Source organism: Nicotiana sylvestris, chromosome 9 (genome assembly GCF_000393655.2).
Source record: "Nicotiana sylvestris chromosome 9, ASM39365v2, whole genome shotgun sequence".
Classification (NCBI taxonomy): domain Eukaryota; kingdom Viridiplantae; phylum Streptophyta; class Magnoliopsida; order Solanales; family Solanaceae; genus Nicotiana; species Nicotiana sylvestris.
The window spans coordinates 46,087,740-46,159,828 of record NC_091065.1 but is presented as its reverse complement, the minus strand read 5'-3'; the positions used below and the strand labels follow the sequence as shown (position 1 = coordinate 46,159,828).

Below are 72,089 nucleotides of genomic sequence, written 5' to 3'. Positions count from 1 at the left end.
GAGCTCAATGCAACAAGCTCACCTTGGCCATTCGTCGCCTAGGGAATGGATGTTATTGGTCTGATTAAGCCCACTGCCTCAAACGGACACCGGTTTATTCTGGTAGCCATTGATTACTTCACAAAATGGGTAGAAGCTGCATCTTACAAAGCTGCAACCAAGAAAGTCATCGCAGATTTTGTCAAGGATCATATTGTCTGCCGATTCAGAGTTCCTAAGTCCATTATTACTGACAATTCCGCCAACCTCAACAGTGATCTGATGAAAGCTATATGTGAAACTTTCAAAATCAAACATAAAAATTCCACCGCCTACAGACCTCAAATGAATGGAGTTGTAGAATCCGCCAACAAAAATATTAAGAAGAAACTAAGGAAAATGGTAGAGAATCACAAGCGGTGGCATGAGAAGTTACCCTTTGCTCTGTTAGGGTACCGCACCACAGTTCGCACGTCCACCGGGGCAACCGCCTACATGCTGGTTTATGGTACTGAGGTTGTCATCCCAACCGAGGTAGAAATTCCTTCTTTAAGAATCATACAGGAAGCTGAACTCAGCGATGCAGAGTTGATAAGGAATCGCTATGAACAACTGGACCTAATCGATGGAAAGGGGATGAACGTAGTATGTCATGGCAAACTTTACTAGAACATAATGTCTAGAGCTTTCAACAAAAGAGTCAAACCAAGACAGTTCACACCAGGGCAGCTGGTATTGAAGAAAATCTTCCCACATTAAGATGAAGCCAAAGGGAAATTCTCTTCCAACTGGCAAGGTCCGTACATGGTTCATAGGGTCCTGATAGGAGGAGAACTCATACATGCAGAAATGGATGGAGAAATCTGGCCAAAACCAATCAATTCAGACGCAGTCAAGAGATATTATGCCTAGATTATTTCACATTTCTTTTCTAATATAATTGAATTACGTTTTACCTGATTCCCGCTTAAGATGGGATACATAGGCAGCCTTATAGGTTCGGTCATATCATAATATAATTTTCATTTCCCCTAAAATTAGAAACTGGGGCAGAATTTTGAGGAGGGTCCTCAAAATTCCAGAGCAAGTCCAGCCAGCGCCATCACATGCCAAGAAGTCAGTAATCAGTCAAGAACTGGGGCAGAATTTTGAGAAGGATTGTCAAAATTCCGAAGAAGATTCAGTAGGGTCTGCCATCCGTAAACAATTAAAAATCATCTACCAAACTGGGGCAAAATTTTGAGGAGGACCCTCAAAATTTTAACATAAGAGAGCTGCGATGCCTTTGAAATGTGTCACGGTCACTAGTTCATCAAAAATTACTTGATATATCAGTACGTTTCCAAAACAACTATATTTTTCATTAATAATTGCATATTTTAGAAAATTCTATTTCCATAACAGTCAGGCGCTACCTAGGGGAACTCGAAGGGGGTTTCCAGAGAGGAGCGGAGAAAGGCCGGCAGACGAAGCAAGAACCAACCTCCCCTCATAAAACTTACGATTTTTCTTTGAATGCAGGCACATTTGACGTAACGGTAGCATTCGCGAAACATGTATACACAAAGCAAATTCACCATCCATCTGGCCATCAGATACTGAATATATCTCCATCTAAGACATACACTACCTTTATCTGCTATTCGCTCTTTACATGGGACTAATCCTTGTCCCCCACATTTGCATGGGACTAATCCCTGTTCTCTATATTTGCATAAGTCTAATCCTGGACTTCACATTTGCATGGGACTAATCCCTGTCCCCCACATTGCATGAGGCTGATCTTTGCCTCCATATTTACATGAGTCTAATCCCTGACTCCATATTTGCATAAGGCTAACCCTGACCTCCCATTTGCATGAGTCTAATCTCTGACTCCACGTTTGCATGAGTCTAATCCTCGACTCCACGTTTGCATGAGTCTAATCCTTGACTCCATATTTGCATAAGGCTAACCCTTGCCTCCATACTTGCATGAGTCTAATCCCTGACTCCATATTTGCATGAGTCTAATTCTTGCCTCCATATCTACATGAGTCTAATCCCTAACTCCATATTTGCATGAGGCTAATCCTTGCCTCCATATTTGCATGAGTCTAGTCCTTGACTCCATATTTGCATGAGTCTAGTCCTTGACTCTATACTTGCACGAGGCTAATCCTTTTCTCCCCATTAGCATAAGGTTAATCCTCGCCTCCCCACTTGCACAAGACTAAGCACAGTCCCTCTTTGCACAGATGTTGTTCTATTTCTACTACTATCTATTTGCTTTTCAATCGGGTTAAGCTCAGCCCTCCATTTCACAAGACTAAGCCTTGTCTTGTTACATCATATTATTGCATATCATGGGTTGAAACATCGCCAATCTATCCGAAGGCATCATAGTCTAAAGGCATCATTCTCATAGCCAGAAGACACCATGTCATGGCTTGAGGATCTCTCGAACTTGCATATCATTATTCAAAGGCATCATGGTTTGGAGGAACCATTTTCATGGACCGAGAACACCATTTCATGGCCTGCAAATCCCTCACTAAACAATTCATGGCCCAGGACGTCATGGTCCAAGGACGTCATCTTTAACCATCCGAAGACAACCTTCATGGTCCGAAAGGAATCTGCATCATGTTTAAATTTTTGCAAATACGTTTGTAGCATCTTTTATCTGCAGGTAACCAATAAGCAACCTCTATCCTAGAAGGAGCAATATTGCTCCAAGTCCCCCCAACTATCCCGAGCCTTAACCTCTCACCGTAGTCGCTTCCGCATCTCATGTCCGTTCTTGTAATAACTTCATCGGCCTACTCCGCGAGTGAATCCAGAACTACACATGGCCTGATTCCTGTAAAACTAGGGATACGTAGGCAACTCAAAAACTGAAGTTCGGCCTCTGTCTTTCAAAAATCCACATTCGGTCGAAATTGACCATCATTTCTTTACCCGAAAATTCTTTCATCCTTCCCGGGTAAAGAGGGGCAGTTGTTGATACCCAATTTTTTCCTATATATTTTTATATGCATAAATACCTTTGAAATACCATATATATGCATATATAAACATGCACAAGGTTTTTATAAATTTTTTCCATAATTTTATGTATTTAAATTGATTTATTTCCTCCCCTTTTATTCATAAAATCCCAATAATTATTCCCCAAATTATTGTTATGATAGTTTATTCATTTAATTTCTATACTTATACCAAAATATGGTTAATATATTTTTTATGCATTTTTTGCATTTGGTATTTTTTAAGCTAAATTGCATATAATTGCAATGTTAGCCCATTTATTGTATAGTTACATTTTATATGCCTAAAATTGGTACCTATATTTTTAAAATGATAATTACATATTTTAAATCATTTTGGTATAGAAAATTATTTTTCAGAAATTGTTTATTACTTATTATAAATTAAATAGGGAAAAGTGGCTAGTTAAATTATAGTCGGATTTGGCATTTCAATTGCAGCCCAAATTGGACCCAACCCCAACCCAATTTCTTATTAAAATACCCGACCCAGACCCTATATACACTTCCCCAAACCCGGAACCCATCTACCTGATCAAATCCTGGCCGTTGATCTCCCAGATCAACGGTCCATACCCATTATTTCCTTTTTTAATCCTAATACCCCCTAACCCTAGTCATTTTTTATAGCCCGCCGCCTCTGAATCCTCTTGTCTCCTCTGTTCTCTCAACCTAACCCTAAATCCTTTTCAACTGCCTCCCTTCTTCGGTCTTATCTGGCGACCACTCTTCAATACCAAGCCTCCAATGGCTCTTCCATTGCCTTGCTCATCTTCTCTGAGGCCTTAAAGGGCCCTAGGCCCTGCCTACTTGTATCTAGGGCTGCTGTTTTGGCTATTCATGGCTTCTCCAGTACGATTCTGGGCAAAGTCACACTATATTTGTTATGATCTTTAAAGTTATAAGTAGGTTCTTCCATCTCTATTTAGATTTCTTTTGAAACTCTAATTTTCATTTGTATCTCTTAGATTTGGGCCATTTGTTTAACGATTCGAGTTTGTTCATTCTATGTTTTACACTTTTCTCGAACCTCTTTTGAAAAATCATCGACTTCAGACTGTTTTTGCTTTCTTCAAAGTTAGGGTTTCTCGGAGTTTCTTCTACACTTGTTTAAACCGATTTTTTTATGTTTAAACCTCTATCCTTTGTATATCTTGACTGATTTTGTGTTTTTGCTCCTTTTTCAACTCGTCTATATTGAAAACCCTAGTTCTTGGTCTTAACCCTGGGTTCTGAGTCTGTATTTGATGATATGTTCATTTAATCTATATGTTTGCTTGTTTCTCATGAATCCCTGAGTTTTTTTATTTTACCCTACTATGCTCATTGGGGTTTCTAATTTTTTTGCTTCTTCCACCTATACTTTGTCTATTTTGTTAAACTCCTCTAATCAGCACTATGTTCCATGCGAATCCTTGATCTTGTGTGATTTTTACCCTACTGTGCTATTAAGGTTTCTAATTTTTGCCTCTTCTTGCCTAATGTATGTTTATTCCGTTTTTTTATAGAATTTTATGGTTATCCCCCCCCCCCCTTAAATCAGTACTATTGTCCATCGGAATCCTTGATTCCCTGTGATTAATATCCTTCTAATCTTTTGTAATATTCTCTACTGATTTTTAGCCTCTAAGTTATTTTCCATGCCTTATTTTATGGTCAACTATGCTGTCAACCGACTCTTATGTTATTTCCTTAATTGGGATATTATGTACTTAGCCTTAATTACATGTTCTATACTTGCACAATGCTGAAACTATTTCCTTGTCTGTTATATTCTAGTCTTATGTGATCTCTTTCCTTATTTGTCATTACCGTTTGAAATTAACTCCCTTAATTAAGGGAGTACTTCTACTAATTTTATACTAATTGATACCTAGTTCCATAATTACTGCTTAATTCTGATTCTTACCTTATTATTCTATCTAGTTTCAAACTATATATATGCTCTCTCATTACCACACACAGACACGAACTCTTGGTTCAAAACTATCTCCCATACTTAAAAATTTCTGCTCTCTCTTTTGTGCTACTTGCTACGGCTTTAAGTTAGTCGGCTGCAAGCCAAGGCTAACCATTTGTGTTTTCTTGTTCTTTCATTCTGCTCACTATCCTCTTTACTGGTATGTCCTAGTTTCAAATCAAAGTTCCAACAACAATATGATTCTCTTGTTGCTTCAATTCATCTTGTTTGTAGTTTGCTTCTATTTGTGGTTTTGTTGTGAAACTTGTAGTTGAAGGTTACATTATTAGCATGTCATCATGTCTTCCCCTCCATTGAGATCAGTATATTTCCCCTTCTGTTTGTTTATGAGCATGTTTACACTAATCATCTCTTACTTGTTATATGTTTACCACCATGAATTCCCTAAATCCCTATCCCCCAGCATGTGAGTCTGTTCTTTATGTCTGATTTTGTGACTATGTCTAGTTAGCTCCTTCTGAGCATGACTATACTAATTTCCAGGTCTTTGCTTAATTATGTGTCCTATCTATTCCCAAACCCCCTTTACCCCTGTTTGTGACTACCAAACCTGTCTTGATGTTGTGACTCCTAGCTGTGTATGAACTTATCCTAAGGTGTTTGGACTTTGTTAACTACTCCAATCTCTTTTTCAAACGGTCTCTGTTGCTTTACTAAATTACTTTCAAAAATACTTTTGTTTTAATATAGTTTTTTACAAAAACCTTCCAACTTGTGTAAATCACTTTCACTATAATCTTAGTCAATAAGTTCTGCCCCCTCCAGTATGTGTATTGCCTTGGGATCCTCTTAAGAACCCTCTGAACTCTGGCATACTGAGGTTGGCCCTTCCATACTGCACTTGTTCAATTTTTGTTACCAATTCTAGGTGTAAGCACTACCCAGTTTCCTTGAGATCCTTAGGGAACTTTGATGCACCTAGACTATGTCATTGTCTACGGAATTGAGGCATATGAGGTCATTGGAGGCTTTGGGGAATCTGGGCCTAATTGAAGGCTCCCTATAAAATAGCTTCTTGATTTTTATTTACTTGTGTAATTCATTCATTGGTTTGTAATAACTTGTAAATAGATAATGGGGTATTTAGTGAAAAGGGTGGGTAGATACATGTTTTATGGGGTAATACGGGTAGAAATTATGCTTCTAGGATCTTACTTTTAAATTTGTTTTCTCTACTAAGTAGAAATCATGTTTACAAGGCTTTACATCTTGTCATGTCTAGAAACCATACTTTTAGGATTCGGATAAATTCGTATAAGAATTATGTTTTCATTGTCTTAAAATCAGATTAAATAATAGATGTCATGCCTATAGGACCTAATCCAGATTCAGTTATAACAAGTGTTATGTATGTTTCCATGCCTGCAAATCGTTAAAATCAGTATTACACTTAGATAGCATGCCTATAGGGAACCATATTCGAAATTCTGCCTTTCAATATAATTTACTCTAAATAAGACAACTTGATCACGCCTAGTTCATTTCTGAATTGGTTTTATTAAGTATTAAGTATTTCCTGAAACTAGTTCTTTCAAACTGCCTCAATCTCATTAGATATCATGCCTATAGGTATTAAAGAAGTCCGTTTCAAAACCTGCTTTGTTTCTGTATTAATATAGAGATTAGTACTCCGCGTATAGGCAAGCCCTTAGGGCGATTTCAAAACTGCATCTCTGAAACTGTCTCTATTGCTTAATATTTATTTATCCTAACAGGCTTTAAAAATCCATAGGCAACTGCTAGGGTTATAACTTCTGAGTCTAAAAGAGTTTGTTTGTATTCTGCATATTCACCTAGATATCCTGCCTTAGGACATTGTCTAATAAAAGACCTTAATTGTGCTTGAGTCATGTTGCTTATGTGTTTGTTTGAGGAGGAAACTCTGAGCCTCTAAATGCTCCCTTTATGTGTTGAAAGTCCTAAGTGTTTTTTATTGTCGCCTTAGAATTTTTGCCTTTTAAAACCTTAGGGGTCCGTCTAGAACCACCTATAGGTAGAGGTCCTAACTCCCTCCAGGACCATTAAGAAGGGACGCGTAGCACCACGCAATAGAAATCATTGACCAAACACTCGCTTTGCATGACCAATAAAGGGATGGGAAGGGTGGATATGGGATATGATGACTATGCACTAATGTCACGTATAACCCCTCATTGAGGATTGTTTACCGGACATTGTGTGGGGTTATCCTATAGGATAACCAACCTAGGACCCCTCTTTACCAAATTCCTTTTATTTAAACCTTTGTTTTACAATTTGTCCAAATATTTATTACTTGAGTTATCCCAACATGCTTTGCTTGCGACCTATTTGATTCAATTGTTTACTTGTAATGGACTAATTTGTGAATATAAGTTCGGCCGGGACCCACAGTTATGAACCAAGAGGGGTGCCTAACACCTTCCCCTCGAGGTTACTTCGAGCCCTTACCCTAATCTCTGGTAACACAAACTAACCCAGGAGTTAATCGCTCTAGGTGCCCTAACGCACCCTAATCCGTTAGGTGGCGACTCTTCAAATACCCAGTTCCCAAAAGAAAACGAGTCATTACACCCTGTGAATGTCGAAACCCGGACTTCCCCATCAAAAGGGAAAAAAGGGGGTGCGACAACGCCTTCGACAACACCAGGGTGGCACCCGACCTCGAAGATCTCCATTAAAGGAAATCAGGTTCTAAAGAAATAAGCATTTTTGAACTTCACCCGTATGGGCCTGGCTCCGGGTGCCGTCCAAGATCGGACAAACCCTCTTTCAAAATCTATCTACAGCACCATAAGGCTATTCACACTAAAGTCCAGAGCGCGCTTCCGGGTGGTCCGAGGGTGAGAAAGCCTTCGCTCGGGGACTACCCTCATGAGATCAAAGGCAACCCCCGCCCACGGGTCCCCAAGCAAATTTCTTCTCAAAGGTTACTACGGAACTTAACTAGTAAGTCATGACTCGGAGGCCCGGAACATTATTCTCATTTTGCTCGAAGTCAAGGTCCCGGCGACCCGAGTCTATCGGTCCTATTCAGGTTCAATCCAAGGGATCGCCAAAAAAACCCCGCGCGTAGTCGTTTTCATCAACCGAAGGCCGGAAGGAGCACTCGCATCCAGTTTCGTTGTTATCAACGACAAACAAGATCGTGCATTCGGAATCTTCGCAAACATAAAGGAATACAGCAGGTATCAAAGGTAGAAGTCAAGAAAATATCTTTATATTCATAAATGTTTGCTTACAATAGCCCTCGAGGGGTCCTTACATATGATTACAAAAGCCCGCAAGGGGATCCTTACACAGGAACAAAGAAGCAGAAGGGTGTACATACAACAAACGTCCAAGAATCTAGCCTATTCTCAAAAGTGCGTCTTCAATGGAGACATTTTGGGTATCATCTCCTCAAGCACGCGTCCTCAAAGACAATATCTTCCAAGCCCAATCCCCTCGGGAGTCTCATATCGACCCCTAGGAATGGCATCTTCAAAAGGGAAGATGTAGAAGGGGAAAGCGATGGAGAAGAGCAAAGTGACGAAGGAGAAGCCGAAAGGAGACAAGAAGTGGCTAGGTGAAAAATCTGGCTAGTATGAACTCCGCCAGTATTACTATTATAAAGCAACTTCTTGAGACGTTGACCCGACATGGGAGGCGAAGGTTAGTAGATAGTGCCGCCATACCCCAAGTAATCCAAAGGGGGTGTAATACGCCAAGCCGAGGAAGGAGGGTGATCAGCGGTGTATAATCCGAGCCCCCTCTTGAGCAGCGGTATATAATCCAAATATTTCCCTGGGTCAGAGAAGATTGGTCCTCTACTTCATCACCCCCAGCCAGCAGAGGCGACAACAACAACAATAATAACAACAATAATAACGATAACAATAACATAAATATAGCACAATCTCGCTCGACCAGAGAAGGTCCGGGAGATAGGCCGTAGCACGCCTGATACCGCCATAAAATCATGAGGTCATGGGCCTCAAACATGGTAAACAACAAAGAGTAAAGATAGCAAGAAAGGAGGAATGGATAGATATCGGAGGATGCTTGGATGAAAAACTTATCATGGAAGGCCCCATTTATAGAAAAGAGGGGCAAAGTAACCGACGGTGCCATTACCGCCCTCAAAAAACGTAACAACAGGCGCATTCAATGTGTTTATGGGAGCTGAATCAATGGCAACATTATGGCCCCAAAGAATGAGGAATCATGGCGCGCAGGACGGCCCTGAAGAAACAAAACGATGAAACGTTTCGGTATTCATGGAGGTTTGCGTCACTAGCACAACGTCATTATGGGAGCCCATAGAGTGGGCTATCAAAATCGTTTCTCATCGCTTCTCTCTAAGAAACGTGGGGACTATCTGTATTCGGCAAAATCGGAGGGACCAATTTCTCGTTGATAGGGTACTTCAGGAGATCGCCTCAGAGGCTCGAGACCATGGACTGGGTACCTCCCTCGAGGTCTATCGACACCCAACCTGGGGATAATGTTGGCCGAGACCTCGACGGGCATAGGAGGCTTCCAAAGAATGCAGCCGAGGTCGGTTAAGTCTATCAGGCTAGTTTAACGTTGGTTTGCGTCTGCATCATGAAGCTAGTTAGTTGTCCCATCTCGCTTCCTTTATCATTTAATATATCTTGTACTATGTTTGGATTCCCCCTCTTATATAAGGGGAATCCTTGGCACTTTGTAAGACGGTGGCTCCAACTATTCTACACAAGATCAATAACAACTCTCTTTTTTCTCTCTAACATATTCTCTCGATGCTATCGTTATTGCTTATTACTTTCATACTAGTTCTTCATTTATTGCTTGATATTGGACATAAAGAGCATCCTTTAATTATATTCTAACTGTTAGTCCCTTCCCGGTTACCCCAGATAGCTCGAGCCCAAGCCCAGGCATCGACCTCGAGGCCCTCCATCGGTTAGCCCGAGGCCTGGGCAGCTAGCTCCTCGATTTGATTATAACTCTACTTTAGTTCGTAATTCTGCTGTTAAGGTTCACATATCTAGCATCAACTGCTTAAACAACTAGTACAAAAATAGATCACGTATTTTTAGAGTCCCATCAACAAATTTAATTGTTATTACCATTTTCACGGTAAACAGGGAGGTAAAAAAAAAGAAAATCAAAAGATACACAAACAAAGGCGAGGAAACTGTTTTATTTAAATATACGTGCACAACAACCGCACCTTATAAAAGGCCGAAACGGGCCCTCAAAAAAAGAGAAGATGAAAATAAAAAACAAAAAGCAAAAAAACTAAGTACAAAGGTTGTAGCAAAGTTTTACTCGGCGTCATCTCCACCGTCGTTCTCCTCAGTATCACCATCATCAGAAAGGAGCCCATCCTCGACATCAACACCCTCACCAGCCTCTAGCTTCACAAGGTCATAACCACAGGCAGTACGAGCCTCGCGTGCCTTCGTCCGAGCATCTTCGAAGGCGGCCTCTGAAATATTCCCCGCCTCCCACAAACCCTTGTATATATCTCGTTGGGCCTCGGTGTGGACCCATAACTCATACAAAAGATGGGGGATAGTGTCATAGGCAGAGGCAAATCCAACCCGGGTCAACAGTTGAGCCTTCGCGACCTCGAGTGTCAAGACCCGGTCTCCTAGGCTCAAAGCCTCCTGGTCAATTTCACCAATACGCTCCTCAAGTTGCGCCTCCCTCAGCGTGGCCATTGCTCTCTCAGATTCCTGCTCAGATTTGAGGATGCGGATAGTGTCCTCTAGCATGGCCGCTCTCGCCAAAGCCGACGTCTGAGCATCCTCAGCACTTTGCATCTCAGCCACTTTCTTCTCCAGCTCATCCAACTTCCCCATCCATTCTTCACTCAAAGCTTCGACTCTGGTAGCATTTAGCTCAAGTTCGGCTTGCAAAGACAACACCTTCACCTGAAGGTCCTCGCGCCCGCAGCAACTCCTTTGCCCACCTCGATCTCCTCGTCCTTGGCATAAAGCATCTACTCAAGCTTACTGCATCTGCGGATAGACCGCATCAGGTCCTCATCTCTTATCTCCAACTCCTCCCTGGTAGACTAGGTACTAGAGCCCACTCTGAGCTGCTCGTGCATCTCACAACACTTGTTACGGTACCATCGATACTTCCGGCCATCTTCAGAAAAATCACGGCCTGCATCACGGCCCTATGAGCACTCTCGACCATAAGAATATAGGTCTAAAAGAAAGAAGAGAGGGAGGAAAGGATTTAGTAAAAAAAATGAAGGTCACTAAGGACACACCCTTAGGCCCAAAGCAGCCACACCGCATGACAACTCGAAGTCGCTAACATCCTGAAGAGCTTCGCTTTCAGAGGCGGAGCATAGAAGATCAAACTGTGGCACAAAGTCCACTATATCTTGCAGCAAGTTGAGCTTAGACGGAATTTCAAGTATTTGGAACGGCCTCCCGCATCTACTATAGTTCGAGTAAATCCCTTCTCGAACATCCTCATGTCCTCAGGATCAATGTCAGACTCAGATTCATAATTGTCAACCATGACGCCCTTCCCCCTCTCACTGGCCGAAGAGGGGGCACGGTTCGACCATGATGTTAAATAGCCGCTCGAAATAGCAACAGTGGCCTCGCAACTCTATCTCTCCGCCACATCAACCCCTTGAACGCTTGCAATAGGCGTCATCTCCATGGCCGGATTGGCACCACCTCTGACTCCGGTCACCGCCGGGGCGAGAACGCCCCTCGAAGAAGTTTTGGCTGGGGAAACCTCTTCCAACACTACCTTCTGTGTCTTCGATGGGGCCTCCCCATTACTACCGCGGGAAGATTCACCCGTGGAATGGACTACGGGAGTCAAAATCTCGAGCTAAGTAACCTTCGAGCGCACAACTTTGGCCGTAAGTGTAGGCCGGACAGTAGTTCTTGGTGTTGGCTGGGCAGTAGCCCTCAGCGCACGACGGGTAGAGGGTGCCGGTTAACGGAATGCAAGCGGAGGAGCCCTCACCCTCCTCACTCCTCCACAACCTGTCAATAAGGAATGATTAGATCATACAACGACAAAGTTTAAAAAAAACTATGAAGCAGGGAACAAATTAAAACTACAAGCCAACTCACCAGTAAGAGGCTTGTTCCCAAACCTCTCATGGAAGGGCGCCCACTCGCGAATTCCCATTGTGTGGAGGAGAATTGCGCTCACCCACTTGCGGATGTTGGCAACCAGCGAGGGAGGTAATCTCTCAGCTGCAAAGGCTCTCAGCGATGTCTCCATAAAAAAATATGATCGATGACCGTCTTAAGAAAAATTACAAAGTAAACAAAGGAAATCTTACAAGCAAAGTTCCACGTCTCTGGAAATCTTGCTGAGTCCCCCACAAGGTGCTCTGTCCGCACAAAGAAGTAGCTTTCCTAAAAGTGGCGATTGGCCTTATCGTCCATCTTTACCACCAAACTCTTAGTTCCTTGATGGCGCATATGGATCATCGTACCCCGAAGAAAATAAGGGGCAAAGATATGAAGCATGTGCCCTAGGGAAATTCCTCAGCCGGCTAGCTCCGCGTACTTGATGATTATAAGAAAGAGCTTGTACGCATACGGGGAGAGTTGAGTCTGGCACATGTCGCGCTCCCTTTTTCCTTCCATAGAATCGGGTTCATGACATTTGGTTGGGACAACTCTTTCCTTTTGGGAAAGGGGTTTTGTAATTTTGAAGAGTCACCACCTAACGATCTTAAGGTGCGATAGGACACCTATAGGGTTCATTCATAACTACGTTTGGTAACCAGAGATAGGGTAAGGGCTTGAAATTATCATAAGGGGAAGGTGCTAGGCACCCCTCAGGATCCATTAGTGTGGTTCCCAGCCAGACAGTTTTTGTGAATTTGTGCAATTAGCAAATAAACAAGTGTGGCTCAAATAGTAGAGGGTTTAAGTTTAAATACACAAGTGTTTGAAAATAATTAGTGAAAGGTGAAATTTTGAAAAGAATTACAATCTAAAGCATGCTTATGAATGTAAAGGGGTGTCCTAGGTTTGTTTGTAATATGGATCACATCAATGCAATACCCGGTATGACACTTCTCAAAGAGGGGCTACACGTGGTATTAACGCATCGGTTATTATATCCATATCTACCCTTTCCCGCCCCGCGAAGGTAATTAAAGCGAAGGTTGGTCCCGACCCCTATTGCATGTTGTTACCAGTCCCTTCCTATCAGTTCCATAGGAATTTAGGACTTCTATCCTATGAGGGAGGTTCTAGGAAGACCCTCAGGTTTAAAGGCAAAATGCTAGGCGACAAACAAGAACACATAGGACTGCATTTAAAGGGAGCATGGAATACAAACGAAAGGATCAAATATACCTCCACATATAATACATATGAACAGCAAGACTCATACACAGATAAGGTCTGAATTCAGAATTCTAAAGCATGGTATCTAAGTGATAATAGCAGAACCAAATTTATTACATGACTCAGAAAAGAAGTCCGAATCAGGTTTGCCTACTAATTTTAGCATGCTGGCAATTAAACAAGGACAGTTCTGTTTTTATTTAAGCAATTACCTAAGGCTTGCCTAGGCGTAAAGCAATATGCAGCAGTTATCCAAAATTATTAAAATAGTTTGGAGATTGTTTTTACCTAAGAGCATGTTGTTCTAATTGATACGAATGTAGAGATTATTACCAATTTTATTCAAAAAAAATCACGATCTAAGATTATTTTTATTACCTTTTCATGAATCGGTATAGTTTTTCCTCTTATCTAGGTGTGTCAGAGTTCCCTAAGGACCTCGAGGGATCCCGAGTAGTTCTCACACCCAGATTGCATAACCAAGACAGAGTAAGTGCAGTGTGCAAAGGCAAGATTTTATGTGTCCAAGTTCAGAGGGAGCTTAAGGGTCCCAAGGCAAGGCTCACACAAAAGGGGCAGAACCTAGTGGTCTAAGAATATATGTGTGAGTGCTTGACATAGATTTAGAAGAGTTGAGTTGGAAAATAGTTTTGAAACAATATGTTTGAAATAAGTTTGTAAAACAACAGAACAGTTTTGAAAAAAAGAGAAGGGAATAGGAGCAACAATAACTTGGAAAAAGACAACACACACAGAGCAAGTTCGAAGGATAGTACAATTTCAATAGTCACAAGTAGGGGCGTAAGGGGTTGGGGACATAGAGGGCCCAAATAAGAAACACATAAAACATGGATGAGAAGAGAAGCATTTAGACCAGCAAGCACAAAAACAAGTAGCAACTGATTGGCCTACAAACTACTACTTCAAAAAGTTAACAGGGGAATCATGCTTGAAATTAGAATAGTAACAAGACATAGGGACAGGGTATGGGAGTATGTCATGCAGGGGTCTATTACACATAATTAGTCATGACTTAGTGTTAATCAAGTACATTAGGAGGCATACTAGTTGAGGGACATAAACAGGAACTCAAGTAGACATGATGATTACATTTGAACAAGAGAGGGCAGAACATAAGGATGCTAAATAAAGCAGTAAACAAGAAGTGCAATTAAACAACATGAGCTATTAGGTCAGTGTAGAAAGAGATAGGGATTGGCAAACAATAGAGCACATAGAGTTGAGTTTTAGAATTGAACTAGGAACATACCAGTTAAGGAAGCAAAGTGCAGAAAAGTAAAGCAAGTAGAGTTCCATAGTCTAGCATTGGCTTTCAGCCGGCTAGACAAGCAGTAGCATAGGTAGTAGAGAAAGGAGAGAGAGTTTGAGTGTGTATGTGTATGTTCTGAACTAATTGTTCGTGTCTTATGCTAAAGAGAGGGTAGAGTATTTATAGTTTTAGAACAGGCAAGAAAATAAGTTAATAAGTACTAACTTAGCATAATTATAGAAATAATACAAATCAGAATCAATTAAAGACCTGGACTCCCTTCAATTAGGGAGTCATAGTTCAAACGGATACAAGTTGTATCAAGCAGGGAAAAGAACTGATTTTACCATAATAGGAGTAGTAAAAGCATAAAGCATGTAATAAGGACTAAGTACGGAATATTTTCAAGTAAGGAAAGTATATTAACAACATATTGGGCATCTAAATGAGGTAAAGCACAATTTCAATTTTGAAAGTTAGTTCAAAGAATCACGGATGAGATAGAAAATCACAGGGAATCAGCACTAACTAAGGAAAGTGTCACAAAAAATAAGGAAGCAATTTCGAAAATTCAGTACAAAATTACAAGGAAAATACACAAAATCACAAATGTAGGTTTAAGGATATTACACCAAATCAACATAAATTACGTGAACAATCAATAAAACAAATAGTCGGACCTATTAAACTATAAATTACACGTGTTCGGACAAAATCAAAGAAACCTTAAGAACAAATTAGAGCAGGAAGCACAAGAGCATATAGAACACACATGAAGCCTAGAATGTTCATGATAGTCATGCAAACACATCGCAAATAGACTCAAACTTCGAATCGAACCCAGAAGTATTAAGGTTTCTTGAAAAAAATTAATCGAGCAAAAAGCAAAGACTCAGGTGATGTTTAAACATGCTAAAAATCAAAGTAATTTCTAAAATCAGAAAGAAATCATTTTGGAAAAAAGGCTTTTGAAACCCTAGTCTGGTAAATGAAGAAATCGTTTGAAATCGGAGAAATATTTTGAGGAAAACAGGTGAAAACCTTAAAAACCCCATAGATCCATCACAGATCTAAAAAGATCGGAGGATTTATAGCTAGGTTTTTTAGAAAATAGCAGAGACAAAGAAAAAATCGGTTAAAAACTCATGGATACACCTAGATCTAAGATAGATCTAAAGAAAAATGAAAAATCTAAAGAGTTAGGGTTTCAGAGAGCCCAAAGAAGATGAGAGGACTTTAAAATGTTACTGGTTTTGGCCGGAAAAGTTATAAAAGACCATGGATTGGAGTTGAACAAGATCTGGACTAGATCTCTTCAAGATATTTCCATACGAGCAACCAGGAGACATAGGAGATAAGTATACATCTCAAATAGCCACGGGAATCCATGGATTAAGTGAGGATCGAAGCGATTAGGGCTGGTTTGGGTAGAGGCGGCTAGGGTTAGGTTTAGGTCTCAAAGAGAATTGGAGAGGAAAGTGGATTCTAGGGAGGCGATTTGGTAAGAATGAATTAGGTTAGGGGGGTCGTTCAGGTTAAAATGGAAGGGAATAATGGGGACCATTGATCCCAGATCAACGGTCGAGATTAAATGGGTAGGTGGGGTTCTGGGTTTTGGGTATGGGTTAAAAGGATATGGATCGGGTTTTAATTTGAAATTGGGCTGGGAATTGGGGTCCGGATTTGGGCTACAATTGAAAGCCAATTTGGTTATATTTTAAATAACCATTTTCTCTATTTGATTTATAAAAAATAGTAAACAGTTTTTTGAAAGATAATTTAAAGTGCTAAAATGATTTATAACACATAATTAGCAATTTAAAAATACAAGATACAATTTTATGCTTATAAAACATAATTAAATCTTAAAAGGGCTAATATTGTAATTATGTGCAATTTAGCTTTAAAATACCAAATATAATTATAAGAATATATAAAAATTAATTTAGCCATATTCTAGCATAAATGTATAAATACAATAGATGAATTATCAAAATAATAAGTTTGGAAATAATTATTGGGGATTTTATGGATAAAAAGGGAGAAAATAAATCAATTTAAACCTTTAAAATTATGGAAAAAGAATAAAACCTTTGGACATGCTTATATATGCATATATATACTAAGGTATTTTGCATATTGAAAATATATAGGGAAAAATTGGGTATCAACAGCTGCCCCTCTTTACCTGGGAAGGATGAAAGAGTTTTCGGGTAAAGAAATGATGGCCAATTTTGACCGAGCGAAACAGTTTGGGAGGATTTAGGCTGTACCCTGGCTTCTGAGTTGCCTACATATCCCTGGTTTTACAAGAATGAGGTCGTATGTAGTTTAGGATCCATCGGCGGAGTATACCGATGAAGACCTTTCAAGAACGGACGCAATATCTAGGGCTGAGTGAGTGAATGGTTTACGGGAATGGTTAGGTTTGATATGGCTGAAGGAACTAGAGCAGGGATTGCTCCTGCTAGGGTAGCCGTTTCTCACCATCTTACCTGCAAATAAGGAATACAAGAATATATTGTGTGTAAATTTAAACATGATGCAAATTCCCGTCCGACCATGAATGTTGTGTTTGGACAGTTAGGAATGGCGTCCTCAGACCATGATGTCCTGGGCCATGAAGTGTATGATAAAGGATTTGTAGGCCATAAAATGATGTTCTCGGGCTATGGGGATGGTGCCTCCGAACCAAGACGCCTTTGAATAATGGTATGAAAATGATTAAAATGGATCCTTAGGCCATGACATGGTGTTCTCGGGCTATGAAGATGGTGCCTCCGAACGATGACGCCTTTGGATGAGTTGGCTATATTTCAGCTCATGAAGGATGTAGTAGTATGATGCAAACAAGACAGAGCTTAGTCATGCGAATTGAAGGGCAGAGCTTAGCCCGTAAGAGAAGTGAGATAAATGGTGCTTGGGATAGTGCTTAGTTTCGAAGAAAATTGGAGGCCAAGCTTAGCCTAGAAAGGCAGAATGGTAGCCTTATGCAATGCAGATGGAGACAGCGTTTAGTCTTGGAAGGCAGAATGGTAGCCTTATGAAGATTAGAAGGTAGAACAGTAGCCTTATGTAATGCAGATGCAGATGGAGGTAGAGCTTAACCTCGGAAGGCAGAATGGTAGCCTTATGCAATGCGGATGCAGATAGAGATAGCGTTTAGTCTCGGAAGGCAGAATGGTAGCCTTATGCAATGCGGATGCAGATGGAGACAGCATGTAGTCTTGGAAGGTAGAATGGTAGCCTTGTGCAATGCAGATGCGGATGGAGATAGTGTTTAGTCTCGGAAGGCAGAATGGTAGCCTTATGCAAGTTGGAAGGCAGAATGGTAACCTTATGCAATGCAGATGCAAATGGAGACAGCGTTTAGTCTCGAAAGGCAGAATGGTAGCCTTATGCAATGTGGATGCAGATGGAGACATCTTTTAGTCTCGGAAGGCAGAATGGTAGCCTTATGCAATGTGGATGCAGATGGAGACAGCGTTTAGTTTCGGAAGGTAGAATGGTAGCCTTATGCAATGCAGATGTAGATGGAGACAGCATTTAGTCTTGGAAGGCAGAATGGTAGCCTTATGCAAGAAATAAAATAACAGATGACAGTAGAGTTCTCTGGGCTGATAGCAGATTGAGGCGTTATGATTACTGGGAGCATTGTGACATACGGGACACCACTGGTGTGCTAATAGAAAATGTTGGCAAGTGCAACGGTTCGGAGAATTGTATTCTTGAACAATGTTTGTCCCATGGGCGTACAGTATGTTTAATGATTTAGCAATCCTAGTGTCTGCATCTAAAGAAAAATCGTGAGTTTTGTAAGGGGAAGGTTAGTTCGTATCCCTGCTGGTTTTGCTTGACTCGTTCGGTTTTGATCTGGTGATACCGTCTGTATTATTGGGGTAGTGTTGCTAAACAAAGTAGTTTCAATAATAAACATGCATGATTTTGTAAAAGTATGACATAAATGTATAGTTTAAAATAGCTTTTAGATGAACCGACGACTGTGACGTTGTTCAGGACATTGCAACCTCTCCCGCTACAAAATTTTAAGGATCTTCCTCAAAATTCTACCCCAGTTTGATGGGTTGACGTTTCTGATTGCTGCTCGTGTGGCGATTGGCTGAAATTACTTCGGAATTTTGAGGGTCCTCCTCAAAATTCTGCCCCAGTTTCCAATTGCGAGGGGGAAATGAAATATTATTGAATCGTGACCAAACCCATAGGGCTACCTACGTATCCCCTCTTAAACAGGAATTGAGTCAGGCATAGTTCAATTTACATCATATAAGGAAAGCATAACGATTACACATAGTAACGTTTGACTGTATCTGAATTGATCGGCTTTGGCCAGACTTCCCCGTCCATTTCTGCAAGTATAAGGGCTCCTCCTGTCAAAACCCGGTGAACCATATATGGACCCTGCCTGTTGGGAGAGAACTTCCCTTTGGCTTCATCTTGATGTGGAAAAATTTTCTTTAACACCAGATGCCCTGGTGTGAACTGTCTTGGCTTGACTCTTTTGTTGAAGGCTCTGGACATTCTGTTCTGGTAGAGTTGACCATGGCAGACTGCATTCATTCTCTTTCCGTTTATAAGAGCTAGTTGCTCATAACGACTTTCACCCACTTTGCGTCGTCGAGCTCAGCTTCTTGTATGATCCTTAGGGAAGGAATTTCTACCTCAGCGAGAATGACAACCTCGGTATTGTAAACTAGCATAAAGGGGGTTGCCCCAGTTGATGTGCGGACTGTGGTGCAATACCCCAGAAGAGCAAATGATAACTTTGCGTGCCACTGTTATGCTTCTCTATCGTTTTCCTCAATATCTTCTTGATATTCTTGTTGGCGGCTTCTACAGCTCCATTCATCTAAGGCTTGTAGGCTATGGAATTCTTGTGTCTGATCTTGAAAGTGTCGCACATAGCTTTCATCATCGCTGTTGAGGTTGGAGCCATTATCAGTAATGATTGACTTTGGAATCTTGAATTGACAAACAATGCAGTCGCGGACAAAGTCTGCCATGACTTTCTTAGTCATTGCTCTGTAAGATGTTGCTTCGACCCATTTGGTGAAATAGTCTATGGCTACCAGGATAAACCTGTGTCCGTTGGAAGCAGCAGGCTCGATTGGTCCAATAACATCCATCCCCCAGGCGGCGAACGGCTACGGTGATCTTGTTGTGTTGAGCTCGTTCGGAGGTACCTTTATCATGTCTGCATATATCTGACAGCAGTGGTATTTCCAGACATACTAGATGCAGTCTGTTTCCATAGTCATCCAAAAGTAACCAGCCCGGAGTATCTTCATTGCTAAGACAAAACCGTTCATATGTGGACCGCAGGTCCCGGCATGGATTTCCTCTAGTAGCCTAGATGCTTCATTTGCATCGTCACATCTTAATAATCCTAAATCGTGAGTCCTCCTATACAGGATTCTTCCGCTGTGAAAGAAGTTGTTGGACAATCTCCAAAATGTGCGTTTCTGAGTAGGATTTGCAAGCTCTGGGTACTCTCCTTTTGCCAAATATTCCTTGATATCATGAAACCAAGGCTTTCTGTCTGCTTCCTCTTCAACATGGGCACAGTAAGCTGGCTGATCATGGATTTTCACTGGAATGGGATTAATGAAATTCTTGTCTGGATGCTGTATCATAGATGATTGGGTAGCCAATGCATCGGCGAACTCATTCTAGGTTCTGGGAACATGCTGGAATTTCGTCTTCGTGAACCTCTTTCTCAATTCCTGTGCATGATGTAGATATGGGAGTATCTTGGAGTTCTTGGTTGTCCATTCTCCTCGTACCTGATGTATAAGCAAGTATGAATCTCCAATCACTAGCAGCTCTTGAACATTCATGTCAATGGCCATTTTGAGTCCTAAGATGCAGGCTTCATACTTTGCCATATTGTTGGTGTAGGAGAACCTCAGTTTGGCAGACACTGGATAATGCTAACCGGTTTCTGATATTAGGACTGCTCCTATGCCAACTCCTTTGAAATTTGCTGCTCTATCGAAGAACATTCTCCAACCATCATAGGATTCCGCAATGTCTTCTCCTATGAATGATGCCTCTTCATCAGGAAAATACATTTTCAGGGGTTCGTATCCTCCATCCACGGGGTTTTCAGCAAGGTGGTCTGCCAGTGCCTGTCCCTTGACCGGTTTCTGAGTTACGTGAATAATATTGAACTCACTCAAAAGGATTTGCCACTTGGCTAGCTTGCCAGTGGGCATGGACTTCTGAAAGATATACTTCAAAGTATTCATCCTCGATATGAGATATGTAGTATAGGCGCATAAGTAATGTCTCAGCTTCTAAGCTACCCAAGTCAAAGCACAATAGGTGCATTCCAATAGAGAATACGGGGCCTCGTACGGGGTGAACTTCTTACTAAGATAATACATGGCTTGCTCCTTCCTCTCTATTTTATCATGCTGCCCCAGAACATAGCCGAAAGCTCCATCCAACCGCAAGGTAGAGTAATAAGGGTCTACCTAGCTCGGGCGGGACTAAGACTGGTGGTGTTGAGATGTACCCCTTGATTCTATCGAAGGCCTTCTGACAGTCATCGGTCTATTTGGTGGCGGCATCCTTATTTATCATCTTAAAGATTGGCTCACAGATAACTATAGACTATGCTATGAATCGGCTGATATAGTTAAGCCTCCCCAAGAAACTCATCACATCCTTCTTGTTCTTTGGCGGTGGTAGTTCTTGAATGGCTTTGACTTTCGATGGATCCAGTTCTATTCCTCGGCGGCTCACAATAAACCCAAGTAATTTCCCAACAGGAACCCCAAATGCGCACTTTGTGAGGTTTAGTTTCAGGTTGTATCTCCGCAGTCTATTGAAGAATTTCCTTAGATCTTCCATGTGGTCAGTGGCCTTCTTGGATTTGATAATAACATCGTCCACATATACCTCTATCTCCTTGTGTATCATATCATGGAAAATGGTAGTCATGGCCCTCATGTAGGTGGCCCCTGCATTCTTCAGGCCGAACGGCATCATCTTGTAACAGTACACTCCCCACGGCATAATGAAAGCCGTTTTCTCAGCGTCTTCCTCATCCATCCAGATCTGATGATAACCAGCGAAGCAATCTACGAATGACTGTAGTTCATGCTTGGCACAATTGTCAATCAGGATGTGTATATTTGGTAAAGGGAAGTCGTCTTTCGAACTGGCCCTGTTGAGATCCTAGAGTCGCGATGCTGTCATGCCCCCTTTTTCCTTCCACGGAATCGGGTTCATGACATTTGGTTGGGACAACTCTTTCCTTTTGGGAAAGGGGTTTTGCATTTTGAAGACTCGCCACCTAAAAGAGTTGAAGGTGCGTTAGGACACCTATAGGGTTCATTCATAACTACGTTCGGTAACCAGGGATAGGGTAAGGGCTTGAAATTATCCTAAAGGGAAGGTGTTAGGCACCCCTTAGGATCCACTAGTGTGGTTCCCGGCCTGACAATTTTTGAAAATTTGTGCAATTAGCAAATAAACAAGTTTGGCTAAAATAGTAGGGGGTTTAAGTTTAAATACACAAGTGTTTAAAAACAATTAGTGAAAAGGTAAAATTTTGAAAAGAATTACAATCTAAAGCATGCTTATGAATGTAAAGGGGTGTCCTAGGTTTGTTTGTAATATGGATCACATCAATGCAATACCCGGTATGACACTCCTCAAAGAGGGGCTACACGTGGTATTAACGCACCGGTCATCATATCCATATCTACCCTTTCCCGCCCCGTAAAGGTAATTAAAGCGAAGATTGGTCCCGACCCTTATTGCATGCTGTTACCCGTCCCTTCCTATCAGTCCCGGAGAAATTTAGGACTTCTATCCTATGAGGGAGGTTCTAGGAAGACCCTCAGGTTTAAAGGTAAAATACTAGGCGATAAACAAGAACACATAGGACTATATTTAAAGGGAGCATGGAAGAAAAGGCTCAAATATACCTCCACATACAGTGCATATGAACAACATAACTTATACACAGATAAGGTCTGAATTCAGAATTCTAAAGCATGGTATCTAAGTGATAACAGTAGAACTAGATTTATTACATGACTTAGAAAAAAATTCCGAATCAGGTTTGCCTACTAATTTTAGCATGCTGGCAATTAAACAAGGACAGTTCTATTTTTATTTAAGCAATTACCTAAGGCTTGCCTAGGTGTAAAGCAATATGCAGCAGTTATCCAGAATTATTAAAACAGTTTGGAGATGGTTTTTACCTAAGAGCATGCTGTTCTAATTGATACGAATGCAGAGATTAATACCAATTTTATTCAGAAAACATTACAATGTGAGATTATTTTTATTACCTTTTCATGAATCAGTAATTAACTAGGCGTCTTAAACAAAAATGCAAACAGGATCCTAGGACATGATATCTAATACGCACATGCAAATGATAGGATTGTCTAAAAAATAGAACCCCTAAGGCATGATTTCTAGATGAGCACAAGAGTTGCAGAATTATTGAAATATGACTTCTAAAAGTACAAGAGTAACATTTTTTATGCCAATGTTGTTATTATCCTAGGAGCAGGATCTCTAAGTGATAGACATAAAACATGGATTAGTGATGGATGAGATGTTGAAGCAAGAAATATGGGTCCTAAGAGCATGATTTCTAATGCATGTATGAACCCTAAGCATGATTTCTATTGCGCAATTAGGAATATAAACCTAACAACATGTTTTCTACCCTTTAACAACTATAGCATGCATATTTACTCACATCCTTTTTCACTAGCCAACCCCAATACTTGTTTACAACAAGTTATTACAGACCAACCTTGAAATGAATTATATAAGTAGCAATGAAAATAAGAAGTTACACTATAGGAAGCCTGATTAGGACTTCCTCTCTAAGTTATGTAATCAATCATCTCAAGTGCCAAGGTTATTTCATAGCTTTTCCTCATATTTAGGTGTATGAGAGTTCCCTAAGGACCTCAAGGGATCCCGAGCAGTGCTCAAACCTAGATTTCATAACCAAGACAGAGTAAGTGCAGTGTAGAAAGGCCAGCTTTTATATGTCTAAGTTCAGAGGGAGTTCAAGGGTCCCAAAGCAAGGCTCACACAAAAGGGGCAGAACCTAGTGGTCTAAGAATATATGTGTGAGTGTTTGACATAGATTTGAAAGAGTCGAGTTGGAAAATAGTTTTGAAACAGCATATTTGAAATACGTTTTCAAAACAACAGAACAGTTTTGAAAAAAGGAGAAGGGAATAGGAGCAACAATAACTTGTAACAAGACAGCACACACAGAGCAAGTTCGAAGGATAGTACAGTTTCAATAGTCACAAGCAGGGGATTAAGGGGTTGGGGACATATAGGGCCCAAATCAGAAACACATAAAACATGGATGAGAAGAGAAGCTTTTAGACCAGCAAGCACAAAAACAAGTAGCAACTGATTGGCCTACAAACTACTACGTCAAAGAGTTAACAGGGGAATCATGCTTGAAATTAGAATAGTAACAAGACATAGGGACAGGGTATGGGAGTATGTTATGCAGGGGTCTATTACACATAATTAGTCATGACTTAGTGTTAATCAAGTACATTAGGAGGCATAATAGTTGAGGGACATAAACAGGAACTCAAGTAGATATGTTGATTACATTTGAACAAGAGAGGGCAGAACTTAAGCATGCTAAATAAAGCAGTAAACAAGAAGTGCAATTAAACAACATGAACCATTAGGTCGGTGCAGAAAGAGACAGGGATTGGCAAACATTGGAGCACATAGAGTTGAGTTTCAGAATTGAACTAGGAACATACCAGTTAAGGAAACAAAGTGCAGAAAAGTAAAGCAAGTAGAGTTCTACAGTATAGCCTTGGCTTTCAGCCGGCTAGACAAGCAGTAGCAGAGGTAGTAGAGAAAGAAGAGAGAATTTGACTGTTTATATGTGTGTTCTGAACTAATTGTTCGTGTCTTATGCTAAAGAGAGGGTAGAGTATTTATAGTTTTAGAATAGGCAGGAAAATAAGGTAATAAGTACTAACTTAGCATAATTATAGAAATAATACAAATCAGAATCAATTAAAGACCTGGACTCCCTTCAATTAGGGAGTCATAGTTCAAACGGGTAGTTATATCAAGCATGGAAAAGAATTGATTTTACCATAATAGGAGTAGTAAAAGCATGCAGCATGTAATAAGGACTAAGTACAGAATATTTTCAAGTAAGGAAAGTATATTAACAGCATATTGGGCATCTAAATAAGGTATAGCACAATTTCAATTTTCAAAGTCAGTTCAAAGAATCACAGATGAGAAGGAAAATCACAGGGAATCAGCACTAACTAAGGAAAGTGTCACAAAAAATAAGGAAGCAATTTCGAAAAATTAGTACAGAATTACAAGGAAAATACACAAAATCACAGATGTAGGTTTAAGGAGATTACACCAATCAACATAAATTATGTGAACAATCAATAAAACAAATAGTCGAACCTATTAAATGATAAATAACACGTGTTTGGACAAAATCAAAGAAACCTTAAGAACAAATTAGAGCAGGAAGTACAAGAGCATATAGAACACACATGAAGCCTAGAATGTTCATGATAGTCATGCAAGCACATCGCAAACAGACTCAAACTTCGAATCGAACCCAGAAGTATTAGGGTTTCTGCAAAAAGGGTTTTGACTCAGGTGATGTTTAAACATGCTAAAAATCAAAGTAATTGCTAAAATCAGAAAGAAATCATTTTTGCAAAAAGGGTTTTGAAACCCTAGTCTGGAAAATGAAGAAATCGTTTGAAATCGGAGAAATATTTTGAGGAAAACAGGTGAAAACCTTAAAAACCCCATAGATCCATCACAGATCTAAAAAGATTGGAGGATTAATAGCTAGGTTTTTCAGAAAATAGCAGAAACGAAGAAAAATCGGTTAAAACTCATGGATATACCTAGATCTAAGACAGATCTAAAGAAAAGTGAAAAATCTAAAGAGTTAGGGTTTCAGAGAAACTAAAGAAGATGAGAGGGCTTTAAAATGTTACCGGTTTTGGCCGAAAAAGTCATAAAAGACCATAGATAGGAGTTGAACAAGATCTGAACTAGATCTCTTTTAGATCTTTCCACAAAATCACAAAAATGAGCAACTAGGAGACGTAGGAGACAAGTATACGTCTCAAACAGCGATGGGAAACCATGGATTGAGTGAGGATCGAAGGGACTAGGGCTGGTTTGGGTGGCGACGGCTGGGGTTAAGTTTAGGTCTCAGAGAGAATTGGAGAGGAAAGGGGATTCTAGGGAGGCGATTTGGTAAGAATGAATTAGGTTAGGGGGGTCGTTCAAGTTAAAAATGGAAAGGAATAATGGGGACCGTTGATCTAGGAGATCAACAGTCGAGATTAAATGGGTAGGTCGAGTTTCGGGGTTTGGGTATGGGTTAAAAGGGTGTGGGTCGGGTTTTAATTTGAAATTGGGCTGGAAATTGGGGTCCTGATTTGGGCTACAATTGAAAGCCAATCTGGCTATATTTTAAATAGTCATTTTTCCCTGTTTGATTTATAAAAAAATAGTAAATAGTTTTATGAAAAATAATTTAAAGTGCTAAAATGATTTATAACACATAATTAGTAGTTTAAAAATATAGGATCTAATTTTATGCGTATAAAACATCATTAAATCTTAAACGGGCTAATATTGCAATTATGTGCAATTTAGCTTTACAAATACCAAATGTAATTATAAAAATATGTAAAAATTACTTTAGCCATATTTTGGCATAAATATAGTAATACAATAGATGAATTATCAAAATATAATTTTGGAAATAATTATTGAGGATTTTATGGATAAAAAGGGAGAAAATAAATCAATTTAAACTTTTAAAATTATGGAAAAATAGTAAAACCTTTGGATATGCTTATATATGTTGTTTTGAAGGTATTTTGCATATTAAAAATATATAGGGAAAATTGGGTATCAACAGCACACTTCGTAGAATCGGCAGAAGTCCACCACCAGAGAAGGAAGAGGGAGCATGTACCCGATAACAAATGGATACGTGTAAAACGCATAGTATCCCGGGCGGTGCAAATGTTCAATATCCTTACCCACCGCCAGTACCATTTCGATGTGGGCAGGGATTCCCTACATGGCCTTGAGCACCGCAATCGTCGCTTCATCCATAGTGGAAGGGACGGGCTCCGGTTCATTTCCAGAAGGGCTGTTAAAATCGGTCCCCATCTTCCATGGGCGGGGTACTATCTCATCCAACGTCGGAAACCTATCGTCTTTCACCACCTCCACTCCCTCTTCAAGCAGGGACACGTCACTTTCCGGCACCGGAGCTTCAACAACTTTAACAGTCTGGGAAGAAGTACTAGCCATTTGTCTTCTTTTAGATCGAAGTAAATAAGAATGACGAAAGGAAAAGGGGTAATAATCACGGTGAGTTCTAGCAGAAGCAGGAGAATGAAAAACTATAGAGGGGGAAGGAAGTTTGCAAAGTTCTTGAATAATTGAAGAGTACAACAATCAAATAGAGGGTTTATCCCTTATTTATAGAGACATAAAAGCCTTGAGCAGGAAAATCAAGAGCCGTCAATCAAAACACAAAGGGGCATAGGAAATGATACGGTGCCTGGGAAATGTGCGCCATGATAACGCATACTGGGCATTCATGATATCATGAATTGATGCAACGATCCAACTCTAAACTGACGTAACGGTCCAACAAAATCCTTGAAGCGTCACGTCGCTACCTCACCATAAGGATCTCATTCCTCGCAAAACGTTCAGATTTCTCCTTAACTTTTGAAATAACAGAATTCGCCCATCGAGTTCGCCTAGAGGCGACCCAAACAGGCGGAGAGACTAACTGTATGGGTCGAAATCTGACCACAAGTGGGTTATCATTAAATGGAATGGTAAGGGGTCTACCAAGCCGTAGTCGTACCCACAAGGCGTAACAACGACGAGTATCCCGATCACTATCGAGATCGAGCCGTCAGAAGGCCTGCACGACAGCACACACGTCGTAATACTTGGGCAAGTAAGGAAGAGTATAGTCATGAGAGGGTCCGTTGGGTAAAGACCGTTGGATAAAGGGGAAGATGAGTAATATATATATATAGGGGGCTCCCATCCAATAAAGGGGAGGAGCAATGTATCAAAGATGAGAACAAGAGGAGATCCCCAACACCAAACCAATAGTCCAGATTTTGGTTATAACCCTTTGTAATCATCATTGCTGAATCAACAAAGATATATCTCATAGTTATCAACAACTTTACCTCTTTTCCTTCTTTGCTCTTACAAGTACGGAACAAATATATCAAAGATGTAAGCTTATCATTTACATTTGATGTCTGTTAATCATCTTAAGGAATGTTATAGAAGCTTGGCCTCCTTCGATTTTCATATTCTATATGTTTGGATCTAGAGTTAGTTATGTTTGGCTAAGATTTACCCTCCATTTCCCTATTAATTAGTCTAACTAAAAGGTTTAACACTTTTTTGGTCAAACAATCCTCATCGTTCCATCTTTCATATTCACAAAAATTATCGATGCACCCCAAGACGTGACACTAGGTCTAATGAATCCCTTATCAAGTAAGTCCTACAACTGCTCCTTCAATTATTTCAACTAAACTAAGGCAATACGATATGGTGTCGCAGAAATGAAGTGAGTGCCTGGAACCAAGTCAATGAAGAAGTCGATATCTCTATCGGGTGGCATCCCCGACAAATCTCTAGGAAACACCTCTGGATATTAACACACAAATGGTACTGAATCCATTGAAGGAACCTCCGCACTATGCCAAATATGCTAGATACCTCTTCTCGATCATACGCCGAGCCTTCACATAAGAATAACCCTACTGTAGAATGGCCAGGAGTCTCACTCCACTCTAATCAAGGAAACCCCCGCATAGCTAATATCACAGTCTTGGCGTGACAATCCAAAATAGCGTGATAAGTTGAAAACCAATCCATGCCTAAGATCACATCAAAATCCACCATATCAAGAAGTATAGGGTCTACCCTAGTATCATAGCTCTCGATTGTGACCAAACAAGCATGATATTTCGTGTCTACCACAATAGCATCCCTGATATGTGTAGACACATAAACGTGAGAACTTAGGGAATCATGAGACATATCCAAATATGAAGCAAAATAGGATGACATATATAAATAAGTGAAACCTGGGTCAAGTAGAACTGATGCATCTCTATGGAAAACTCGAATAATACATGTGATGACCGCATCCAACGAATCTGCCTCAGGTCTAGCTGGGAATGCATAAAAATGGGGCAGAGCCTCACCACTTTGACCTCCGCCTATCGAACGACCTTGAACTGGTCGGCCTCCACCTTTAACCGCTTGACCATCACCTCTAACTGCCTAACCACGACCTCTAGCTATCTGACCCGCGCCTCTAGCTGGCTGTACGTGTGGTAGAGCAACTGGTGCTGGAATCATGGAACGAGTACTCTTCCCGAAAAGATAGGGCAACAACCAATCCATGCCCAATATCACATCAAAGTCCATCATACTAAGTAGTAGAAGGTCAACCCTGATCTTATAAACCCCGATAGTGACTAAACATGACCGATAAATACGGTTTACAATAATAGAATCTCCCACAAGCGTAGACACATATACAAAGACACTCAAAGAATCACCAGACATATCCAAATATAGAGCAAAGTAAGATGACACATACAAATAAGTGGAAGGATCAAATAAAATGATGCATCCCTATGACAGACCGGAACAATACATGTGACGAGAACATCTGATGTAACTGTCTCAGTCCTACCTGGAAAAGCATAGAAATAGGCCTAGACCTCTACCCACCTAACTTCCATCCCTAGCTGGCGGTGTAAGTAGAGCAAAAACTAGAGCAACAACCATAGTATGTGAACCCTGTGGAACCCGTGGAGTCGATGGAGTCTGTGGAGGTGCACCCCTCCTAATTCTGGGACACTCCCTCACCATATTCCTGGTATCACTACACTTGAAATAACCTCTCTACAAGAGTGGATGCTGAAACTGAGTTTGACCCGGTCGACTAGACTGACTACTGAAGGCAACCCGTGCAAGAGGTGTACTGGAAATTAGTTGTGTACAATAGGCGACCTGAGACCTCGGAATAGTTGGAGCACTATATGTAGCTGGAAGTGATGAATGAACTGGTCGATTCACATAACCTCTGCCATGACAAGCTGAAATTGAAACAAGGGAACCACTAAATCCTCCGGAATCTCGGGGCCTCTTAGCCTCCCTATACTCCCTCTCCTGCCAGCATACGCTCCATCCTCCGAGCGATCTCCACAACTTGCGGAAATAGAGTATCCGTCTCCAACTCCTGAGCAATACTGAATCTAAGGTCGTAACTAAGCCCCTCGATAAATCTACGGACTCGCTCTCTGACTATAAAAACCAAAATGGTGCATGACGGGACAACTCATTGAACCTGATGGCATACTCCAACACCTTCATAGTCCCTTGATGCAGCTACTCTAACTCTGTGCGCCACACGTCTCGGAGGGTCCATGGGACGAACTCCTTAAAATCATACCCAAAAATTGAGTCCAAGTGAGTGGCACTACATCAGCTGGCCTACCCTACTCATAAGCCTACCACCACCTATATGCTGCCTATGACAAACGAAATGTAGTAAAGGCGACTTTGTTCACCTCCACAGTGCCCATGGTACGGAGAATACGGTGGCACTTGTTTAGAAAACCATGTGCATCCTCAGTAATGTCGCCACTGAAAGTAGGAGGATAATACTTATTGAACCTCTCAAGTCTCCTTTGCTCCTCCTCTGATGCCTCTGACCTAACCTCAGGCTGAACGAAATAATGAGTTGTGTTGGTATAACTCCTGGGACCTGATCAACATAGACCCACTGCTCTGGAGTATGGACGGCCTGAGTCTAAGCTCTTATCCTAGCCTGATATGTAGCTGGTACAATTGGGATCAATCCCACCTAAGCTAAAGTACCGAACATACTCAAGAAGTGTGCTACGGTCTCTTGGAGTCTATTGGTAGCAAGAGGTGCCTCGGGTGACTGCCCCCCAACCGAAGCTATTGGTGGCTCTTCAATCGCTGCTCGGGCAAGTGCTCTGGCTACAACACATGCCCCTCCTCGGCCTCTACCCCGGCCCTGGCCTCTTGCAGCTCTAGTAGGGGCCGCGAGTGTCTTCTCATTTGATCCAGTAGTGTGTGTCCTCACCATCTTTGGGATAATAAAAAGACAAAGGCTCAAACTTTTTTAAATCAACAAATCTGCACGATAAAGAATCAAAGAAGTGGAATTTCCTAATAGTTCTGTAGCCTCTCGAAGATAAGTACAGACGTCTCTATACTGATACGCTAGACTCTACTAAACTTGCTTTTGACTCTTAGTACCTATGAACTTGGCTCTGATACCAGCTTGTCACGACCCTAAAATCCCGCCTTAGGATGTCATGATGGCCACTAGCCTCTAAGACTAGGTAAGACTAACATACATTGAGAATTTAGCAGAAATTCGATTAAGATATTAATTAAACTGATAATTATCATAACAAAACAAGAACGGAACAACAACCATATAATTCCCAAAACCGGTGGTAAATAGTCATAAGCTCTAATGAAGAATACTAGAAATCTCTAAATGTAATACTGTTTTGATATGAAGATAAATAGTAGTAAAGACAAAATAAGAAGATGACTCCAAGGCATGCGAGCGCCAAGCAAATATACCTTGAAATCTCTAAAACATCTTAATTAACTCACTAGCATCCGGCATGGGCAGAAGTACCTGAACCTACACAAAAATATGCAGAACCATAGCATGAGTACACCACAGTGGTGCCCAGAATGTATCAAGCCTAACCTTGATGGAGTAGTGACGAGGTCAGGTCAAGACACGTACTAGACATAGAAACTCGAACACCATATTAATATAATCTAATAACGGGAAGTCAAAGCAGTAAATGACAACAAAGTAGATTATCAGTATAAGGTTAACAATGGAACTAAGAGAAATAACAGCAACAAAAAGAGTGAATATATGCTAAAAATAAAAAATGATCAAATATAGTCAAAATACAAGTGAAATGAGTTAAGAAAAAACAATAACCATTCAAATCAACAAGCCATTCCAACATAGAATGTATAACAAGAATCACACCGAGGTACCATGCCTCATATTTATATTTCACAAGTCACAAATCACAATCTTTCTTATATCGTCGCGTGAGCCTTACATTTATTTTTAAAATTATTTTCCCCGAATTAGATTCACGTGCATTATCCCCCTTATCTCGCCGCGTGGCTTCAAGTAATTCCCTTACTAGTAACACGCACATAAATCCCACCTTATCTCGCAGGATGTGCATCAATATCACCCCTTTTATACCGCCGCATGCGTATCACATCACAATACAATAATCAACTCGAACCACACGTGTCCATATGCCACAACATTAGCCAAAACATCATGCCAACATCACCATCACACATAGCTCACGGATCAACCACAATGTGTACAAGAATCTCAATAACAACAAAATGAACGGTAAACAACTCGACAAGGAAAGATATTTCAATAGTCAACAACTTCAACCACAAAACGTGTTGATAGATCTCAATAACTACAACTTCAATAAACTCGACAATGAAAGGTATTTCCATGAAATGTCAACTTCAACTCAAATGCATAACATAAGCTCAACAATAAAAGAGATGGCATGAAATAGCAACTATGACTAAAGGCATGAGAATAACTCAACAATGGAAGAGATAGCAGGTAATAACAACTACTACTAAATGCATATCAGAGTAACCTCGACAATGAAAAATAGAACATGTAATAACAACTTCGATTAAAACATGTAAGAATAAACTTGACAATGAAAGATAGAACAAATAATAACAATTTCAATTAAATGTCTATAAGTAACGTAAGAGTCTAAACCGGCCAACTTTTACATATAAGCCCCTGTACACCTCGTCACCTCATATACACGTCTTTCACATAATTCAAATAGTACAGTTAATCCCAATCCTAAGGGGTGGTTACCCCATACAAAGTTAGGCAAGGTACGTACCTTAACTAGGCCAAATCAACACTCAAAATAGCTTTTCCCTTAAAATTTGCCCTCTACATGGCTCAAATATAATAAAAACGACTTAATATCACCAAATAATACAAGAGAAACCAAATTCGATTAATAAAGTAAAGATTTTGACACAATTCCCGAAAGTCAACAAAATTTAACCCCGGGCCCGCCTGGTCAAAACCAAATCCAAGGGTAGATCTCGACTACCCATAATTCCATATGTGTTTTGTTTTCAAATACGAGTCAAATTCTACTCTCAAATCTCATATTTTTATTTTTTTAAAACATAGACAAAAATTCTCTTAGATTCTCATCAATTAGAGCTTAAAACTCATAAATAATCATGTAATATAATTAAAAATTGATCAAAATCACTCATCCAATAGTTGTAAGTAAAAATCCCTCCTCAAAATCGCCTCATACCGAGTCTAGCATTCTAAAATATAAAAATGAGACTATGTCATAATTTTCAACCCTTTTGTTCAGGTGCAGGAGTCGCAATTGCGACCCTAGATTCGCAATTGTGAACCCTCGCAAATGCGGTGCCAGACAATCTAGGGAATGTCGCAAATATGACACTGAATGCGAAGTTCGTCTCTTCCGCAAATGCGATCAAATGGTTGCAAATGCGACCTACCTAGCCTAAGCCTAAACTTCACAATTGTGAGTACGGCATCGCATTTGCGATACCTGAGTCCTCCCTGCTTACTTCACAATTGCAATGTTGGTGCTCGCAATTGCGATACCTGAGGCACCAGTACACTAGCAACCTGGAATGAGTTTAAACCACCCGAGCTGTCGGGGCTCCACAACAAAAATCTACACAAGTCTAAAAATATCATACAAACTCACTCGAGTGATCAAAATACCAATATAACATCTGAAACCACAAATCGGATATCAAAACACATGAAATTCAAAAGGAAACTCAAGAATATCTAAAATCACAACCATGCGTCCGATTCCTTTCAATCCAACTCGGAATGACACCAAATTTTACAAACAAGTTTCAAATAGTAAAACAGACCTATCCAAGTCCCAAAACCAAATTCCGAATCCGATAGCCATAAAGTCAACATGCGGTCAAACCTACAGAATTTCTAAATCTTCAATTTGTCAACTTTCGGAAAAACAAGTCAAATCAACCTAGGAACCTCCGAATTCAATTTTGGGCATACGTCCAAGTCCAAAATCACGATACGAACTTATTAGAGACAACAAAATACCGTTCCGAGGTCGCTTTCAAAAAGTCAAATCTAGATCAACATTCCCAACTTAAGCTTCTAAACCAAGAACCAAATGGTCCAAATCATTTCAAAACTACCCCGAAACGAAATCAATCATTCCCGCAAGTCATAAAACCATAAATACATATACGGGAAACTTCAAAAGAAAAAATAAGGCTCAAATACATAAAACGATTGATCGGATTGTTACAACTTCTATGGGCAATTCTACACAATTCAGGTAATGTTTATGCCAACTACGCAAAATTGTGTGCTTTTAGCGCACGATTGTGTGCTCTTAAGAGGAGTGAGCTTCCGCCCTTTCTTGCTCCATTTGATTTTTATAATCCTCAAGCCTCCAAATGTGGTATGCTTTGCATGAATCTCATGAAAGTGACTCTCCAACCACCTTCTAACCAATTGTTAAAGATCATGCAATTCATTAGCGCGCATTTTTTTTGATATGTCTTAGACTTGGAGCGAATCAACAGTCTAGTAAACAATTTGAGATCATCTGCAATGTGCTCCGCTTTTTCAAACTATCCAGGATCATATCACTAATAATAAAATGTTTGTTTAGATTTAGATAATTTATTTTTCAAATAAATAAACAGAGCTTAAGCCCTTGTCGTCTACAAATTTTGTTCAAGTTGAAAAGGATTTTGAGACACATGACAAATAAATCAACGTACTCGTGTAACATAGGCTTGCACTATCACATAAATAAAAGCTTATTTGGTTGGCCATAGCCATCGTGGCTTTGTTCTAGAAATCAATCCCTTTCCACGAAATTTCTTACCTTTGCTCCTGGCTTATATGTTTAATCCTTAAATTGGAAAAAGTATATTAGACAAACGCGTTTTTTCTTTCCCCGTTTAGACATTTCCTCCCACGATTAGAACATTATCTCTTTCTCAAAGCATTTTCTTGTACTCCCTCTGTTTTAAAACAATGGACCTTTTGTTGTTTGGGAAGTCAAGATTTTTTTTAAATCATATTGTTTGCAAATAAATTTTAAATAATTTGAATTGTTGACTATTGTGATTTATAATACTCTATGAAATTTCTAAACTAGTAAATTTTATTTCAAAAAATTTAAAGAATTTATTTCCGAATTCACACTGAAAATTAGTCAATTTGATCCTCGTACTCCAAAAAAGATCAAACACATTAAAACGAAGGGAGTATATATTAAAATACTGGGGTTGAGCTAGTGTGTAACATGCGAGTTTAGTCGAAACTTTAATCCAAATTTTATAATTGTCTTAAAGAATTTATTTAATAAGTGTAAATTATTAATGTAGAATATAATCTATATTATTATAAAAGCACGAATCTAATGTTGGTTTACAGAAATAACCTTATAATATTAAGAATAATAAGTCACAATAGATGGTCATAACCGGAATTGTACCTGTTAGTCATGTAATCCTATTAGTTTTAGGACATACTTCTTACGGGAATCCCAGACATTAGCTATACAATTCTATTACTTTTAGGATCCTATTCCTAATTCTTAACACCTCGAAAATTTTGCTAAATCAATTTATTTGTAAATATGTTGGTTTGATAATATAGTTAAAGAAAGTTTGTGAATTTGAGGAAACTTAATGGGAATTAACTGAGAAAAAAGGCTAAACAGTATGTAGTCTACTAATCCACAATTTTGGTTTAGTTTCAAGTCCAAATCCTAATATCAATTGGAAACAATATATATATATATATATATATATATATATATATATATATATATATATATATATATATATATAACTTATTTTCTGTTTGAGACTTGCCACATTGTCGTGTAATTCTATTATGTTTTAGGAATTCTATGTGCCACATTGCCACATAAACATGTAATGCTTTTACTTTTAGGGCATATTTCTTTAAAAAAATCTTTTTATTAATTTAATTGGAGAACGTATTAAATTGTACGAATTCATTTTTTTTAAAAAGAGCCAAATACTTCTACATATTAGTTTTTAGCTTTGGTCCTGGTGTAAAAATACAGGGTAAAATTAAAAATAACCAGATTTACAAGTAGAAATTGAAAAATAGCCACAGTTTTAAAAATAATCGCAATTTAGCCACTTTTCATGTAAAGATAAATCTGAACGAAAATACTATTCAAAATCCGAAAAATATTCTAGCATAATATATTGGAGTTCCAGTATATTATACTGGACTTCCAGCATAATATAATGGTCCAGCATAATATGCTGGAAGTTCATACACAGGTGTTCCAATCTCCAGTATATTATGCTGGAACTTTCCGTGTATTTTACCCAGGTGCACCAATCTCCAGTATATTATGCTGGAACTTTCTGTGTTGCAGTAAAATAGCGGCTATTTTTCAATGACTTTGCAAATGCTGGCTATTTTTTAATTACCAGTCCGAAAACTGATTAGTCGTGCTATTTTCAAAAAAATACAATATCAAAATTCTGCAAACATTACAATGCTACAAACTTTGCAAAAGGTATTATTTCTTTCTATATTATACTCTTTTTATTGTACTTATCAACCAAGTTTTCTTGCTTTAGCTTATGTATTTATATGTTATTCCTAAGACTAAAAATCAACCGTGTAGGTAATATATTCCTCAATTGTTACTTGTTTCCTTCAATTTTATCAACTACATTATTTTTCAAAGAATTTATTCAAGATGATTCATATAAATAGTTATTGGATGTATATATTCAATAGATAGTTTTATTGAATTCTATCAGTATGAGATCAAACTATTTTTCTCTTTTCTACTTGGCTTAAATATTATACTCTTATTTAATTAGTTGTTGGTTTGTGTTCGCCTATTAATTAAGCCAGTTATTAATATTCTATCCGTTTTATTAAAGTGATGTACTAGATTAGGCTGCCAGGCTTTTGTAGATCATTTGAGTCTTTTTCAAGAAGCTCTTTTTCTAATAAACATTGATTACATTTCTTTATGTTATTTGTACCAATAAGAAACACGTTTTAGGAAGTTTAGTCATTTACTTTGTGTTAAAATAAAGGGATAAATAATTTTTTTACTTTGTCTTAAAATAGTTAATGATATCATAAATGACTCATGTACAATTGCAAGGGTAAAAGATTTCAAAATATTTCAAAATAAGTTTACGTCCTTTTCAAATGCGTAAAACCATCATAAATAGCTTATCTATAATTGTGAATTTAAAAACTTTAAAATAATTTTACGTCCTTTTCGAATGTGTAAAATCCAATAAATTCTTATATTTATATGCATGATTTATATTCTAGATTCAATGTACAAATAATAAACTATATAAATAGAGATGATCCATGGTATTCTTCTTGAAAAAAATACTACAAGAAGGTATATGATGAAAATAAAATTGCTAATTGCAATAATTGTATGATAAGAGATATCGATTGCGAGGAAGATAAACATATAAAAAATCTTTCAATTCCTTTTATTCCTTTATTAAATAAATATGTTTCTAATGTAACCATATAATAATTTGTACATACTGTTTAAAACTTGAGTTGTTCAATGACAAATGATGTTACACTCTTTGATGCTATAAATACTTGCCATGCTGTGATGTTAAAGAGTATACAAATTAATTTCTAAAAAAGTTATCATTTTTCAATTTTATTTTTAATAAACTAAATATATAATTTGATGACAAATTGGATCTTCAGCTAACAATAAGGACAAATACAACATTTAGTGATTTCTCATTACGTGTCAGAAATGAAAAAGAACATACAATAAAAGATGATTTGGTCCTTTTTCCAGAACAATTGATTATCAAGCACATTGACGATATTAGTTGTGAAGATCTCTTAACAAGGAAAATATTCCATCACTAAATGAAAATGGAAGTTGTGCAAAGTACATGTCACTAAGTTTTTAATTCCTTTTGACAGTTAAAGGCCTTTAGTTTTCTTTTACGTGGTTTTTGTTTATTTTATGGCTTTATGGTGCATTAGCTTTTTCTTTTTTTAATGGTAGGTGATTTTAACTGGAGTTGAATATATTATTATTAATTTAAAAATAAACTTTCACTGCGTACATGTTGGTTTTGAAGCAAAATAAATTCATCATGTTACCGAGAAACTTAATTTCGTCAAATAGCTTATGCAATGGTATAAGAATGGTACATAGAGGTTTTGACAACACTATTATACATGCAGAAATCGTGATATGTCAATGTACTTTCAAGCCTGTGTTCATCTTTAGAATTCAACTTTCACATCCAGAAAATTTATCGAACGTTTGTGTTTTGTAATGACAATAAGAAAAACACAAGGGCAAATAATTCCAAATATTTAACTGTATATGCGGCAACATATTTTCTCATACGAATAATTATATGATGCACTTTTAAGAGGAATATCAATATTCACAACAATTTTCTGGTCATGACAGAGCACCAAAGCATATGAAGGGAACATATATAAAGAACATTGTCTACAAAGAAGAGTTAAGATAGTTATAAGTATGAATAATATTATCTAACTACCATATAGCCTGTTTGACCAAACTTTTTTTTGGGCCAAAAGTGTTTTGTTTGGCCAAAAGCATTTTTGGCCAAAAATAGACATGTTTGGCCAAGCTTTTAGAAGAAAAAAAAAGTGCTTTTGAAAAGAAGCAGAAGCAATTTTTGAGAAGAATAAAAAAGTAGTTTCTCTCCAAAAGCACTTTTCTGAGAAGTACTTTTGAGAAAAATACACTTAGAAGCAATTTTCAAAAGCCAGGTCAAACACTAATTAATGTTCAAAAGTGCTTTTCAAATTAATTAGCCAAACATAAATTGCTTCTCACCAAAAGCACTTTTCTAAAAAATACTTTTGAGAAAAACACTTCTCAAAATAAGCTGATTTTAGAAGCTTGGTCAAACAGACTATAAATTGATTATTTTGCAGGTTCAAATGACAATATTCAATCATTTTGAAATAAGGTCTTATGCTAATGTAATGATCTTTTTGGCATTTAAATTATTGTTGTATTGTATATAATTCTCTCGTTACTTAAATATTATGTTCCTTTATAAAAATAATTCCCTAAACCATTACGTGCAACTTTTAACGCATAGAAACTAGTAACATAAAAGTACTAGAACCAAAAAACATAAAATTCAAATCTAGGCTTTGCCTCAGAACCCAACCCCCATCCCAACACGCCAACACAACCTCCTTCAGACCCAGTTCATGTCAACCAAATTTTTGACAATTCCCCTGCTTCCCTCACTATCCCCTCTCCACGACCTTTCCAAACCCAATGTTATTACACGGCTACACTTATTCCCAACCCACTTCTGTATCAAATTACCATATAATTCCTTTCCGTACATACTACTTCATCCGTTTCAATTTATGTGAACCTATTTTATTTTTAATCCGTATTAAAAAGAATGATTTTTTTCCTTATTTGGAAACAATTTATTTTTATGTAATGATTTATAGTCACACAAAATATATGTGCATCATTTTACACCACAAGTTCAAAAGTCTTTTATCTTTTCTTAAATTTCATACCCAGTCAAATGAGTTCACATAAATTGAAACAGAGGGAGTATAAAATTTAAGAATGTCACACGAATAACATATGATTAAAATAACTCATAAAATAATTTTCTAATCATGTTAAGCACCCTATTCTTACCCCAAAAGTACGTGTTATAATATTTCCAACTTGTCGACCTTCGACCAAATATACTTTCTTCAATTACTTCCAACCCTCTTGATACTTGTTATACATAATCTTAAATACTTGTAGCACAACCAATTTTTTTTAATGGAAAGAGATTATATGGTAATTGAATTCTTTGGAAAAAAGTTAACCCCGTTTTCTTAAGGAATAAGGTTTTCTTCTCCTATAAATAAAAGACTCCTTTCCCAATTATATCAGTTCTTGAGAAAAAGAATCTCTACGATTTTCTGTCTTTCGTACTATTTTACAAAGTCATACATATACTCGTATATTTATAAAATGTTAAGATCATTTGACTTTTCTCTTCCTTATTTTTACCAAGTCTTGAGATAGTAGTTGAATCAGACGACCTATTTGACGATTCTTCCAGCCTGCCAATTGCCATTCCACGCACGACTTCAATTTCTCAACCCGCGTCTTCTTCTTCTTCTTCCTTCCTTCCTCTTTCTCTTCCACCCTTACAAAACCTCCTCCATATTATTCCAATTCACCAACTTCCGAAAACCCAAATCCCATCTCAAAATGAATGATCTATTTTCAGGATCTTTCTCTCGTTTCAGAGCTGACGATCAATCGGACTCTCACGCCATAGAAATGGGAGACATTACTGGCGGAGTCAATCTCGACAAATTCTTCGAAGATGTTGAAGCCATTAAAGACGAACTCAAAGGCCTCGAGAAAATCTATTCCCAACTCCAATCTTCCCATGAAAAAAGCAAGACTCTTCACAACGCTAAAGCCGTTAAAGATCTAAGATCCAACATGGATAATGACGTTTCCATGGCATTGAAGAAAGCCAAATTCATCAAAGTTCGTCTCGAAGCCTTAGACAGATCAAATGCAGCGAATCGAAGCCTCCCTGGATGTGGACCCGGAAGTTCATCTGACAGGACGAGAACTTCAGTTGTGAACGGATTAAGGAAGAAACTTCAAGAGTCAATGAATCAGTTCAACGAGCTAAGGCAAAAGATGGCATCTGAATATAGGGAAACAGTTCAACGACGATATTATACTGTCACAGGAGAAAATCCTGATGAAGCAGTTCTTGATACACTCATATCTACAGGTAATATATTTGAGTTGTATTTGACATAATAGTATTATACTCCTTCCGTCCCAATTTGTTTGATATTTCGGTTTCAACCTATTAGATCAAATCAACAAATACATCATAACTCAAATCATTTAAACTTGGACGAATTAAATACCCGACCCGTTAGATCACATCAATAAACGAGTTACAACTCAACCTATTTAAACTTGGAGGAATTGAACAGGTTACTCAAAAATGAGTTTGATTTTGACTCCACAGGTCAAAGTGAGACGTTCTTGCAAAAGGCAATTCAAGAGCAAGGGAGAGGACAAGTGATGGATACAGTTATGGAAATTCAAGAAAGGCATGAAGCTGTGAAGGAATTGGAGAGGAATTTGAAAGAATTGCATCAAGTATTCTTGGACATGGCTGTTTTGGTTGAAAGTCAAGGAGCTCAACTTGATGATATTGAGAGCCAAGTGAATAGGGCTAATTCCTTCGTTAGAGGGGGTGCTCAGCAACTGCAAGTGGCAAGGAAGCACCAGAAGAACACTAGAAAATGGACTTGTTTTGCTATTATTCTTCTGCTTATCATCATTTTGGTGGTGGTTCTTTCTATTCAGCCATGGAAAAAATGAGAATTTGTCTATGGTCAAAGGTCTTCTGGTGGACCCCTTCAATGTTTTGAATATTCTAAATTTTATATTTTATTATTTTAGCCATGCTTATTATTTTGTGTTATTTTGGATTTTTTTTTTGTTTTTAATGTGGGGAAGAGTAAACTGGATGGGGGTCCATGTGCTATTTAGAGAAATACTTGGGAGTTCTCTTTTTGTAATTATTGCTGTATTTAGAGTATAATTCTTTTTCTATATTGTTGGCAGGTTAATTTGTTTGTTTGATTATATTCTCATTTAGATTTAAGTTATGCTTCTCTTGTTTAGGTTGGGTTTTTCTAAATTGATGTTTCTCAACATTTTGCCTCACTTGGATTTAAGTCATGCTTCTCGGGTAACTTATCTTAGATTTTGCAAAATTGACTTGAATTATTGATTTGATGCGGTTTATTGGTTTCTTTCGTAAATCCTATGAAAAATTATGAAGTGTCTAGGAGATAGAGGTACAAAGTTGTTACTTGTTTTATGGATAGAGTAGACTGTAACAATAATTATTAAGAAAATGTATGAGATCTAATATAAGACAATATGCAAAATGATATTTGAATGATATATAAAATGGATGCTTCCAATCATGAGTTAGTAGAATGAAGGTAAAAATGGGTCATCAAATGTCCAATCAGACGTAGAAAATTTCAATGGAAGGAATAGGTCACCAGAACAATTTCTTTAGGTATCTATCTTAGTTACTCGCCTTCCATGAATATGAACGGCAAATGGTTGTTTGTATACAGAATGGTTTCGAGTCATAAACAGGAAATATTAGGGTCAAACTGTAACATCTTCTACCCGCCGCCAAAAGGCGGCTCTACAAAAAGAAAAAAAGGACCCTCGAATCACCTGCTTCAGATGGATTCACAAGATATTTCAATTCTCAAATTGTGCGTTCAGATATGATTCCTTCAACAGATAATGTGGTAGGATGGATAAGATCTTTTACCTTAATCGCTTCGATATGAAGAAATTTTTAATAAGAAACGGTCCCCCTTTAATAAATTCTACGTGACTCAAATTCAAATTAGCTGAATCAATGAGTGCTAGATACACAATAGTTATAAAATATTAGGAATATAACGTATAGATGAGGTTGGTCGGTCAACTTCTAATCAGTATTGATAGTCGACTTGATGGCTTTAAATTGCGGAATTTCTACAAACCAATCTTCAATCATTTATGGTAATCTCCTCGTTGGACTAAAGAGAAAAACCTTCATACCGACTTTTGGGTTGACAAAGTAAAATATCGTACAAGGTAATTCGTTATCGAAAATATCATTCTTCTAATTGGAATAAAACAAAAAGAAATTCGGTTATTTGCCCCTTTTATTTCTCATGTTTTAACACATTTAATAAAATTTTAGCAAGAATGAGTCAATATTAGCAAAAGTTATGTATCTGATATTCTGATTAATTCATATATTCCCGTTGACTTGTTATCAAAATATGTTTAAGAGCCCGTTACATGGTCATCGTGATGAGAGTGCCACCGTTAACAGAACTGGAATGTGCAGGTATTTTAGAATTTTAAATCAAGTTCATGGAATCACGGATACTGTTTCTCTTTTAACAAACTGAACTTATTTAATAAGACAAACCAACTACCTACTGGAATGTCTTAGAGTAAATTAATAGTTACAGGAAATCAATTCAAGAAAATTAAAGGAAGCTTAGGGTGTGTTTGGTAGGAAGGAAAATGTTTTCCTAGAAAATGAGTGATTTTATGACTAATTTTTCCTTGTTTGATTGATGAGTGGAAAACTTTTTCCGAAAAATATTTCCTAGTGTTTGGTTAGAGAGTAGATTTTTTTTTAGAAAAATATTTTCCCTTTTCTTGATAGGGCAAATATTTTCCTCCAATTGGAGGAAAATAAGTTCATGAAGAAAATGTTTTCCAAACTATTAAGCCAACTAAACATAGGAAAATTGAAAAACATTTTCTGGAAAATGTTTTCCTTTGTACCAAACACACCCTTAGTTCCAACTTACATTTACTATTTCCTAAAAAATAACCACTTACGTAGAAGCGTTAGGAGAGCCCCCGAAAAAACATTAGAATTTTTTTCCCAACAGATACATACTAATTAAAATGAGAAAGATAATATTGTTCATCATATAATAAGGAAGCAAGAAACCCTATAGTTAATTGAGCAGAAATATGTGTAAAATTTTGATTTACAATTATAATTTACTGCAGACAATCAGAAATAAAATTTTAAAATATAGAATGAGTATGATATAAGGAAATATAAAGTAGCTGAATATATGAGCATTGAGCATTTTGCATGAGTATCTCTATTGATTCAAGCGATGAGTTATATTACAATCAAAATACATTTGGTAACTGTGCATTTTGAAAATGCACAGGCAATGTAGCAACACAGCTTACCTGCATCAAGTGACAGACCAATAGCAGACAATAACTGGTGCAAAAAGAAGCCGAGGCTGCGAGAAGGTTACATAAGCTGGAAAAAGCATGTCTTCGCCGCATATAAAACTCTACATTACTCCAAATGGCTGATTCTGTTATGAATCTTGGTGATCTTATGAGCTGAGACTAGAAAGTAATTCATTGTTCTCAGAATCATTTTCAGGACTTGTTTCGACAACTGATGGAGAAGATAGGGGAGCTTTCTGCCCAGCCACATTTAGTCGCAACGGCCGTCCTTCAAGTTCCTAATTGCATTATAAAACTGTGAGAAACAAGGATATGCCAAAAGGTCTCCAAGATACTTCATCACTATGTATCCTTACCACTTCATTCATGGTATCAAGTGCAGATTTCATTGCTTCAGCAGAAGAAAATGTAATGAACCCAAAACCTCGAGATCTTCCAGAGGACCTGTCATAGATGACTTTTGCACTCATGAATCCGGGCTGGTCAGCAAAAGCATCTCTTAGACCTTGAGAAGTGAGGGCCCAGCTAAGATTTGCAACGTATAATTTGTGAGGGCTATCTACAAAACCTTGATAGGTGCTTCTTATCTTTGCACTCATTACTTCCCTTTCACCTCCTCTTGGAACCTCAGGGAAATTCACCTTGACCGTACGACCTCCAACTTGCTGTTAAGCATTTCACCACAAATAGCAAGGAAAGAGAAAAGAGGGGCAATGTAAGAAAAGAGTACATTGGACAGTTCTCCGACTAAATCAATACGACAAACAAACTGGTCACAAAGGACAAATACAGATTACTTCAAACTTTTGTAATGGCTTCCATATTGATTATTGATATACTGACTTTATTAAGTAGAGACATGTCACATCTTTCTCATTTGATAATCATCTAGCAGGTAAACATTGGACTTTTGGTCTTTGCAAAGAATTCATACGATTCCTGTTTGTTTCCCATATCATGTGAACAGTTGTGTCCTCAATTTAACCTTTTCTCTAGGCACCAAGGAGAGCATGTGAGAATTCGTGCATCAACGAGTGCAATAACCCTCTGAAACTGATACGGCCAGATGACAAGTAATGGCTATAATCTATTTTGTGGATGATTTTCGAGCTGTGAACATCAGTTGCTCTCTATGCCATATTTCAGAGCGTTTAGTAAGCTTCAGAGTGCATTCTGTAAAACTGTAGTAAAAATGTCTTACACAGCCCGATTACTAGCTTTGTCAAACTTGACTGATTACTAGTTTATTCCTCTTTTCTCCCCAGAAAGAGGGAAAAAAAGGATACCTTATAGAAGTTACAGATACCAAGAAACAAAGAGGACCCAAGCTACATATTACACAGAGAAGAAATCTATCTAGCAGTTGTTACATATTTAGAACACTGATATGCCTTTACCATAAATTGAAGTAGTAGGAAAATAATTAACTACATTTTTTAATAGATGCATAGGTAAAAACATCCATCATTCAGATGAGCAATGAATGACAAGGAGACAAAACATGTTTTCTTATCGAGACAAAGTTCAAGGGGAGCCTTGGAGCAACGGTTAAGTTGTCTCCGTGTGATTAATGCTTGCATTACGGTAGATTATCTACATTACACCCCTTGGCTTGCGGCCCTTCCCCGGACCTTGCGTGAATGCAGGATGTTTTGGATACTGGGCTACCCTTTTACAAAGTTTTCAAGATAGGCGAATAACACACCATCTTAATTATATTCCTAATGATTGACTATCAAAATTTAACAGGGGTATTACTATTTTTTGGCATCCCAGACAAATAAGTTCTTTTTGACAGCTTAGCAATGCATAAAAGAGTCCTTGCAATAAAATGATGAGCGGAGTGTAAACTTACAGATCCATCAAACAAGCGAATTGCTTCCTTTGCCTCTTCAACACTTCCCATCGTAACAAATGCAAATCCACGACTCCTATCTGTAACTCTGTCATAAACAATCTATAAATCCATGAAGAAAAAGAACAATGAGTTTCACTTTATCATATATTCTAAAAAAGAATATGACATCCATCAGAAGTCGAACTAAAGTACAAACAAGATTGATACTTGGAAATCATGAGCCCAGTTTCAACTACAGCTACGTTAATCTACTCAATGCGAAAAGTCTTCTTTCAGTTATAATCCACAATAACAAACCAATTTTCTCTGGCATCAAGATAAAAAAAATAAAAAAAAAAACCCTCTACTTTATCTCAAATGATTTAAGGATTTGAATTACGTCATCTACATTAGTCTTGCCCGTCTCAAAAATCAATTCAGAATGTCAATGCTATGAGATTTTGTTACATAATTAGTAAAAAGTTGATAAATAGCAGACAAGAGCAATCAACATTTACAACTTCTATGACTACCATATTCCACTTAGCATTCTAGGCATGAGTTCATCCGAACCTAGATTGTGGCTTGGATCTTGTATATGTGTTGAAAAATTTTCTTTAGTACAAATAATTGATCTCGAACCATGTAAATCATATAAGTTGTGGTAGAATCCCGAATGCAAATCCATAAAGTTCAAATCTTGGATCCGACTTTGATGCCACCTATCTTTATGTCCAACCATACCCCAAAAACTGACCTATATAATAGTTCTTTAAGGTAAATCATTTTTCAACAATGACAGATATTTTGCATCTTAGCAGAGGCACCTGCTCAACTGACAATTAGTCTTAATTACCAATCTCAATGATCAATGTTAGAGTTCATAGTAATAGGATTGCGTTGCCTAATCAGTAAAATAATTGGAACTTCAGTACATGAACAGAAAAGAGCCAAAGAAGAAAATTAAAAAGAATCCAATCAAAGCAACAAAAACTCAAAACAGACCTCAACATTAGCCACTGTGCCAGCTTCAGCAAAGATTTCAGACAATTGAGAAGAGGTCATTGAAAAAGGCAAATTACCCACGTACAATCTACCACCTTCAACTGATTCTGACTCAACACTTTCTTCTTTTTCTTCAATTTCCTCTTCTTCTTCGGCTGACAATGCAACTTCTTCTTCGTCATCTTCTTGGACAACCTCAACTCCATCAGACACAGAAGCACAAGTGCTCAAAAAGATTGAAGAGCGATAAAGAGAAGATATGGGGAAATGGGCTTTGAGTTTTGTTGAGTTTATCTTGAAGTTGAAGTGAGCATTATAAGTACTTAAGGAAAGATGTTCTACTGAGAATTTAGGCTTTTGAGTGAAGAGATACAGTGAAGAAGTAGAACAAGTAGATGCTGTAGCGGCAACTGACATTTTGTACCAAAGAACCAGTTCGGGTGGAAACGAGAGGATAAAATTTGAGGTTGGTTTTAATGGGTTTGGCGGATAAGACCGAGATATGGGGTTTTCAGGAATTAATTTTGGATTTGTCGTCCTCTCTATTACGCCGCCTTTTCATTTCTTCAAGTGCTTATTTGAATGAGTGACACTCATGTCTATTTAGATTTTTGAAGTCCAGATAGTATATTTTAGAAAATCACTCTCCAACTTTGATAATAGTAAGGCAAACAAAAAACTCTCCCCACAAAATTATGCACCCATTAATATCATTATTTCCATTTTCTATTTTTTTTAAAAAAATTTCAAGGGGAGCCTTGACTGCTAAAGTTACTGTCATATGACCAGGAGGTCACGGGTTCGAGCCGTGGAAATAACTTCTTGCAGAAATGCAAGGTAAGGCTAGGTACAATAGACCCTTGTGGTCCGGCCTTTCCCCGGATCCTGCCGCACAGCGGAAGCTTTTTTTTTTTTAATTTTTAAATTCAGTGTTTAGGTTGAATATTGCTGCTACTAATAGTATCGTGCATTGCTATTATTTCTTTTCAGTTGTTGTGCGTTGAAACATTATTAGAGAACAATAATTGCGTTTCTGTTGCTCCCAAACGCACACGCAAGTATAAGTGATCGACAAGTAATATAAGATTGTAAGTCTAGATATCGTACCCACAGGGACTTGTGATTAACTATCAACTAAATTAAACCAAACAATTAATCTATTCAAGCGAATCCTAACGTATGAATATTTAACTAAAATTAATCTAGAGTAGTAAATTAAGAGATTAAAGAAAACAAGTTGGCGAATTATAGAGACGAATTCAATGTGGGTGAATATTCTAGAGCTATAAGTTAGCTAACAATCCCGTTGAGTTTTCCACTTAAATCGTCTAATTAATTTATCCGGTTTATTGGTTGATAGGGTTAATATTGCTCGTAGCCTTCTCCGGAAGTACAACTCGCCTATTCAAGCTAATCTAATGCCTATATTCCTGTGGAATTAGAATTAACAAGAACGCGTTGATAATTCCTGTATAGTAACCAAGCAAGGCGATTAGGTATATTCATATCTTAACCGCAAATCCGCCCTCTCTAAGAGTTAAGATCTTGCTCTACTCAATCTTATATGCAATCTAGAATTTCCTCTCCCGAGTTCAATCCTAGATTCATAGATAGTATTCAATTGGTGATCAATCAATCATATAATTAAGTACAAGATTAAATAAATAAACTACTATGATAAAATAATAAGACAATTCAAGATTCAAACTACAACGTTCATGTAGCACCCAAAACTCTAGAACTAATAAACTATGAGATTAAAGGAAGAGAAAGAAGAAAAACTAGTTAGAAGCCTCCTCCGAGCATGGTATGTGTTGCCCCACATAAATTCTCCTTCAAAGTATGTTCGATCTCCTTCAAATTAGGTTTAGGACCTCTTTTATACGAGTTGGAGAGGTCTTGGGCTGAAATAATCTTGTCCCGAACGAAAAAGGAAAAATCCCGCAACAAAGCATCCTGGCCAGCGCCAAGCGCTGGTCCTGGTACGAAAAACAAAATTTCCTCCAACATTTTGCTTTGCTTTGCATCTCTTCTTTTCTCTTGTCTTCCATTAGGGGGGACAAACCCAGAGGGTGTCCCCCCTTTATTATTATTTTTTTCTTTCTTTTTTCTTCCGTATTTTATTCAATTTTGCTCCAAATCTTTTCATCTTCGCACTGCTTTATTCCTACACAGTTAAATATAATATTAAGCACAATATAATATAACTAATACTCAAAAAACGATTAAAAGTACTAGAATATGAGATAACAATGGGTAAATATATGCATTTTTGGCCGAACATCAATACCCCACACTTAGACTCTTGCTCGTCCTCGAGTAAGCATTAAAACCACTCTCAATAAATCAAGCATATCACCACTTCGGTTGGTATTAACAATTAGGCCCTATAGCAACTCAAACCATCAGATATACACTTTCTCATCATCGTGCAAGATATACAAGTCAAAAACAAACAACAAACTTATAACCTCCTAACCTCAGAGAGGGACTCTAACTTACCAAATTTAAGCTTGCTCACCTATTCTGTCAAATAAAGCTAATAACATCACCTATCTATCATGAAACAAGTGCCCTCACAAGAATAATAGTCCATACACTCAAATCCAAGAATGAATATAATTTAAGGACTTTGCATCAAAGAACAACTCTCGCACTCATAAAGAAATTCATATGTATGCACAAAGAACCATAGGCTTGCCCATTATGTACATCTCTACTAATTAAGTATGCTCGAATAAAATCAAATAGGACTTTAATGGGTTGTAATATTGGCTATGGGAAAGGTAGGAGAACTATATAATAATGACTTACACTTCTCTAAGTACTTTGCACTTTTAGACTTCATCGCCCATTATTTCTACTCTTCACTTTATTTTTTCAGCCCTCTCTTCGTCAATTATTTCACAAGTATTTTCCTCACATCAAGAACGTTTCATTTTTTTTCAAAGCAATTGTTTTTCACTCTCTTTTTTCTTTCTTTTTTATGTCACATTCCTTCTCAAGAAAGCTTTTTCATTACCTTTCAGCCATCATTGGTCACCATTTTTCACTTAACCATCCCATTATTCAAATTTATCAATTAATATCACGGTCTAAGAAATAATGCTCAAGGAAGCAGGGTGCAAAAAATAGGGATTCAATAAAAGGATCAAGGCGAAAATACAGCTTCCAAACAAATGGCTGTAGGCTCAAAGGGCTAACTAGTGGTACAATATCTGAAAAGGCTAAAATTCACAAGACATATCAAAGAAAGCCTATTATCATCTTCTAAACAGAGCAACAGTTTTATTTCGCTTGAATAACATGCAGAGCAAGTTCTAGACTAAGATGCAAAATATGGAATATATGTAAGAAATCCTCACCCCACATGGCACAAGTATCAATCAAGATGGATCAATTCCACTCTAAGACAGACAGGATCATCGCAAACCACAAAATAAGAATAAGTTATATATAGAGTCACAACCCTGAGCTTAAGTGTCAGAAAATTTGCTATTTTATTCATTACTCGAGCACTCAGAGAAAAATACTACTCAAGCTCAGGCCTAAGTATGTTAGTATCAAACGAGTAGCAAAAGTTTTTCTTCTCCCTAAAAAAAATCTAATCCTAAAAATAAAAAAATTTACCCCGTTCAAATTACATCCCCTAGAAACGAATCGATGAAAAAAGAAAAACCAAGGGGGATTATTATCTAACTAAAACTAACTAAAAATAAAAATAAAATATTTTAAATTTTTTTATTGGACCTTAATCCCTCAAGGAAGCTGTCCACAAAATCCATCATCAAGAAAAGTCCTAATTTTCTGATTTTTTTCTTCTTTTTTTCCCATTTTTTTAACAAAAAAATTACTACACCCAGATAATCTCCTCACCCCACACTTAACATTGTGCAATGTCCTCAATACACACTGAATAATAGCAAGAGGATAAAAGAGACTCCCTAGTAGGCCAAAGGCCGAAGAATTAGCAGCTCACGAAATACTCAGACTTCTCCCAGGTATGATCTCTTGTGCGGGTACCTCACACTTAGTTTCAACCACCTGCTCGCTTTTGCACATGCCTATTGGCTTTGACTCAATGCTCGTACTCCTACAAGATACAAAGACAACACTACAAATAATAGCATAATAAAAAAAATAAGCAAGAATAAAAAAAAAATTGGGTTGCCTCCCAACAAGCACTTGATTTAATGTCGCGGCATGACGCCATCACATTCATCACTTTTCCTTCCACTTTGAAGATATAAATTGTACCCCCAATTTTGCGTCAACTTTTGTATCACATTCCTGGGGCGGTTGTGTAAAAATAAAAAAATCAATTAATAGGTATCGCATCTTGCACTTCTTGGCCTTTAAGTGAGGAATGTCGTTTTGTCTCCTTGGTGTGGCAAATTTCAGAATATAAACACTTTATTCCTCATCCATTGACTCCTCCATATGCTCGACTGGATCAATTCCCGTGTCACCAACTAAATACAATGTTGAAAAGCATTTAGAATGAGGTCCAATATGCTCCAACTCTAAAATTGCATTATTTTTGATATCCTGAATTTTGCACTCTTCGTCAACCTTGGCATCATTAATAATATTTTGGTCGAATAGTTGAAGTTCCTCTTTCTGCTCCATAAGCTGGCCAACATCCACAAAAATTGATTGTGGGGCATCACACGCCTCAACCTTTTTATTCAATTGATCTTGCAGGTCATGGATATCTAAGCCAAATTGTTCTATCTCTTGCCTGAGCTCAGTTCTTCCTTCTATCAGTTGTTCTGTCATATTTGAAAGACCATCACGAAGAAACTCATGAGATTTTATCAGTTGAGTTTGTTCCTCTAGCCAAGATTGACTCATTATATCTGCTTCTTCTAAATCATCTTCTGGTGGGAACTCACTCTCTTTAGTCACTTCGTTCGCCTCGACCTTTATTCTCATAATTGTTGCACTAATTCTTTGTGTAGACTTTTGATTTTTATCTTGTTGCTCGGCTACTTGCCTCAGAATATTCCTAATATATGCATCAGGTTCCATATCTTGCACTTCATTGTCTCTATAAAACTCACAAACACTGTTAGAAAGATCATAAAAAGGGCTCAGAAAAGGATGAAAAGAATTAGGACAACCATCCAAATGGCCACCTTGACCACCACACATATTACAAATATTCTAACCATAAGATTGAGATTCACAATTTTGCCACAAGTGTGGTCCTCCGTAATATGGACATGGATCACCAAAATAAGAATAACCAATATTCGACCAATTATCATTCCAAGATGCCATATTAACAAAGATACCAAAGTATTAAACTAAGATAAAAGTAAAAAAAATTAAAAAACTTGAGTAGACAAAAAGTAAAAATCTAATCTAAAAGAATAGTTAATTTCTAAGTCCCCGGAAACGGCGCCAAAAACTTGTTGCTCCCAAACGCACACGCAAGTATACGTGGTCGACAAGTAATATAGGATTGTAAGTCCAAATATCGTACCCACAGGGACTTGTGATTAACTATCAACTAAATTAAACCAAACAATTAATCTATTCAAGCGAATCCTAACGTATGAATATTTAACTAAAATTAATCTAGAGTAGTAAATTAAGAGATTAAAGAAAACAAGTTGGCGAATTATAGAGACGAATTCAATGTGAGTGAATATTCTAGAGCTATAAGTTAGCTAACAATCCCGTTGAGTTATCACTTAAATCGTCTAATTAATTTATTTGGTTTATTAGTTGACAGGGTTAATATTGCTCGTAGCCTTCTCCCGAAGTACAACTCGCCTATTCAAGCTAATCTAACGCCTATATTCCTATAAAATTAGAATTAACAAGAACGCATTGATAATTCCTATATAGTAACCAAGCAAGGTGATTAGGTATATTCCTATTCTAACCGCAAATCCGCCCTCCCTAAGAGTTAAGATCTTGCTTTACTCAATCTTATATGCAATCTAGTATTCCCTCTCCCAAGTTCAATCCTAGATTCGTAGATAGTATTCAATTGGTGATCAAGCAATCAAATAATTAAGCACAAGATTGAATAAATAAACTAGTATGATAAAATAATAAGACAATTCAAGATTCAAACTACAACGTTTATGTAGCACCCAAAACTCTAGAACTAATAAACTATGAGATTAAAGGAAGAGAAGAGAAGAAAAACTAGTTAGAGGCCTCTTCCAAGCGTGGTGTGTGTTACCCCACGTGAATTCTCCTTCAAAGTATGTTCGATCTCCTCCAAATTAGGTCTAGGGACTCTTTTATACGAGTTAGAGAGGTCTTGGGCCAAAATAATCTTGTCTCGAATGAAAAAAGAAAAATCCCGCAACAGAGCATCCAGGCCAGTGCCAAGCACTGGTCTTGGCGCTAAAAACAGAATGTTTCACGCCACTTCCTTCAACATTTTGCGTTGCTTTGCATCTCTTTTTATCTCGTGTCTTCCATTAGAGGGGGACAAAACCCAAAGGGTGTCCCCCACCTTTCTTATTGTTTTTTTTTCTTCCGCGTGTTATTCAATTTTGTTCTAAATTTTTTTGTCTTCCCACTGCTTTATTCTTACACAGTTAAAATATAATATTAAGCACAAAATAATATAACTAATACTTAAAAGAAAATTAAAAGTACTAGAATATGAGATAACAATGGGTAAATATATGCATTTTTTACCGAACATCAGTTTCTTTTTAGTTGCTATTAATTTTTTTCAGTAATGAACAATTGTTGAATATTGCTGCTACTATTTGTGTATTGCTAAAATGAATAAGGTGAATAAATATTGTTGTTACTGTGTTTACCCGTAAAGGGTACAATTGAATTTATACGTGATTTCTAGACAAGTGAACTAATTTGATCCTGAAATTAAAAAATAACTGAAGAAATATACAATACTTAGACTTAAAATGTAGATGAAATGTCATAGTTGACGAATCTGGGAACAAGGTTTCCGGGCACAACAATGATGAGATCAAAAGCAAGAAAATAAAACTGTATTATGCTTTGTATAGAATATAGTATAAGTTAGCCAGAAAATTCATGTCCTTTACAATGATAACTGAACTCTCTATTTACAATTATGTCTTGGGAAGGAGGTCCTAGGATCGTGCCTTCCTTTAATGTCAATTATGAAGGCCATTGATTAAGATGTAATGGTGGACATAAATGCCAAATTTCTTGTAACGGGTAGTAGCCCTTAATGCTACAGAATATTCTTTATTAAATGTTACCGGGAGCAGAGCATTTAATACACATTTATGATCGTTATTCCTTCCAGTGATAAGTGGAATAGCTACGTTCAACGACCATCTCCGTCTTGGGTTCCATATGTCCTTCCTTTAGATGGCCACGTGTCATATCGTATTTTACCCTATATAGATAGTCCCCTTGCTTTCCGGTGATATAACTTAGTGTTATCGGAAAGTTGGTAGAAACACTCATTTGATGTGAATTTCTATAACTCCCTCTGTAGGATTCTAACGGTTGATTTAACACATGTCTCTCCACATTTAATGCCCCGAACGCGCGTCATCCTATGATTCAGCACAACTTTTGTCGATTAACGAGGTAATCATGGCCATGAATTTAGCCGCCAAAATTTTACTTATACCCATCATCCTTTTTCCCTTTGTATTCCATATTTTTCCAAGCTCTTGATCCACACGTTTGTTTTCCATCTACTTTCTAACTCTTTTCAAACAAAAAACCGTTTTCTTTCTTCTTATTCAATGGCTTTGTTCTTTCAAACGTGCTGGTTCTTCAAAAAACAAGAGCAAAGTTGAGGACTCTACTGCCTCCAACGGCGGGTTCCATCATCCCAAGAAGACTCAGCACCACAAAGGATCTTTAAGAGAAATTCACTATTGCTAACCCTCGTACATGGGCAGTTAGTAGGTATCCTTTTTCCATCCATCCTTCCAGTAGTCCTACTCTAAAGAAAGACCGCCGCTACCATGAGTTGGACATTATTGCTCCTGATCTATCGGAATGAGTGACCCTTCCCAGGGAAGGTTTTACATATTTTTACACGTATCCCTTTACTTTGGGTGGGTTTTCTTTGAGTGGAGAGATTGATTCCTTGATTGCGGAGTTTTGCCTTCGCTACCAAGTGTGCTTGGCACAGGTAAGTCCTTTGACGAGGAGGACGGTTTCCTGCCTTTGACCCTTGTGCCAGGAGACGGGAGAAGAGCTAACATTAGCTCGTATGATGAACCTTTACTCCCCCAAGATTTTCGGGGAGGGTGTATGATAAACCTCTACAAACGTGGCCACCATACTTTGTTGACTAGTATGGACGATGATAACAACTGTGGGTGGACGAAACTTTGTTGCAATTGCCACCAATAGTATCATTTTGTCAATGACTTCATCCTTTCCGGCCGCTTGGAACCGTACTCGTAATATCTCCATTTAGTATATTTTATTTCACTAAATATTCTTTCATGTCCGTATTGATTCTTCATCCTTTGTATGTTTTAGCAACTTGATAGATCCAACCGGTGGTGGAAGGCTTGGAGCGGTGGGTTCAAAAGATCTTGGATGTTATGATACCTAAAAGTCATTTATGGAAAGAGGTGGACCTTAAATAAGGGTGGAAGGCCAAAAATTATGGTAATTTCAACTTACCTTGCGTCCATTTTTATATGAAGAACTTGGTTGAACCCTTCTGACTTGTTCACAAAATTAGGTCTACCTCCGGGCTCTGTTGCTGTCCCTCAGGAGGACGTCTTGGTTGATCCTGTTGATTTAGCGAGGCTGCTTCAGGAGGCACATACTCGAACAAGTATCTCCAGGCCTGCTTCGGGCGTGAATGCTTCTTTACGGAGTCCCCGGCCGGAGAATAAGAAAACAAAGATAAAACGTTCTTCTGTGGCCGGGGAAAAGAATAAGAGGGCAAAGACTTATGCCCCTGAATCATCTCCGACGGTGATGGTGACTGGTTTCCTTCTGAGCTGGTCATAGACACTGTGTTGATTGATGATGATGAAAAAGCTAGTGATGAGGGAGCTTCTCTTCATAGAAGGTGACGATCCTCATCGTCTCAACATGATGCTTGACCTGTTGAGGCAGTTACACCAACCGAAGATGATCTCTCGACACTTTGGGGAGAGTTTGATTTGGTGGATAATGCCAATTCCCGTTTTTGGGTCCCAATTGTTGCATCTGATACAGTGGGGCTGAGTACCGGATCCTTGTCGTCTTTAGTTGGCGAGCATCCACCCACCAGCACTGTATTCGTGTTATCCTCCATCGGGATATGAGTAATTGACCACTCCCAAAATCGTGCCAACAGATCCTGAACCTTTACTATGTATTGTTGCATACGTTCTTCTTTAGTATCAAAGATCCCGTAGACCTGATTTACCACTAACTGGGAATCACATTTGGTTTCGATGACCTCAGAGTCTAATCCCCGTCCAGTTCGAGCCATGCGATCAAAGTTTCGTACTCTGCTTTATTGTTAGTTGAAGGGATCGTTCTGATGGCTTGCCTTAAGATTTCCCCTGAAGGCATGATTAAGACTATTTCGAGTCCAGACCCTTTTATGTTGGAAGCTTCTTCCATAATGTTTACCTTGAAAGATGGGGGTAACAATTAAATGTAATTTGTGGTTTTAAATATATGTGATTTATTCTAATACTAGTGAATATTCAAGTAATGTTAAGTTTAAATAAGATGAATTGATGAACCAAACCAGTGTTGTTATAACAACGAGGACCTTGAGCTCGACTTTCTTGGGGGCCTCGAAGTCATCTAGGAGCAATGAAGTATGAATAATAAATTAAAAACAATAAAGCTGAAGAACACTTGCTGAGCACGGTAAACAAGAAAAGCAGAGTAGAATATTCTATTGCAGTGCATAATGTGAGATGATCCTTACAAAATGATTGGGGTTCCCTTTATATAGGAGAAGAAAACCCCAATATAGTACATTCCTAATTGTAGTAAAGAATTCTATTGGTACAGGTGTACAATAACTTAGTATAAACCTGTACCATTTCACACAAATCTTATCCTTTAATTTATGCCCTGACCCATGTGTCCTTGAGAAATTTTCGCTCTTTCTTAAGTGCCCTCGAGATTGTACTGCCCTCGATGTCGGTCAAGCTAGGCCTTTAATCTGCTTCCTCGTGGTGTGCATCCCTCAGTCGGGTCTAACCCCTACTTTGATTCGCTCGAACTCGGACTCATAGCCCAATTTAAGACTTCAAAATCGGGCTCCTTGATTTTGATCGTATACAGATAGTCCTCGCATTTCTTAGAATAAGATGATAAGAAACGATTTGAACCTCAATCCTCCCAAGCCTCGCGTGATGGCGTCATGCTCGTGACGTAGGCGCTTGAAATGATTAGAAATATCATGTCAGCATACTTCCCCAAAACATCAAATACATTTCAGCTTTTGTTGGCCACTTGCACCGCCGGTTCCATCATCGACTTTCTATAAATAAGGGGTTACTTGGCTGAACAAAACCTGGACTCATTCCTTCTTCATCTACTTTTAGCCCTTTCCCTGCTCTATCTCTTCCTCTAATCACCTATTTCTATGGTTCAAACCTGTGATCACATGGTCATATGGCAGTAATTTTATCAATTATGCCAAGGCTTCCTTTTTCAAAGCTTTGGCTTGAGACAACGAGAGAAGGGCACTGAATCCTTCCCGTATCAGAAGACAAGCGAACTTTACACTACTGCTTATCTCTCTTAACTTCAACCTGGTGTGGTGCATCATTCCTTTTGCTTTCCATGGAATGAGGTGGCACTATCATCTACTAGCTTTTGCATCCCGCACCGGAACAGAGTTCCGAGGATGGATTATTGCTCGTGCATCTTGCAACCCCTTTTGGTTTTTTCCTTTTGCTTGTTCTTTCTTAATATATTATGGCCCAAAATTTCAACGGAATGCTCAATCTCGGCTACTAGAGATATAATTCCATTTATCGAGGGCCATCTGCCAAACATTTCCAAAAATGGGAAATAATACCCCCGAGAAGAGGATTTGCGGATACGCTGCTCTCAAGGTTGTGGCCTTAAAAGTGGATTAGGATCTTTGGCTTTTGCTTTTTTTTCTTCTTTGTTCTTGTGTAAGCATCCTTCGTGGGTGTCACAGTTATACTTTGTAATCCTTTCTTGGAAATATAAAGAGGATCCTCTTGTATCCCTTTCAGCCCATGCTGAAATATTCTATCTTTATTCGTAAAAGACTCGATTTTATGATTTCAGTGACTATCACAAATATCGAGCTTAGGACATAATAAACACTTGTGTTTTTAATTGATCAATACAATACACCTCGAGCTTTTCGTTAACCCTCGAGATGAGTTCGAATGTGAACTTGGAACGTTGGGATTCTCGAGACCGAGATAGGTGAGAGCAAGATCTTGAGATGAAGTAAATCCTTAGATTTCCTTGCAGTCCCTGAGTGGGAAACTTCTCCACCTCGGGTAGCCCTTAGGCTTTTACAGTCGAGCGGGCATTTGCTCGAACTTGTAATAAGGATAGCCCTTAGGCCTTTTCATAGTCTTCGAGTGAGTGATTCCTCAAACTCAGATAGCCCTTGGGCTTAGTGATCGAATGGATACCCTGTTCGAATTCGACTTATAGGCTGCCCTTTATGATTTTTGACGAATTAATCCTTGATGCCTTGGTCCCGACACAAATATCGTAACGTCAGCGGTTGAGGCGACTGAAAAGTTGCTTTTGTATGATTCCCAAAATCAGTAATTGGAGGGAACTCAAGAAAGAGTAGGAATTTCTTAAGGACACGTGGTCCAGGTCAATAATTAAAGGATAAGATTTGTACGAAATGGTACATGTGTGTACTAGGTTATTGTAAACCTGTACCAATAGAATTCTTTACTACTATTAGGAATGAACTATGTTGGGACTTTCTACTCCTACATAAAGGGGACCCCAATCATTTTTGTAAGGATCATCTCACATTATTCACTGCAATAGAATATTCTACTCTGCTTTTATTGTTTACCGTGCTCAGCAAGTGTTCTTCAGCTTTATTGTTTTCACTTTATTATTCATACTTCATTGCTCTTAGCTGACCTCGAGGCCCCCAAGAAAGTCGAGCTCGAGGTCTTCGTTGTTATAGAAACACTGGTTTTGTTCATCAATTCTTCTTATTTAAACTTAATATTACTTGAATATTCCATAGTATTAGAATAAATCACATATCTTTAAAACTACAAATTATACTTAATTGTTATCCCCATCTTTCAAGGTAAACGGTTTGGCGCCCACCGTGGGGATAAAGATAATAGTGATTATTTTAGTGCTAGTTTTCTGATAACACACGTTATTTTTCACACTTTTTCTTGTCAAAGATTCTTTGATTTTAGGCTAAGATATGTCTAGCACCCAAAATGCACCTGCTCATGACAGTGAGGGACTCAGAGAAAAAAGAGGTACAGGGGTCGGTGTACCACCCATCAACCCTGAGGGAGTGCCAAACGTGGAGCTAGTTGACATCAGTTTGCACAACGCTCTAAATACGGACACATGAACAGACCCCGTAAGTAATGCACCAAAGGAAGCCCGAGCAGGAGGCCAGGAAGCACGACGGATGGAAGAAGGAGGAGTCAACCTCCAAGCGATATTCGAGATGCTGCAAGCTCAGCAAGTCACCATCGCTCAGCTTTAAAGTCAGAATAGAACTCCTAACACCGCCGAACCAGTAGATGCCCAGCACGATCTAGTGCTAGGAAGGCCCAATGAAAGTGGCTCGGGGACTGACCCTACAATCATGATAATGCTCGAGGAACTGACTAAAAGAATCGAGTAAGGAGAAAATAAGATGGAAGACAACGATAAGAAGGTAGAAACTTATAACTCCTGAATAGACCAAATATCGGGAGCACCTCCAGTTTTGAAAGGTCTAGATGCCAAAAAATTCATACATAAACCTTTCCCCCCAAGTGCGGCTCCGATGCCCATTCCCAAGAAGTTTTGCATGGCTGATATACTAAAATACAACGGAACAACTGACCCTAAGGAACATATTACTTCATATACTTGTGGAATCAAAGGAAATGACTTGAATGACGATGAAATCGAGTCAGTGTTATTGAAAAGGTTTGGGGAAACATTATAAAAAAGAGCTATGATATGGTATCATAACTTAGCTCCTAACTCAATAGATTTATTTGCTATGTTTGTGGATGCCTTCGTGAAAGCACATGCCGGGTCTATAAAGGTGGCCACATGAAAATCGGACGTCTTCAAAATAAAACAAAGGGATAACGAGATGTTAAGGTAGTTCGTGTCCCGGTTTCAGATGGAAAGGATGGAATTACCACCGGTCTCCGATGACTGGGCAGTTAAGGTTTAAATGAAAGAAGCTAGATTGCATCTCGACAACTAAAGTAGAACTTGATTGAATATCCAGCTATGACATGGTTGGATGTGCACAATCGTTATCAGTCAAAAATTAGGGTCGAAGATGACCAGTTAGGAGCCCCCTCGAGCTTAGTTCATCCTAACAGATTCACAGCCAAGCCCCCGAGGGACATGGACCAGGGATCAAGATTCAAAAAAGAAGGTATCAACCATATGCCAATCGAAGGAACTATGGACCAAGTCATAACACCTCTCGGAGTGATCGAAGAAGTGATTGGGGACAAGGTTCACGAGGGCTCATAAGCAAGTATGGGTTTGATAAGCACGCCGACCCCTCCGAGGTCCCTCAGTTATCAGAATACAACATCAACATAGATGCATGAGGGATCGTCTCAGCTATTGGGAGAATCAAAGATACTAAGTGGCCCGGGCCAATATAGAGTGATCCCTCCTAAAGGAACCCGAACTTGTTGTGCAAGTATCATGGCACGCATGGTCATAGAATGGAGGATTGTAGGCTGTTAAGGGAGGAAATGGCTAGGTTATTCAATGAGGGCTACCTTCGAGAATTCTGAGTGATCAGGCTAAGAATCACTTCAGGAAAAAAGATGCAGGCAGAAAGAATGAACCTGAATAACCTCAACATGTCATTCACATGATCATCGATGGAGTCGACGTCCCATAGGGACCTATATTTAAATGTACCAAGGTATCCATCATAAGGGAGAAATGGACTCGGGATTACGTGCCCAAGGACACCCTCATATTCAACACAGAAGACATCGAGGCTTTATCTCAACCTCACAATGATGCACTAGTAATTTCTGTCCTTTTAAATGAAGTTCAAATTAAACGTGTTCTCGTGGATCCAGGTAGTTTGGAAAATATAATCAGATCAAGGGTCGTGGAGCAACTTGGACTGCTCGATCAAATCATACCGGCATCTCGGGTCTTGAATGGCTTTAACATGGCAAGAGAAACAACGAAGGGAGAAATCATCCTCCCAGTCAACGTGGCCAGAACCATACAAAACACCAAATTTCATGTCATTGAGGGTGACATGATGTATAATGCTTTGCTTGGAAGGCCATGGATCCATAGCATAAGGGCGGTACCATCGACCCTTCATCAGATGATGAAATTCCCAATGAACAATGGCATGAAAACTGTATATAGAGAGCAGCATGCAACTAAAGAGATGTTTGCAGTGCATGACTTGGCACCAGTATCGACACCATCCACATCGGAAAAATCAAAGGATGAACAAGTGGCCAAATATCAATCACATCCCGTGCCCTCGGTTGAGCTCGAGGGACATGTGCTTTATGAACATGTAGCTGAGGACGAAGAAAAAGATTTCCTCATCCCCCGAACCTTCGTTTCCGCCGAGGAGTCAGATTCGACGAAGTCCACGGTCAAAGAACTCGAGCAGGCCATATTGGTCGAGCATCTTCTAGAACAAAAGGTATACCTGTGGACGGGGTTAACCCCTGAACTCAAAAAAACTCATTTAGTTTCTCATCGATAATATTGATTGCTTCTCTTGGTCCCACTTAGATATGACAGGGATCCCACAGGATATAACTACCCATAAACTAAGTGTCGATCCTAGATTTAAATAGGTGAAGCAAAAGAGGAGACCTTAGTCCGAGGTAAAGCATGCATTTATCAAAGAAAATGTAACCAAACTTCTCAAAATATGATCCATCAGGGAAGTAAAATATCCTGAATGACTAGCTAACGTAGTGGTAGTGCCTAAAAAGGGGAATAAACTTAGAATATGTGTAGACTACAAAGATTTAAACAAAGCATGCCCTAAAGATTCTTTCCCATTGCCCAACATCGATCGTTTGATCGATGCTACGGCGGGCCACGAGATCCTTACCTTTCTCGATGCCTACTCCGGGTACAACCAAATTCAAATTAACCCGGAGGACTGGGAAAAAACTTCCTTCATCACGAAGTATGGTACGTATTATTATAATGTAATGCCCTTTGGGCTAAAGAATGCGGGAGCTACATATCAATGCCTAGTTAATAAGATGTTCGAACATCAAATTGGCAAGTCCATGGAAGTTTATATTAATGACATACTAGTTAAGTCCCTGCGCATAGAGGACCATTTGACCCATTTGCAGGTAACATTTGACATCCTAAGAAAGTACAACATGAAGCTAAACCCCGAGAAATGTGCTTTTGGAGTCGGCTCGAGCAAGTTCTTGGGCTTCATGGTATCAAACAGAGGTATCAAGATCAACCCCAATAAAATCAAAGCTATTGAGGAAATCACCTTGGTGAACAATGTGAAATCCATACAACGGCTGACCGGACGAATAACTTCCCTAGGTCGATTTATCTTGAGGTCTTCAGATCGGAGCCATCACTCCTTTTCCCTACTCAAAAAGAAGAACAACATCGCATGGACTCCGGAGTGCCAACAAGCCTTGGAAGAATTAAAGTGGTATCTCTCGAGCCCACCCCTGCTCCATACTCTAAAGGAGGATGAAACACTCTACTTGTATCTATCTGTGTCTGAGGTAGCGGTAAGTGGTGTGTTGGTTCTAGAAGAGCAAGGTACGCAATTTCCTATCTATTATTTGAGTTGGATTCTAGGAGATGCTGAAACCAGGTACCCACATTTAGAAAAAGTTAGCTCTTGCATTAATAAGTGCATCTAGGGAGTTAAAACCATATTTTCAATGTCATCCTATATATGTACTGATTACATAGCCACTTCGGAATGTCTTGCATAAGCCTGAATTATCGGGTAGATTGGCCAAATGGGCCATCGAACTTGGAGGGTATGATATCGAATATCAGCCTCGAACGATTATCAAGTTTCAAATTTTGGCAGACTTCATGGCCGATTTCGTGCTTGCCCTCATACCCGAAGTAGAAAAAGGAGATCTTGCTAAAAACGGGTACATCATCAGGGGTATGGACCCTCTTCGCAGACAGTGCCTCGAATGTGAAAGGGTTCGGGCTCGATATCGTTTTGAAACCTATTTACCTTGAAAATGGTAACTACAATTATATTTGATTTTGCGGTTATAAAAGTACACGATTTATTTCAATACTAGTTGTTAGGCAATAGATGTTAATTATAAGTAAAGAAAATAAGAAATGCAAACTAATCGGGCCACAAGATTCGGCCTCAAGCTGGCTGGAGCAGGGCCTCGAGGTCTAGATGGGGCTAATAGCAATGAACAATTGATGAAGAATTAATGATGGTGAGGGCCCCAAAGATGGACTTTAGCGGTTAATAATGAGCAAAAAATGAAGAACAATAAATGAACAATGGATAAATAAGCAATAAATATGAATTAAAATTGTGTTAGCAAAGAGCAGAGAATGTTGTATTGTATTCAATGTGAGTATGTTCAATGATTATCTGAGTCCTTTACAAGATGATAAGGGTCCCCTTTATATAGGCGGGGCAAATCCCAACACCGTACATGGCTAATAAATGACGAAGAAATGCTACCAATACAACTGTATAACGGCTCAGTACGGATTTGTACTATTCTTTTAGACTCTATCAGTCCTCATAGTGTGCCCTCGTGGATTTCCCGCCTTTCCATAACAAACATAGACTTTCATACTACCTCTAGGTACATCATGGTGAATCGTTGACGTACCCTGCCGAGGTGGGTGCTTCGAGGACGGGCCTTGGACCGTGCTTTGATCCTGCCAAGGTCGGGCTTGAGCTGCCACAAAAGCCTTAAATCGGTCTTCCCTGATTTCGACCGTATACATATAGTCCTCGCATTTCTTAGAATATAATGATATGAAATGACTTTGACCTCGATTCTCTCGAGCCTCTCATGATGATGTCATGTTCATGACGCAAACGTTCAAGATGACTGAAACATCTCATCAGTTCATTTCTCTAGAAGCATGGAATATACCGGCGATTCATTTTCCCAAAAGCGGTGATTGCGCCGCCGATCCATTTCCCCAAAATCATTAATTGATCTGTTGATACGTTTCCCCAAGGCATTGATTGCGCCATCAGTTTCGTTACTGTCTCTCTATAAATGGGAGATTGCTTGAGTCAAGACTTCACTCAGTCTTTTTTCAACAGCCTTTAGCCCTTTCCTTCTCTGCATCCTCCTCCTAACTCCTATTTCTATGGTTCAAACCCGTGACTGCATGGTCACGCGGCAACAACTTTGTCAGTTATGCCATGGCTCTTTTTCAAAGCTTTTCCCCACTGAGTGGGATTATGCTGGGTTGTTGTTGTTATTGTTGTTGTTGCTATTGTTGTTCCGAAATAATGAGAGAGAGGCCTCAAGTTCTTCCCGCATCAGAAGATATATGGATTGTAAACCACTGCTCATGTCTCTTAACTTCAACCTGGTGTGGCACCTCACTCTTTTTGCTTTCCATGGAGTGACGTGGTGCTATCTACTAACTTTTGCATCCCACACCGATGCAATGTCTCAAGAAGTGACTTCACAATAGTAGTGCTGACAAGAGCCCCATACTCTCCAAGTTTTTCATCGGGCCACAATTTTCCTTGCTTGTTGAAAGCTTTTGCTCTTTGATAGGCTATAGCCTTTTCCTCATCTATTGCTGCTTTGTAGGAGGTTCTCGAAGACAACGATCTGAAGATTGAAATGGGGTCCCCGAGGAAACGACTATTGAAGATGTTGTTCCCGAGGATATACCCTCAAAAGTAGATTAGGCTTTCAGCTGTTGTATTTTGCTTTTTTGTTTTTGTGTAAGGACCCCTCGTGGGCCTTTGTAATAATCTTTTATTAATATAAAAGTTTCTTTTATTTTGCCTTTAGCTTGTATTGGACTCCATTTTGCCTTCGTTTGTGAGAAATCCAAGTGTATGACTTTATCAATCGGTTTGAATACTGGACCCAGCCATAATAAACCCTTAGGTGTTTAATTGGTTAATATACATCCCTGGGGCTCTCTGCTATCCCTTAGACTAAGCCTAGATTGATTTGATGTGAACTTAGGTCACCGGTACTTCTGGGCCCGAACTGAGTGAGAGCAGGGTCTCGGTTTTTGAATTAAAGCCTAGCCTTTTTAGGCCTCGCTGATAGTCCTCGAGTGGTAAGTTTCTCGAACTAAAGCAGCTTTTAGATTTCACGACTGGGCGGGCGTTTGCTCGATAATCTGAGAATAAAGATAGCCCTTAGGTTTTTACAAATAATCCCCAAGTGAGGGTTTGCTTGAACTCGGGCAGCCCGTAATTGAGCGAAAATTTGTTCGATCTTAAAATAAAGATAGCCCTGAGGCCTTATAAATAGTCCCTGAGTGAGAACCTGGTTGAACTTGGGTAGCCTGTGGGCTAAATAGTCGAGCGAGCTTTTGCTTGAACTTGAAGTGAAGATAGCTCCGAGGCTTTATGAATAGTCCCCGAGCGAGAACCTGCTCGAACTCGGGTAGTCCGTGGGCTAAATAATCAAATGAGCATTCGCTCGAACTTGAGATGAAAGAATAGCCTGAGGCTTCATAAATAGTTCCCGAGGGAGAACTGGCTCAAATTCAGGTAGCCTTTGGGCATAATAATCGAGAGAGCCTTTCCTCGAGCTCGAAGTAAAGATAGCCCTGAGGCCTTATGAATAGTCCCCGAGCAAGAACCCGCTCGAACTCGGGTAGCCCGTGGGCTAAATAATCGAATGAGCCTTCGCTCGAACTTGAGATGAAAGAATAACCCTGAGGCTTCATAAATAGTTCCCGAACGAGAAATGGCTCGAACTCGGGTAGCCTTTGGGCTTAATAGTCGAGCGAGCCTTTGCTCGAGCTCGAAGTAAATATAGCCCTAAGGCTTTATGAATAGTCCCCGACCGATAACCTGCTCAAACTCGGGTAGCCCGTGGGCTAAATAGTCGAGCAAGATTTTGATTGAACTCGAAGCAAATATATCCCCGAGGCTTTGTGAATAGTCCCCAAGCGAGAACCTACTCAAACTTGGGTAGTCCATGGGCTAAATAATCAAATGAGCGTTGTTGATACCCAATTTTTCCCTATATATTTGTAATATATATAAATACTTTCAAAATAGCATACATATGCATATATAAGCCTGCACAAGGTTTTTATAATTTTTCTATAATTTTAAGGATTTTAAATTGATTTATTTCCTCCCTTTTACTCATAAAATCCCCAATAATTATCCCTCAAATTATTGTTGTGGTAATTTAGTCATTTAAATTCTATATTTATGCCAAAATATTGTTAAAATATTTTTAGTGCATTTTTATAATTACATTTATATTTTTAAAACTAATTTGCATATAATTTCAATATTAGACCTATTAATGTATAATTACATTTATATGCATAAAATTGACCTTCTATATTTTTAAAATGTTGAATATCTATTTTAAATCATTTTAGTGCATGAAGTTATTTTTTAGAAACTGTTATTTATTATAAATTATATGGGGATAAATTGGCTATTTAAAATCTAGCCAAATTGCATTTCAATTTTAGCCTCAATTAAACCCAATACCCCAGCCCAATTTTGTATTAAATAACCCGACCCAGACCCTAAAGGCACCTACCCGACCCAAAACCTATCAAATCCTGGCCGTTGATCTAAAAGATCAACGACCCTCGTTCAGTCTTGCATTTTTTATTCCAAACGACCCCCCAACCCTAACCATATTCCCTCATCCGCCACCCTAAGATCCTCACCTCTCTCAAAACACTATCAACTTAACCCTAGCCTTTCTAAAGCCGACCTCTTTTCTCTGGTCATCTCTGGTGACCTCTCATCGTCTCCTAAGCCTCCAATGGCTTCTCTCATGCCATGTATGCCTTCTCTAAGGTCTTCAAGGGCCCAGGGCCATGCCGACTTGCATCTAGGGTTCGTCAGATGTCTATTCTTGGCTACTCCAGTGTGATTTCGAGCAAAATCATGCTGTATTTGTTACGATCCTTGGGATTCTAGACAGGTTCTTTCATCTCTATATGGGTTTATTTTGAAACCCTAATTTCTTCCTATATCTCTTAGATCTGCACAGATCTAGGACGATTTGAGTTTGTTTCTTTAATGTTTTACACTATCCTCGGAACTCTTTACAAGAATCGTTGATTTTAAGTGGTTTTCACCCGCTTCTAAAAACTAGGGTTTCAGAACTTCTTTTTAAAAACCTTGTTTAACTGATTCTTTGTGTTTAAACTTTTATTTCTTGCATTATTTTAACTGATTCTATGAGTTTATCACATCTTTAACTCATCTATGTTGAAAGCCCTAATTTTCTAGGTTTCTTCGTTGGGTTCTGTGACTGACCGGTTCTTGTTTGAGTTTCTGTGACTATCTTTCCTCGAATATGTTTCTATTGAGTTTCTTCGCCTAACTTACATCAACTCTATGTGCTTGTATTCATCTTGACTGTTCAAAACTTGCCTCTTTCTATTAGTGCTATTTAACCTTCATGTTTGCTATGTCTGGTTATTCTTATCTCACTCTATTTATATGCTAGAACATTTACTCTTGACTTTCTCTTTGATTGATTCTGGATTCCCTATTTCATGGTTTGATTGGAAGACCTTCCTTTAATCCTTCGATTTCTACCCTTTCTATTCAAATTGATTGATTCGCCTTCCTTGTCTGCATTGGTACTTTATTCTTACTGACTATCTCCTTAATTAGAGTTTTATGAACGTAGCCCTAATTGTTTACCCTATACTTACTGTATTCGAAATCTTTCCTTATTGGTCATGTATTGATTTCTTTCTTATTTGTTACTTGTCCTTACCGCTTGAACTGATTCCCTTAAATTAAGGGAGTACTTGTACTGATTTTGCTGTAATTGGTCCCGGGTTCCATAATTACTATACTATTGTGATTCTTTCCTTATTTTACGTAGTTTCGAGCTACTATATATACATACTCTCTCATTAACACAAACACATTGGTTCAAAAGATCTCTCACACTCAAAAAACTTTCTGGTATCTCTTTGGTTACTTGTTATTATTATGAGTTAGCCGGCTGCAAACCAGTGCTAGCTATTATGCTTTCTTATTCCTCACTTTATTTTTACCATCCCTCTACCGATATATTCTGATTTTAATTCAAGTCTCAAAACTAATATGTTTCTTTTACTACTTCAGTTTATCATGTTCCTCATTTGTTTCTATCTATGGTTCTGTTGTTCAACATTCAATTGACATGTTTACATTACTACTTCATCTAGCATGCTAGTCTAACTTTCTTAAGGCTTTTCAGAACATGTTCTACCCCCTCCCCTAGTAGTCTGTCTCAACATGACTCTACCTTGCTTTGAATGCTTTTCTACTTGTCATCTAGTTTTGATATGCAAACCGATCCGCCACTTTAAATGGCTGATTCTATGACTGTTTCTGAAAATCCTACTGTATTGGTACCAATAGCTATCCCTTAAAATCCTTTGAACCCCTTTCAAGGCTTCTCTGATTCTGTACCTATGTGCATCTGTGCTTACTATGTGCCCTGTACTTACCCCAAATCCCTAATACCCCTTGTGTGGATATGTGCACCTATTTGTTTCCATGTATTGAAGTGCTGATGAACTTCTTCTAATTCTGTATTTGGTTTGATTGGTTGTTAGTCACCTTACCCTTTTCAAAACTGTCTTATTTAATAACTCCCTATTTTTTACAAAATTATTTCAAGCAAATCTCTTGTAATACTGTTTTCCTACTGAAACCTTTTCAAACTATGCCAAGCACTCTCACTCTACTCCTAAGTCACTAGGTTCTTCCCCCTCCAGTGTGTGTACTGCCTTGGGATCCTTTTGAGAACCCTCTGAACTCTGGCATACTGAGGCTGGCCCTTCCACACTATACTTACTCAATTTGGTTACAAAGTCTATGTATGAGCACTGTCCGGGATCCTTGATATCCTTAGGGAACTCTGACGCACCTAGACAATGATATTGTCTATGAAATTGGCATTTGAGGCTATTGGAGGTTTGGGAAATCACTTGAGCCTGCTTCAAGCTCCCTATAGTGTAACTTCTTCTTTTTCTTTTTATTTATTTATGTAATTAATTCATCTAGTTTGTAATAATTTGTAAACGAATATGGGGGTGACTAGTGAAAAAGGGTGGGTAGTTACATATTTGCGGGGTAATATGGGTAGAAACCATGCATATAGGATTTTATATTTGCTATGTTTGCCTTACCATGTTAGAAATCATGCCTATAGGTCTCAAGTGTTTCCAATAATAGAAAGCATGTTTATAGGTCTTAAAATCAACTTCACAAGTAGATACCATGCCTATAGAATATGATCTAGTTCAACTTCTGTTATAATAGGGTATTTACATGTGTTTTCATTTGTTATCATGCCTACAAGTTTCTAACATCAGCTCTTAACAATTAGATATCATGACTATAGGGAACAACATCAGAAATTCTGCCTATAGATCTAAAATCAGTTTAAATAAATCAATCCAGTTCATGATTAGTTTACTTTGAAACTAGTCTAATTATTGGTTCATTTTCCCTGAAATGAATTCTTTCAAGTACTGCTCTAATTTACTATTAGAAAGCATGCCTATAGGAACTCAAGAGTCTATTTTAAAATCTGCCCATTGTTTTTCTAAATCAAATTAGTTATCATGCTCTTAGGACACCACTATTCACCGTATAGGCAAGCCTATAGGGCGTTTTCAAATCCTACAATTCTGAAACTGTTTCTGCTATTTAATGTTGTCCTGATGTAACAAGCTTAAAATCAGTAGACAAATTGATAGGGCCATTAATTCTGAGTTTAAAAAATAAACCGCCTATCTTCTATTTCTTGATATTCGCTTAAACATCATGTCTTAGGATACCATTTAACAATTTGACCCTTATTTGTGTTTGAGTCGTGCTGCTTATGTGCGTTGGTTGTGGAGGTAAACTTGAGCATCTAATTGCTTCTTTTCTGCCTTATGTGCTAAGGTCCTATTTGTTCTTGCTTGTCACCTTAGTATTTTCTCCTTTAAACCTTAGGGGTCTGTCTAGAACTGCCTATAGGTAGAGGTCCTAAATTTCTTCCAAGACCATTAAGAAGGGACGGGTAACAGCACACAATAGAGATCGCTAACCAACACTCGCTTTAATAACCACTAAGGGGGTAAGAAGGGTAGATATAGGATATGATGACTACGCGCTAATGTCACGTGTAGCCCCTCATTGAGGAGTGTTTAACGGACATTATGTGGGGTGGTCTTGTAGGCTAACCAACCTAGGACCCCTCCTTTCCCAAATTCCTTCTATTTAAAACTTTGTTTTATATGTATACAACTTGTTCAAAATCTTTGTCTTATTGTTTGAGTTATATATTGTCCAACGTGCTTTACTTGCAAATTATTTGATTCAACTATTTATTTGTTAATGGACTGATTCATAAGTTAAGTTCGGCCGGGACCCACCGTTGTGGACCGCGAGGGGTGCCTAACACCTTCCCCTCAAGGTTATTTCGAGCCCTTACCCTAAATCTATGGTAATGCAAACCAATCCAAGAGTTAATCGCTCTACGTGCCCTAACACACCATAATCCGTTAGGTGGCGACTCTTCAAATACCCAATTCCCAAAAGGAAACGACTTGTTCCCCTATGAATATCAAAACCTGGACTTTCTCCGCAGAGGAAAAAAGGGGGCGCGACAACATGACGATTCTACTAGGGATATATTTTAGGCTCTTACTATAACGAACTTATCTTTTACGAATTAGTCCAAGCATGATTTATCCCGTACACTTCTCCCTTATTTGAATTTAACTGCCGTTTTGTTTTAAGCATTTATGGTACTTTATCCCTGAAACTAACTTGTCTCTTTGTTTTCTTTTCATGTAACCGTCTTTCAATTATTGAAATGCTATATTTATTTTTCGCTACATGGAAATACTTGACTACATGTTATCAACTGCTGCATAAATCATGCTCCACATCATTTTCCACTCGTGCATATCAAATCCTATAGCAACGCTTTAATGAGTGGTTGCGCTCTTCCTATTTACTACCCTTAAATTTTGAAAGGCTTATTTGTGGTAAAACCAGTCGATCAGCGGTGCAGTCGACGGTTCCGTGCCTTCCCCCTCAAGTTGTCCGCTTGAGGGTACCAGTCTAAAACCCCATAGAAACCTTACTCTGGTTAAAATCGTGCATGTATCATGGTCAAACCTAGTCGGATCAATATGCTGTCCACATAATGATCCTTTAAGATAAATCTTATCCAAAAGTCCATTGGGTTTTCCATAATCCCAATGGACACAACCACGTTCTGTGCATTAATTTGGAGAACTAAATGCTGATATGTTGATCATAAATGTATAAATAATCGAGTCTGGTGGGGGGGTAAGGCCTAACCCTTTTGTTTTGTAGAAAATAAGGCACAAGGTCCCTAGATTCAGTATGGTTAGCAACATCCCACCATTGCTACTAGATTGGTGGGAGGACCTTTCCTCAAGTGACAAGAAATATGTGAGAAAGTACCTGGGTAACCTATCTTCCTTTCTAGATATTGAGCCAAACGACAAACTGATCGAGGCTGCCACATTATTCTGGGATAGTGAAAGGGCTGTGTTTCGTTTTGGCAACATAGAAATGACACCACTCCTAGAAGAAATTGGAAGGCTTGCAGGGTTGACTTGGGATAGTCTCGGGTTATTGGTACCAGAAAACCGTACTGGCATGGGATTTTTAAAGATGATGGGGCTGAAGAAGAATGTTGACCTAGTGTGCTTGAAGGAATCTTACATACCTTTCGAATACATGTACGAGAGGTATGGCCATAACAAGTCTTTCAGTACCTACCACGATGAGATCTCTCTCACTTCTCTGGGTCACATCCACCGTAGAGTGTTTGTATTTATTATGTGCTTCTTAGGCCTGATAGTGTTCCCAATGAAAAAAGGAAGAATCCACACTAGGTTGACCATGGTCACCAAGACTTTGATGAAAGGCATTAATGGATAGACATATACCATAGTCCCCACGATCATAGCCGACATCTATAGGGCTATGGAGTGCTTACAAAGAGGGGTCAAACATATCGAGGGTTGTTACTTGTTGCTGCAGTTATGGTTGTTGGAGCATTTCCAAAAGGGTCGATATCGCCAAGAATTTTTGCGAAGGGCTTGGAACGACCATATTGCCTTCCATCACCCCAAGCAGATGACTTACATTCCAGACAGATTTGTTCAGCCAGAAAGCGCCAAAGAATGGGTAAAGTTCTTCGACAATCTGACCGAGAAACAGGTGCAATGGGTGTTTGAATGGTTCCCAACAAACGAATTTATTATCAGATCCA

General features: G+C 38.5%; 2 protein-coding genes across 2 annotated transcripts; one reads left to right on the top strand and one right to left on the bottom strand.

Moving 5' to 3' along the window:
- The first annotated feature begins 39,940 nt into the window (after positions 1–39,940).
- LOC104214986 (syntaxin-121) lies at positions 39,941–41,456 on the top strand. Its single transcript, XM_009764723.2, has 2 exons — positions 39,941–40,617; positions 40,864–41,456. The coding sequence occupies exons 1-2, from the start codon at positions 40,074–40,076 to the stop codon at positions 41,220–41,222; spliced, it is 903 nt and encodes a 300-aa protein (XP_009763025.1). The 5' UTR covers positions 39,941–40,073; the 3' UTR covers positions 41,223–41,456.
- Positions 41,457–43,496: 2,040 nt separating this feature from the next.
- Positions 43,497–47,071, bottom strand: LOC104214985 (33 kDa ribonucleoprotein, chloroplastic). Its single transcript, XM_009764722.2, has 4 exons — positions 46,498–47,071; positions 45,511–45,612; positions 44,012–44,320; positions 43,497–43,933 (listed from the first exon to the last, which is right to left on the bottom strand). The coding sequence occupies exons 1-4, from the start codon at positions 46,912–46,914 to the stop codon at positions 43,802–43,804; spliced, it is 960 nt and encodes a 319-aa protein (XP_009763024.1). The 5' UTR covers positions 46,915–47,071; the 3' UTR covers positions 43,497–43,801.
- Positions 47,072–72,089: the final 25,018 nt, after the last annotated feature.

Bases quoted from the DNA above. Each gene is read 5' to 3' on its own strand.
- LOC104214986 (XM_009764723.2), top strand. From the start codon at position 40,074: ATGAATGATCTATTTTCAGGATCTTTCTCTCGTTTCAGAGCTGACGAT. The intron at 40,618-40,863 runs GTAATATATTTG...TTGACTCCACAG, and splicing joins TGATACACTCATATCTACAG to GTCAAAGTGAGACGTTCTTG.
- LOC104214985 (XM_009764722.2), bottom strand. From the start codon at position 46,914: ATGTCAGTTGCCGCTACAGCATCTACTTGTTCTACTTCTTCACTGTAT. The intron at 45,613-46,497 runs GTCTGTTTTGAG...ATGGATTTATAG, and splicing joins GCACAGTGGCTAATGTTGAG to ATTGTTTATGACAGAGTTAC. The intron at 44,321-45,510 runs GTAAGTTTACAC...AATGCTTAACAG, and splicing joins TTCGCTTGTTTGATGGATCT to CAAGTTGGAGGTCGTACGGT.